The sequence below is a fragment of the Ambystoma mexicanum genome, chromosome 3q, assembly GCF_040938575.1.
Source record: "Ambystoma mexicanum isolate Mex_15411 chromosome 3q, UKY_AmexF1_1, whole genome shotgun sequence".
Lineage (NCBI taxonomy): Eukaryota > Metazoa > Chordata > Amphibia > Caudata > Ambystomatidae > Ambystoma > Ambystoma mexicanum.
The window spans coordinates 425,944,210-426,016,298 of record NC_090926.1 but is presented as its reverse complement, the minus strand read 5'-3'; positions in this window follow the sequence as shown (position 1 = coordinate 426,016,298).

Sequence of the window (72,089 nt, the reverse complement as noted above, 5' to 3'; positions counted from 1 at the left end):
AAGGGAACAAGTCCCCACAGTCGTCACCCCTGTCGGGAGGACGTGTTTGGAGCAGTTTACAGCCCCTTTTGCTCCTTTCACTCGTTTGCTGTTTCACACAGTTTAAGATGGTAAGCTGCACTGAGCAGAGCAGAGCAATGCACCAGATCGACCAGAGCACTTATCTGAGGTCCACTGTGCAGGTTCAACCACCGCAGTTCCACCACTGCAGTTTCACCACTGCAGATCGCCCCTTGCGACCGGTGCTGCACTGGATCAGCTCCAGGAAGCTACTGTTATGATCTCTGCTTCCAAAAGGTCAGGGTTTTCCCAACTCCCTTGGAAGCAGATCCATAACCCAGGTTCCGAGTGCCAACCAGTCCCAATTGGGACCTTTTGGACCCAGTCCTGGCGCCAGTGGCACCAGGCTCATAAATATGCCCAGTCCCAGCGCTGGAAGCGCCGGGCTCATAATGCTTGGGTGGACTTACCTGCAGCAGACCATGCTGCTTACTTGCCTGCCAGTTGAGTCTCTGATCCTCTTCTGTTTGGAACTACTTTTCCTGTTGGGTGGGGCAGGAGCCACTCCCTAGATTCAGAACACTGGAACTCTTCTGGAAAGCAGGAACTCTTTTCTTAGGCGTGGCTGTGGAAGGAGACACCTAAGCACTACAGGAGGCTATTTAAACCACACCCGATGGATGAATCTTGCTTTGCATTATTCTGCATCCTCAGCATCAGAACGCTCATCGTGTCTTCTGCATCTGATCCTGGGCCTAAGGAAAAAGGCTTACCATTCTGAATCCAGTCTTCAGCAACGCCTATAAAGACAAGAAAGAACAGGTTAGCATTACGGTCTTCAGTGACAGCTCTTCACTTACCTGGTCCATCGGCTGTCACCAACGCCTCGCGCTGCATTCCGGCATCTGAAAGACAAAGGCTTACCTACTCTTTGTGCGCTCCGGAAGTCTTCACACTGCATTCCGGCATCTGAAAGACAAAAGCTTACCAACTCTTCGCACGCTCCGGAGGCCTTCGGCGCTGCATCCCGCATCTGAAAGACAAAACAAGGTGCGTTTAAAGACATTGGGGAACTTTAATACTCACGTGCCATTACCCCTTTCCACATCTAACCCAGTGGGTATTCCGGCACCCTGCAGCCGCCCCGAACTTGTACCTGCAAAATAAAAAGACAGTTAGAGCGCATCGTGAAGCAGGCAACAAGCGCTTACTTACGTGCTTCCAGGCGCTTCTATTCATCACACGGGCTCCATCTTCAACTCACTTCAGCCCGCCATCCGCCATCGCCGGAACCCTGCAAAACAAGAGACATCATTACTAAAGACTTTAAAGACATTAGAATTACTCGAAACTTACCGTTCGTGCAGTAAACGACGGACAGCAGTCCCCTGAAGTCAAGAGGCCTGCTCCCCTTATCCAGTGAAGAAACTGGTTACAGCACCCTGCCTCGAGGCAGATGGAGAGCACGGCATTCACTTACCTAAGGTGAGAGCGTTAACCTTTGGGGTTCTACAGGAGAAGAGAAAGGGAAGAAGAGAGAGACATTCAATAACCCAGTTCATTAATCCCACATTTTCTATCTGCAGACATCTTACCCTTCAAGCCAGACATACAGTGCACAGAGGTCCAGCCCAAAGAGCCAGCCGTGTGTTACACATCACCTTTGAAGATACGGTATACGCCCAGTCAAGACCGGCGCCTCTACGGGAATCAGGTGAGCATTACAGAATGCAAAGCCTACCACAAAACTCCCGTCCAGGCGCTATGGAAACCTCGGATACCGGCCAGCTAGCCCAGTTACTTGGGGAGCTAAGGGCAGAAGTGCATGCAGCCCGTCAGGAAACGAACGCTCTAAGAAGGGAACTGATTATTTCCAAGGAGCGAACAGATGATCTCGCTAGACAATTGCTACAGTCACAAGCCGGACAGATCCCGTTACCCGCATCTGGGGGAAATCTACCTTCTACATCCTCTATGAATCCAGTGCAGATCAACCTACCTGGGAATGTACCTCTGGCTCCGCCCGAACGATTTTCTGGTGACCCAAAGAGGTTTGCAGTATTTATCAATCAGTGCCGGTTGCATTTCTTATGCCGGCCAGCAGCCTTTCCAACTGATCAAGCTAAAGTAGCTTTCATGCTTTCGTACCTTAGTGGCAATGCGGCAGACTGGTCGATCCCTCTAGTAAATCAAGATGATCCGGTCCTCCATGATTTTCAAGCTTTTCAGCTCAGTATGGAAAAACTGTTCGCAAGACATTCACAGGGGCAGGCCTTGGACAATGAGCTTCTTTCGTTGCGACAAGGTAATCAAGACCTTTTGGCTTATATTGCGTCTTTCAACAGACTGATAGTGGAAACTCACTGGCCTGAGGACAAAAGGATTACGCTGTTTTATAGAGGTCTACGCGGAGAGCTCAAAGATGTGTTAGCCCAAGTAGTGAATCCCCCACAAGATTGTTCGGACTATATAGACTTAGTCGTTCAAATAGATCACAGACTGCAGAACAGGAAGGCCGATCGTTCCAAGTTTGATGCTCGAGTATTTTCCAAACCGCCAACGCCTTCCAAAGGAGTAGACTCCGGGGAACCCATGCAAATAGGGGGTCTGAAAGGTCCTCTAACACAAAAGGAGCGGGAAAGGAGAAAACAGTTGCAATTATGCCTCTATTGCGGAAACTCAGGGCACTTTCTTCGAGATTGTCGGGTGAAACCTGCCAAGAAGGCAGTAGGAGCTGCAGTTACCAAAGTTACAAACTCTGAGCAGGGAAACGACCTCGCCCGACAAGAATAGAGGTCCTCTTGCCGAGCGTGAAAACCAGTTCCGTGACCTCGCATTTCGTGATACCTATGGTCCTCATTAGCCCTGATAATCCAAATCGATTACATGCAATTGAAGCTTACGTCGACAGCGGTGCCATCGGCAATTATGTGGATCATGAAATGGTTTTGAGGATGAATCTAACTCTTTGTCCCAAGGCTGTAAAGGACTTCATTACTACGGTGGATGGTACGGAGATAGCCTCCGGGCCAGTAACGCATACCACTCAAGAAGTGGCGCTAGTAAGTCAAGATGGACACCATGAGAAGATCGTGTTCGATGTGATCAAGGCCCCTCAGTTTCAGATTATTCTAGGAATACCTTGGTTAGAGAAACACAATCCTCTGATCGATTGGCAAGCAAGAACGGTCCAGTTTCCAGAATGTGTCTCTACTTGTCACCCTCCACCTGGTGTTGCACTGGCAGCAATTTCTTCAGAGACTCCCCAGTTACCTCCCGAATACCTAGAATACCAAGATGTTTTCCGGAAGGATCAGGCTAACTCTCTACCTCCTCATAGGTCTTATGACTGCCAGATCGACCTGATACCTGGATCTACTCCTCCTTGTAGTAGAATTTATGCCCTCACCGAGCCTGAGAACCTTCACCTTCGACAATACCTGGATCAATACCTGGCAAATGGGTTTATTCGTCCTTCCAAGTCCCCTGCTTCTTCAGCTTTGTTCTTCGTTCCAAAAAAGGAAGGAGACCTTAGAACTTGTATAGATTATCGCTCCCTGAACCAGATCACCGTTAAGAATAGATATCCGTTACCTTTGATCCCTGAACTCCTGGACCAAGTCAGAAAAGCATGCATATATACAAAGCTGGATCTTAGAGGAGCTTACCACTTGGTACGAGTAAAAGAGGGCGATGAATGGAAGACGGCCTTCCGCACCAAGTATGGGCTATTTGAATATCAGGTCATGCCCTTCGGACTTTGTAATGCCCCGGCCGCCTTTCAATATTTTATGAACGATGTCCTCAGAGAGCTCATAGATGTGTGTGTTGTTGTTTACATTGACGACATCCTCATTTATTCTTCATCGGAATCTGAACATCGGAAACACGTGAAAATGGTCCTCGAAAGATTGCGTCAACAAAAACTTTTATATAAGTTGGAAAAATGTGTTTTCAACGTGACTGAAGTTGAATTCTTGGGATTCATATTATCACCTGGCGGAGTGCGTATGGATTCAAAGAAGGTCGATGCAGTTCTCAAATGGCCATCACCATCCTCCGTAAAAGGTGTGCAAAGCATGTTAGGCTTCGCTAACTTTTACCGCAGGTTTATCCCCGAATTCTCTCGAATAGTCCAACCCATCACTGCCTTGTTAAAGAAAAACAAACGTTTTGAATGGTCTACCGAGGCGGAACAAGCTTTCCAGGATTTGAAGACTAAATTTATCTCTGCACCAATCTTAAAACACCCTCGCCCCGAACTCCCCTACATCGTGGAAACTGATGCTTCAAGCCTTGCCATGGGGGCAGTTCTATCACAAAAGGACCCGGTAACCAATCAGTTGCATCCCGTGGCATTTTGGTCCCGCAAATTCTCGCCTCCTGAAATCAATTACACGATTACTGACAAGGAACTTCTGGCTATCAAGTCTGCCTTTAAGGCTTGGCGGCATTATCTGCTGGGGGCCCGACACACCGTTACTGTGAGTACGGATCACCGAAACCTGCAATATTTGAAAACCGCAAAAGCCCAATCCTCTAGACAACTCCGTTGGGCATTATTCTTTGCCGAGTTTGACTTCATAATTACCTATCGACCTGGTACAAAAAACGGTAAAGCTGATGCCCTTTCTCGGATGGGAGTGGAAGAACACTTGATCAACCCTAAACCTGTACCAATCATTCCCGAACAAAGAATTCTGGGTGTAATCGCCACAGTATCCATAGAGGAAGTTAAGGATAAAGCCAGGCAACTTGTAACTCCAGCAGACATACAGAATTGGCATCTACAGGGAAAGAACTTTGCAGTAAAGGACAATTTATTGTATTTCCAAGAACGATTATACCTACCCAGTACAGATTTACAGAAAAAAGTAATCTCTTGTTATCATGATTCTTTAATGGAAGGACATCCCGGTATAGCCAAGACCTCAGAAAAGATCAAGCGCTACTTCTGGTGGCCGTCTTGGAAAAAAGATATCAGAGACTTTATAATGTCCTGTGGAGTATGCGCCCAAAACAAGAGTCAAAAGGAAAGACCAGCAGGCCTCTTACGCCCTATTGACATCTCACCTCACCCTTGGCATACGCTTTCTATGGACTTCATCACCGATCTACCTCCATGCTCCGGATACAATACGATTCTAGTAATCGTGGACTTATTCTCCAAGATGGTGCATTTCATTCCGCTCAAAGGCTTGCCAACAGCAGCAACTCTGGCCCGAGAATTTCTCGAAAACATCGTCCGACTGCACGGTTTTCCTTCAGTTCTAATTTCGGATCGAGGTAGTCAATTTATTTCTCATTTTTGGCGAAGTTGCTGTCGGTCGGCTCAAATTGATGTGAGACTATCGACCAGTCACCACCCTCAGACCGACGGACAAACCGAGAGGACCAATCAAACTCTGGAACAGTATTTACGCTGCATGCTGCAACAAACTGAAAAAACTTGGAAAGACATCCTTTGGATAGCCGAATATGCCTACAATAACTCTGTCCATTCCGGAACTGGGAAAACCCCGTTTTTTCTTTTGTACGGCAGTCACCCTCGAACCTCGGAGTTGGATCCCCTCCAAGATCTTGAAACACCAGCAGTAGACTGCCTGCATTCTACAATCACCCAAGCCTTTAAGGAAGCTGTTTCTCACCTTCAAAGGGCTAAAGAACAATACAAGAAAGGAGCAGATCAACATCGGAAGGAAGCCCCTCAATATCAAGTAGGGGATCAAGTCTGGTTATCCACCAAATATCTACCTCTAAAAGGGCCACGCACATTCAACCCAAGATACCTTGGTCCCTATTCCATCACTACCATAGTAAACCCAGTAGCGGTCAAGTTGGACTTGCCCCCGCACATGAAGATACATCCGGTCTTCCACGTCTCTCTATTAAAACCCGTGCAACCTCAAACCCGACTAACCAAATCTCCAAAACCTATCCTAGTTGATGGAGAACTCGAGTTTGAAGTCAAAAGCATTCTGGACTCCAAGATCTCCAAATCTAAACTATTCTACCTAATTGACTGGAAAGGCTACGGCCCCCAAGAGAGATCCTCGGAACCTGCTGAATATGTCCACGCTCCTCGCCTAATCAAAAGATTTCACCGAACATTTCCTGACAAGCCAAAACCCCCGGAGAAGCCCGGTTTGGGAGGGGCCTTGAGGGGGGGTACTGTCATGATCTCTGCTTCCAAAAGGTCAGGGTTTTCCCAACTCCCTTGGAAGCAGATCCATAACCCAGGTTCCGAGTGCCAACCAGTCCCAATTGGGACCTTTTGGACCCAGTCCTGGCGCCAGTGGCACCAGGCTCATAAATATGCCCAGTCCCAGCGCTGGAAGCGCCGGGCTCATAATGCTTGGGTGGACTTACCTGCAGCAGACCATGCTGCTTACTTGCCTGCCAGTTGAGTCTCTGATCCTCTTCTGTTTGGAACTACTTTTCCTGTTGGGTGGGGCAGGAGCCACTCCCTAGATTCAGAACACTGGAACTCTTCTGGAAAGCAGGAACTCTTTTCTTAGGCGTGGCTGTGGAAGGAGACACCTTAGCACTACAGGAGGCTATTTAAACCACACCCGATGGATGAATCTTGCTTTGCATTATTCTGCATCCTCAGCAGCAGAACGCTCATCGTGTCTTCTGCATCTGATCCTGGGCCTAAGGAAAAAGGCTTACCATTCTGAATCCAGTCTTCAGCAACGCCTATAAAGACAAGAAAGAACAGGTTAGCATTACGGTCTTCAGTGACAGCTCTTCACTTACCTGGTCCATCGGCTGTCACCAACGCCTCGCGCTGCATTCCGGCATCTGAAAGACAAAGGCTTACCTACTCTTCGTGCGCTCCGGAAGTCTTCACACTGCATTCCGGCATCTGAAACACAAAAGCTTACCAACTCTTCGCACGCTCCGGAGGCCTTCGGCGCTGCATCCCGCATCTGAAAGACAAAACAAGGTGCGTTTAAAGACATTGGGGAACTTTAATACTCACGTGCCATTACCCCTTTCCACATCTAACCCAGTGGGTATTCCGGCACCCTGCAGCCGCCCCGAACTTGTACCTGCAAAATAAAAAGACAGTTAGAGCGCATCGTGAAGCAGGCAACAAGCGCTTACTTACGTGCTTCCAGGCGCTTCTATTCATCACACGGGCTCCATCTTCAACTCACTTCAGCCCGCCATCCGCCATCGCCGGAACCCTGCAAAACAAGAGAAATCATTACTAAAGACTTTAAAGACATTAGAATTACTCGAAACTTACCGTTCGTGCAGTAAACGACGGACAGCAGTCCTCTGAAGTCAAGAGGCCTGCTCCCCTTATCCAGTGAAGAAACTGGTTACAGCACCCTGCCTCGAGGCAGATGGAGAGCACGGCGTTCACTTACCTAAGGTGAGAGCGTTAACCTTTGGGGTTCTACAGGAGAAGAGAAAGGGAAGAAGAGAGAGACATTCAATAACCCAGTTCATTAATCCCACATTTTCTATCTGCAGACATCTTACCCTTCAAGCCAGACATACAGTGCACAGAGGTCCAGCCCAAAGAGCCAGCCGTGTGTTACACATCACCTTTGAAGATACGGTATACGCCCAGTCAAGACCAGCGCCTCTACGGGAATCAGGTGAGCGTTACAGCTACACGCTAGACGCAACACAAGCCGCTCCGCTACAGCTGCAGAGGAAAGAAAAATTACACTTTTAAAAAAAGGCAATCAATATAATACTTACTAGATAATCCCTGAAACTCATCCAACCTTAGCATAATCATTCATCTTAATTTCTTAATAATTTCCTTCCACAAATAAAATATCATAACATTCATAATCAGATTTCCACCTGAATACAAATATGACCAAAATTGGTCTGAAGAAATAAAATGAATGTCAATTCCCTAGAGCACATATGCCTTTTCATAAAAATTATTAAGTTCCGCACAATCAGCCAAAAGATGTCTTCAGGTTTCAACTGTGTTATTACATATTATGCATACACGATCTTTCCGTGTAATGTTTTGCCAGGCACCAGTAATAGTTCAAATTGGAAGTTGGTTGAGTCTTAGGAGCATGATGAATCATCACACTTGGATATTTTGTAAGTTTATTAGATATACGCAAGAAGCATTCACCAAAAACGCATGTCTAGAGTATTCTCCATAGTTCGTTTTTCCCATTAAATAGGTGCTTCTCATGTTTCAATCCCAAGTTTCCGGTTTTTGTTTCATGTCCTTGAATAGATATGCCAAGCTTTCAGTGGGTTCAATTGAGTAACTTCTCTTCTGAAGAAAGTCATTAATGTCCTTTATCCAAAGTTTTGAAGCAATAGTGTTAATAAAGTGTCCATATCTCTCCAGGAAAAGGGAATCAAAGGATTAATTGTTATCACGATTCATCAACATTTTCACATATAAATTATGCATAGATATCATTTTTCTAGTACTAAGTGAAATAAGCCCTAATTTGCTACAAATGGCTTTCACTGGCACAGCCTGAAATAGACCAAGGGCCTTCCTCCAGAGTTTCCCTTCAAGGGTGCTTTACCATGTTGCTTATTTTGCAGAGAAAACCTCCAAGCCATATAAGACAATAAGCACAATACAAGCTTTATACAGGTGTACCAGTCCTTCTACAGAGTACCCTCCTTTCCCTGAGATAAATGATCTTATGGCCATACATTGTGTTGACAGTTTGCTCTCAATATTTTTAGCAAACTTAACTTTATCCAAATTATTAGTAATAAGGACCTCAAGAGAAAAATAACTGACTACCTCCTCCGGCTTCACCCCCTGGAGTGTCCAATTATATCTCTTTAGGCCTCCTCGATTCGATTTTATGGTCAGCATTTTAGTTTTTTGAATATTTATAATCAGACCATGATCTAGAGCATATTTCTCTAGAGCCATAATGCCATAATGTAAACCGATTGCTGTCTGTACGAAAATAACAATGTCATCAGCATACGACAGCCATGCGATTGGACATTGCAATATTCGGGGGGAGAATGAACACAGTGTTATAGTGCCTTAGCTAAGTTAGCCAAATAGACATTAAACAAGACCGGCACTAATGTGCACCCTTGTTTTAGGCCATAATTAATTTCTTTATTTTTGCTAAATTCACCTTCGAGATTAGTTCTAATGGTAACTTGGTTGCTTGTATGAAGTGGTCTTGTGAAATATAAAATGTGCTTATGTAGCTTCCCTTCTTTCCTCTTTTCCAATAGAGTATGTCTATCCAACGTATCGAAAGCCTTAGTTAAATCAATAAAACAAATATAGAATGTGTTATGTTTGTTTGATAGCATGTCCCTAATAAGATATAATAGTAGCCAAAGATTTGTCACAGTATTAAAACCCTTTCTAAAACCTGCTTGTTGTTGCGATAAAATATGACCTTCCTTAATCCACTAATTAATATACCTCAATAATAGTTTACTAAAAACCTTGGCTCCTTATCTAGCAAAGCTAGTAATCGATAATTAGCAGGGCACTCTCTTGGTCCTTTTTTATGTATAGGTATCATCACAGACTGCCTCCATGACACCAGAAAATGTCCTGTGGTCACAGTTTTCTGAAATATAACATACATAATATCAGCCCACAGCTTAACATTTGTCTTATAAAGAGCATTTGGGAAACCATTTTGCACGGGGGCTCTTGTTGGCTTTAAATCCAAAATGACCCTTTCCAGGTCTCCTACCTGAAAATGAAAAATGTTTCCTATTGCTAATGGACATATAATTCTCCACACTGTCAGCTGCAGTATTTCGATGGCACAATGTTAAAATGTAATTTTCCCAAACCTCACTAGTAATGGGATTAATTTCCCTGATGGACACATCACAAGATTTGTGTTTGTGGAAAATATGCCAACATTTCTTCACATCTTTGACTTTCAGTACATTATACATCATTTTCCATTGTGCTGAGGCCATTGTGCCCTTGTGCATTTTATGCCAGTTCTTAAATTTCATTCTTAGTGGTTTTATTTCTAGTGCTTGTGCGTCTATATGAAGCACATTTCCCTTTTACATTGTGTGATGTCTTTCTTTAATTGTTGCTTTTTCCATGCAATTTCACAGTCATAAAATGTTTTGTGTATCTTATCCACAATGACAATTCTCTTCCTCTGTTCTATAGCAAGATTGATAATAACAGAACTTGTAATCTGACTAAGATGCTCCATTATGAAAGATTCCAGGTGTGTACTCCCAATCAGCCTATTATTTCAGCACAGGCTTTATCCAAATGTCTACCAGACCATCTGATGCAGTTCCCTCCATTGCTAAAATCATAATTTCCCATCATTCGTTCTCTTGTGCCTATGGGATCATTGCCAATTGAGAATTCTACTACCACATGGTCATTCAATCTATTAGGTGTCAAAGAGAACGTATTTACTTCCATAAAACAAATTTCTGCCGTTAATTCCATTTGTCCATGTAAAGAAGCAATCCTGCTCTTTCCCATTTACTAGCTGAAGCAGATGGTATGACTGAGAAAATAGCAGCCAGGGACGACAGTCCACCATTTTCTCTTCCTCCCCACACCTATCGCTCATAAATGTTGCTGGTTTTCAAAATAGCTATATTCTTTGGACATCGAGACTGTCCGCTTCGGAAACCTTGGCTCATGAAAGTTAAAATCACCGATCAGATAGTAAGGTCGACGAGGGTCATTATTTTTCTATTAAACAAAGCATCTAGGTATTCCACAATCACCTCCAATTTACCATTACCTGAAGGAGTATATATGTTTACCAATAACATTTCATATGTCTCTTTATTATTAACAATTACCACTTTAATTGGGAGCACCTGGTCAATATAATGTGTGAGGAATTCAGAGGCAATAATATGTTTCTCTACTGCTGTTATTAATCCTCCATATGGACGACCCTTTCCATTTCTTAGCACTTTTCTTTGACTGATAATGAAACCATCCATCATAAGATCTTGAGTTATCCACATCTCCTGTAATAGGACATTTCTGCTGAAACTACAGGGTATAAACCCTCGATATTATCCAAGAACGATCTATAACCTCTTGTGCTCCAAGATCTTATAGTAATATATGTGTCATTTAAAGATCTACGACATTCAGGCCCACCATCGCCTTGTGGTTTTTTAGATCTACTGTTTTGAGAACCTTTCAGGTATTTTTTTGCCTGTAGTGATGCACAGATCTTCTCAGCAATGTCACTTACAACCAATGTTCCCTCTAATTATTTTTCTCTATGTGCAGAAGTGGTTGGATGTCGTGGGCGCATTATTTTCCTTGGGCGCAACTGACTAATGAGGTAAGTCACTTTGTGAGCATGCATAGTTAGTGAGCTACTGTCTCTGAATATAGCCTGCAAAGGAATATCTGCTCCGCATCCACTGCAATTCTTTACAAATCTGTGTAAAAAATTGGATCTTACAACACTTATTTCCAAACACATAGACTAAACATTTTTTATATGTTATTATAAAGTCAACTCATCAACTAGTCCAAGACTTCAAGATCTGCCACAGCGCATAGCAAATGTAACCTTGTGCAAAGAAAAATGTGTGTTTTATGCCACTAGAAAAACACTCATGTGTATCACAAAAAACAAATATTGCATAATTGATGTAGCTGTCAAACAAACAATTCAAACAGAATACAATATTTGCAGATGGAATAATAGCAACTAAAAGGAATGTGTCTGAAAACATGTCAAAGGATTTCATGTGCCACTTTAATGAAGTAATTCAAGGGCTAGGAGAACATGCAACGTTTGTGTAACGATGTGTATGTGTAATAATGATAAATGCATCAGAATAACTGCACCTCAGAATGTGATGGTCAACATTCCTGCGCCTCTTCTTACTCTATGCATTGTGTTGTCTTGTGAGTTGTGACAAAACGTACTCAAAACAAGCCTTGTAGCTGAGATACATTTTTAGGTAAGATTTTCATAGCAATGATCAATCTTCTTGACCTGTGTCGAGTCTAGGGGTGTCACCAGGCTCTGGATCATGGTCATTCATTTTGGGATCCTCAGGTTGATTGGAAGGAAGGGCTACAGCAGCCACCGGTTACACAGCATGCTCCCCAGTCGCTGGAAATCATATCAGCCGCAAAGTCTTTATCTTCCTCTTCAGTTTTGGTTCCAGTGTTCAACTACCTCTTTGGGTTCCAGGATCATACTTTTATGCAGAAACCCAGCCAATCAAACAGCCTTGCAACATTAAAACTTGGGGTGTTGGCAGTCCTTTTAGGATAGCCAGCCACCCAGTTTCAACTGGATTCTCACAGGCAGGCTGGAAGACAAAGGGCTTCAGAGTTTTGGACTCCTCCTTCATACACCCTACATTTAGACTCTCTAAAAACAGGAAAATGTGCCCAACACAAATGGGAAACAATGAACACATGGGAGCCTACCCCCTGCTTCACCCAATAACCAGAACTGATATGTTTTCAATTATTTACCAGCAGAACAGTGGCATAGGAAAAAACTCTAATACTACTGCTGCCCAATCTAAAGAATAAGTGTAAGAGGAAAGAATGCATTTTAATAAGCATAAAATATCCCTATCAGCAAAGCAAATAACTTTTTTACTTGCTAAAAAATCATTTGAATCCAATTATGGAGAAAAATTGCGTTACAAAAGCCTTACTTGCAACCCTGACATAGAAAGTGAAATGACAGGGCTCATTCATAATACAGCCTATAGTTTTGCCCTCCCTTCCTAGACAGAATTCAACAAGAGCATTACTGGAATTTCTTATAGAGATCTGTTGAAGAAAAGCACATATATATGCCTTTTAAGTTAACAGTAGCAATGCTCAGCAGTAAAACAGATTGAGTGCCTTCCTCAGTATCCAGGGACCCCACTTCTGCATGCTTGAGTCAATGAAAGAAAAATGTTATATGGAAAAGCCCTCAGCAACAGTGCATAGATAGAAACAGAAGATGCAGTTTCCTACCCTTTGGAAAACACAACACGTGCCCTCCCCTGTACTGTACTGCCAAAACATTTGACTTGGTTTTTGAAATGTGCTGATTTGTTCATCACCAAGGGGTGTCCTCCTGTGCCCTTCCACCTGCACTCCTGCATCCCCGGCTCCTGTGCTAGCCTCCAATACTAGTTGACAGATCACTGTAAAAAGTGAGGGATTGTAGCAGTAAACAATCACTGGGATCTTTGCATACGAACAATACTTTGCAAGCAAAACATGTTTAATGTCTCATTTTGATATGTGCATTACAAGAAAATGACATAAATCTGCATGTACACAACACAATTATTTGGTAGTGAAGAGAATATTTCTTGCAACATAACCCACCCTTACAACCCTATAGTATTATGCAAGTAGTCAGGGAAGCTGTTTCTGTATAGCAGCGTGTTACCATATAATTTGTTAAGGTCTATGCCCAATGGAACTCTAAACACATGGAAAGGATGCAGATTGTTTGTAAAGCATTCTAGTATCTGAATATCCATTTCCCTAATATTATAGAGGAGTAATGCCAGGCATAGTCCATACCCAGTGTCCGCCAAGAAGATTATCAATGTTGCTCTGCACTTATAGGGTAATGTTAGCAGTGCTAAAGTAGGCGATGCCGAGTATGACATTTTTCTATTAAAAATCCTTACTCAAAATCCTTAGATGGTAAATCAATATTGGTGTTTCATAATGTGTTAACTTGAAAGGGGAACACCGCAAAGCACGTGTGGGACACATATACAAAGAAGAGGAAACGCTGGATGAGGCCACACATCCAAGTAGCCTGCTTACTTGCAGTCAGTATCCAATATGTGTCTGATTGTTGGGTTACATAGTGTGGGTAATGCTTTTCGTAAGGCACCATGAGCAACAGAAATACTGCGGATGGAACATTACTCATATAACAACAAATATACACAAGTGGATGTAGGTACAAGTCTGGTAACCTTTTGCAGAGCCAACAGAGGAAGAGTCAAGTTTGATATCTAAATGTCTTCTGGGGCAAAAGTTAGAGTCATATGGTAAAAGCGTGGTAGAGTCAAGTATCAGAGCCATGGGTGGGTGAGGCAACATTATTTGGTTAATGTGTCCAGGAATATCTTGGTTAGATTCCGCTCTTCATGGAGCCACTTTTTCATATTAGTTTTTAACCTCTTGTGGGTGTATTCTGTTGTTGGGGTTTTTAGGTTTTTAAGGTCATGCTTTCATAGTAGGCTGATGCAAATAAGCTATACCAGAATATCAAGATTAGTTTGTTATTTTAAGAGAAAGTAAATGTCAGGTAATTGTTGTGGCTTGTACCTTATTATATCTTTTTGAGTAGGTGAGAATAGTCTGTGTGCTGCTAAAATATCTTCTGAATGGCACCCAGAAGCAAGCTGGGCAAGTCACATGTGCACAGCTTAAAGGGAACACTGTGTATGACCTGCACAAGCAGCTTGCTTGTGTCATAATCAGTTCCATAATAATGGGAGACACCAAGTGTATAATTGCCCAATTTGGAATCCATGATGATAGTAGTATCTCTACTAATTTCAAATCTTGGGTCATAATCATTTGTAATGAAGAGTTTTGGAGCAATAGCAAATATATATATATATATATATATATATATATATATTGTGAAATACATAAAAATAAATCCTTTTAACTTTGCAAAACAGCCTGCTTCCTGGTTCAGTGTGACCGGCGGGGATTCAAAGAGAGGAGCGTGATATAAGGGTATATCATTCAGAAATAAACAAACTTATAGACATAAATAAATAATTAAGGGTTCCAGCTGTGCATCACACGCTAGTGCTCCTGGGCTGGCTGAACTGTCAAAGGGAAACACCGAGCCATGCAACGCTAAGGGTGTTTTGCTTCGCCAGCCTTGCATAGCTCATTGGAAATGCTGGCTGGGGCACTGCATGTATGTGCGAGGGGGTGCTCCTGCGCCTCCTCGCACATACGGGCAGAGCAACCTGGAGCAGGGCATTTTAGCAACCACGCGCAAGCCCCTGCAGAAGGTACGTTTATGGCAATTTAATTTTTTATTTAAATGTGTATGGATGTGTGTACAAGGCATAAAATAAGCAGCGTTGCATAGCAATTTGCTATGCACGTCTGTAGGTTTGCTAATTAAATTGACACTTGTGTAGCAAACCTAGATATTTAGGTTACCATGTTCAATGAAGACATGCTCACCCTGCATTCCTTTCTTGCCCTCAGGGCTCCCTCCACCCTCCTTTTCTCTGTTCACTGCAAACTCAAAGGGGCTAACGGAGAGAGTGCAGCAGTAATCATCTCTTCCACTCTTAACTGCCAAAGGCCTCTGTGGGAGTCTAAGGCAAGATGTGTCTTTCTTTTTCTAATAATTGCAAAACAGACATAATTGGGATAATACTTTTATTAAGCTAACTATATCCTTTCTGGCAAAGACCAGTATGCGTTAACTTTATTTTAAAAAAGACAGTCATGCAATTCTTTGTAAAAATGTAAGTTGTTACATAATGCATAATTACAGTATTGTTACTGTAAAACATTGCATCATCTCCATGCTTTACAGTCAAGTTTAGGTTAGTGTATCTAAATCTCATTGTGTCAACTATATTTCATTTTGTTGGGTAAGATTCATATTAATGAGAATACACTTGAAAATGAACATGACTTCTGGTGGCATTTAAAAAAATGTTATTACAATATTGCTAATCAAATGAGTTGGTTTGCTAATCAAGACAATTTTAATTCGCAAACTCTGCTAATCAATTTTTTAAAACTAATTTATGCCCTAGTGTATGCTTGTGTTACGAGACTGTGGTGGGAGCAGAATGGGTGGCAGCACTGAGATAGTGGTGGGAGTAGGCTGGGGAGAGCCCAGGGTCTGTACTGGGAGTAGGGTGCGGTGACAGCATGCAAAAGTTCACAGCGATTTCTACATACTGTCCATCTGGCACTTTTTGGGGGGCCCGGCCTGCCCAAATTTTGCTCAGGGGGGGGACCAGGCCACAAAAGTTTGAAGACCACTGTACAAGGGAGACTATGAAGCTGCAAACTACACGACAGCACAGCCACCAGCCCAGCAACGCCTCTGGATGGTTTTTGCCCGCCGAGACTCTTGCCTTTCTTCAGCAAATATATTAGCGCAAAGATGATTTTAACACTACTATTACCAAAGGACAATAGGGATGAGAGAAAGATTCAGCTAAGACAAAAGATTTTCTACAATGCAGTTATGGATATTATAGAATGGGTTTGGATAGGATTACTTATGGATAAGATATTTGCTAGGGACAATCCTATGCTATGGATACTACCACTGTTTGGAATGGACCCGTCAGAGATCTGGTTAGGGATACTTTCTGGACTGGAATTCTGCTAGCACACCAGACTGGACTCAAGGCGCTCTGGTTCTGCAATCAGCACAGCACTCTGGACACTGCACGGTGGGATTGGACTGGATCTGACGGGTTGGTTCTGGTTCGCAGCTATCCGGTCACCGCTCTGCTCTACTCCGTTGGATCTCTGGATTCAGGCAAGAATTCTTAGCAAGAAAGCATCAACAGCACATTCAAGCTGTTCTTTTTTTTGTTCCCCTTGGAGGTCTGGGGTACAATCTGGTTTCAGGATTTATTAAAGGCCAAACTGAGAAGGGTTCAGCTTTAGAAATGGGCCTTTCTGCTTTCAAAGTTCTGGAGTCTGGAATATGGATTTCTCTTGCAAAGTGCTCCGCCAGCAATCGGATGGTGGGTGAATGTGTGTTTAGGTCCTAAGCTATGTCTATTTATGTATTTTCTAAATGGGTGGGTATGCTGACTTCTACCAGGCACACCCCTAGGGATTCTATTGCTTAGGGTATTTCCTCTCCCCTGATTTGAGAAGAAAACAGAGTGCCATGATGACACTGGGCCTCATTACATGGACGGCGGTAACCATGGCACTATTAGCGCCATGGTTGCCGCCGGTATTTTACTGAGTCCGCCTTAGTGAATGCGGGAATTACCACCCCATTCCAAGGTTGGTGGGGCAGTAATTCCCCATTCACCAAGGCCCTTCCCCATTCCCATTTGAGCTCCCATAGGGCTCAATGGGAATGGGGAAGGAGCAAATAACGGTACCGCTATTAGCGGTACCGTTATTTGCCCTGAAGTCCCTCAGCGGGTCCCTTCCTTAATGAGTGGTCTGGCCACACGTTAAGAACGGGACACGCTGAGGGACCTCGTAGTATGGCGCTAAGGGATTACCGGCACCGTTGCCCTTACCGGTGCCGGTAATCCCTTAGCGCCATCCGTGTAATGAGGCCCACTATATTTTATGATCCAGGTAGAACCTCCCCTTTGTTTCTGCACATGAAATCTATTTTTCATACAAGACATATTTACAATTTTACAAACTTGCTAGCAACAGCATATTGACATCACACAGTTGGTGAAGCAAGTATTCATCCGAGCTCCGTCTCGGTGAGAGCTTGGGTCTAGATTTGGCAATTGTTTGCACTTTTGGTCCGGTACCCAATGTCAGATTTGTTCACATTTTTACACATATGTTCGCATGACATCTGGGCATACTCATGTGAAGTTTCATGTTTCTGGCATCACCACAATTGCTACAAAACCACAAATTCTGTAGTCATGTCCCTGAACATAGCACAGAGTTCTGAGTAGTTTTAAAACGTGACCAGAATTTTCATATTAACAATACTGTAATTTTACAAATTTTTACAATTTTGCACAGTCCTCTGTCAGTCCTTTTCAAAAATATACTTTCTTCTGCTTTAAGAATACACATGACTGTCTGTCCCCACCCCCAAAGTTTTGGTGGGTCAAGAGCAACCCCCGCCTCTGTCCTTTGGCAGGAGTTTCTGTTGACAGTTGCATCTGCATATCTTTTCAATCAAGGGAGTCTTTTGTCTCTCCCCAGAGCAGCAGAGCAAAATCCCCTCCCTTCTTCATTAACACCTGACTGGGAGTTCCTGGGCTTTGATGAGAAGCAGGAGAGATGCCTTTTGTTGGGTCACTGTGGAATTTGCTTTGAAGTTCTGTGACTGGCATCAGAGGTTGACTTTAAAAATCCACTTTGTTTAAATTTTTCTTTGATGAAAATAAACTTACATTTTCAAAACAGGCCCACAAATCTCTAATTCCAGTCTTTTAAACATATAGATTAAATGGTTACAACCTATATTGCTTTTGATGGCAAGTCACTTAATTCCAACCATTTGATTTTCTGCACAAGTTTAGCTTCCAATGTAATTAACTGACAGCTATCACACAGGCGGCCAGCGGTACTGTGCCCATTTCTGACAGATTTTACAGACCAGCACACTTTTTAATGTGGATATTCTTGTGATGGAATCTGCTTTTCCTGACATTGTGTGCCTATGTGAATTCTTTAAATAAAGTGACGGGTAACACCTACCAAGGATGTTGGATATTTTCTGATGCGTGGAATCATTATTTTGTAAATTCAGCAGCCAAGGAAAAATGGATTTCAGAGCCCTTCTGGGTTTCCTTGCAATGAAGCACTGCCTTTCATGTAATTTCCATTTTCCCTCTGTGGGGAGCCCAATGACAGGTTTTAGCAGTGTGGTCTCCCGTTCCACTACTGACACAGGCAATGTAGATTGGCAGCCATCTTTTCCGGTTTCACTGCGCAATTTTCAGAGGTTTTGGGCGCAAAGGGCTTTTTGCGGCCATTTTGCTGGTTCTGGTGCCACCAGCACACAGTGATGTTGCACGGCAGAGCCTAGTGGGTCAATGCATCCCACAGCTTGCTGCCATTACTCAAAACAATCTGATGTAAAACTCTGAAAAGCACTTTTAAACAGAACCCTATTCAATCTCCATATGTGTATGATGAACATAGAGTATATGAAACATCTGATGTTTTTGGTGATTGTATTTCAAACACAACCATTCAACAATGTGATCCAGGGGGCATGGCCAACTGCGCAATGCAGTAGACATGTGCCTCTGGAGCTCCCGCTGCCGCGGCTTAACATCCTGTTATAAACGGCTACTTAAATATATCTGGTGACCCCCAAAATACACTCTCCGTTACGTGATACCCCATGGCACATCTGGGGCGATTTCCAGCCTGAAACGTGCCGGGGCTGCAGAGGTGGGAGCGAGGGAAGGAGACGCTGGTGCGGCCCGAAGATGAACCAAGATGGCCGCCAGAGCACTGGGCGCGCTTTGAGTGGGGATTGGAGCATGCACACACACTGCGGTGGTTGCCAGCTTGCATCGGAGACGGAGCACCGGAGAACTGGTGGGGGCCGGGAGCGGAGGCATGGGACCCTGACTGGAGGAATCGGTGTGCCGGGCTCTGAGCCACCCCGCTCGGACGAGGAGGGACGGACACGGCCAGCTGGTCGCCGCGGCGGAGACCCGTACACAGCGGAGGCAGCCCCGCCGGTGAGTGCCTGCAGCAGGGGTCCCCCATGCGAGGCACATCCTGTTTGCCTCTTCCCAATCGGGAGGAACCATACCCGGAGCTGGGAACCCTGAGGCCCTGCCTCGTCTCGGTCCCGGCCGCAGGGCCGGCGCGAGCGGCAAATACAACTCCCCTGCGGGAGGGGCACAAGCGAATGTACACATGACAAACACTTCAGGAACTGCTTGATGCTTTCAGCGGGCGGAGGCTCCCGCCTTGGCGCCAAGCCGACCACAGTTGCTGCATCCTCCCACTGGGTCGCCTGGGCCTCCCGGCTGCTAAAGAACCGAGGGGCGCAGCGGCGTGCTGGAACTCACAGCGCTGCTCATACCCCGGGTGTGCGCCCCCTTCACTTAAGAGACTCTGCCAGCATCGGGGACAACCGTACACAACCTGAGGAAGCACCGGCGCCCCCCTTCCTTCCACTCCAACCACCATCCGTATCGACAGACAGGGGGGCAGAGGGCTGGTTTGAGTCTGTCGTATCAAGTAAGGCAGCTGGGCAGATCTGCCGATGTCTCCCATTTCTTCCCTGTCCTCTGTGGTACGGACACTGGGCTGCCTAAAAGGGGACGTGGTGACACACCAATGCACCAAACTGACGGAGCCCGATGCACCCCGTGTGCAAAACAGCAACATCTCCAGCACCCTGTGGCCAGGCCAGCACAGCCGCTAACACGAGCTCACCACCCAGCTCCACCACGGCCTAACGGTCTGTGACAAGGGAATCGCCGTTCGGTTCGCACCCTCCTTCCCCCCACCCACCTCGGTTGAGGGGGGCAACCTATACCCAGACAAGGTGCAGGCTGTGTTTATCATCCTGTGCAGTACCCCTGTGGGGCTGGGCCAGTGTGTGGCGGGACCGTAATCTGGACACAGGCAGACGCCCAAGGGGCCCGGCAACGGACATGGGGAAAGACAAAACTAGACAGCCCACATGCAAAACAGAATCGACCAGTGCACAATTCCTCCATCGCAACCCCCTGATTTTCAACCGTTGCCGTCGGTAGATGAGGACTCTGCATCTGGACTCTCCTTAAGAGACGTCATGGCAGCTATAGCAGGCTCCCGCACATCGATGGAGCAGAAGATGGATGGAATTAGCCTGGATGTGTCCCTCCTCCGACACGACTTGCAAAAATTGTCAGCACGAACGGGTGAAGCGGAACAGTGTATTTCCTACACGGAGGACGGGCTGCACGCGGTGCAACAACAACTTCAAGGAGTCTCCGCCAAACTTAAAACTCTGGAAGCCAGAGTCGAAGAAGGTGAGAGCAGGTCCAGGCACAATAACATTTGAATTCTAGGTATTCCCGAGAAGGCTGAAGGCCCCTGTATGGAGCTTTTCTTGGAGCAGTGGCTGATGGACTTGTTCGACCAGCAATCCTTTTCCAAATTCTTTTCTATAGAGAAGGCACACCGAATGCCCAATGGTAGACCAGTGCCTGGTGCTCCTCCGCGAACGGTGATAGCAAGACTATTGAACTATCATGATCGAGACGCGCTGCTGCACTTTGCACGAACAAAAGGCACGATCACCTTTAACGGGTCCAAGATAGCCTTCTTCCCAGACTACACGCGGGAGGTCCAGAAGGCAAGGCAATCCTTTGAAAAACTTAAAAGACAGCTGCAAGCAATGGGAGTCAAATACGGCCTGCTCTTCCCGGCTCAGCTGAAAATCTATCATAAGGGCACAACAGTCCACTTCAACGACCCAAAGGAGGCCTGGCAATGGGCAGAGCAGCATATTGAGGGGGACTGGTTGGCACCTCGAACCAACAGGGACAGAAATCCCAGACCACCAGCGGGCCACCCTCTGCAACTGGACCAGCCACACTCACCGAACCAACCGGCGGAAGCTGGGGACTGACTCTGGCTGGTTGCCCGTGGGGGGGGTCTGATCCCACAAGCGGGTGTAGGACCGAATTGATACTACAGACTATGCTGGGTGGTGCCACAAAGCTGTTGTAAGTCGTTCACGTCATTAAAAATGTGGCTAGAGGTGGTGTACCTCCATCGCACCTGGGAAAAGGCTACAGGCCCCCCCCACCTTCTTTAGTTTTAACTTGAACAAGGGTTCGCAAGGTTGACACCCTACCTTTTTTGATTGTCAGCGATGTTGGGGCTACAGGTACTTTGTGTTGGGGTGGAGTATGGGGAGGGGGAGGGAAGGGAAAGTTATGATGAGTTTTTTGTTACCCTGGGAGCAACGCGCCATTGCAAGCTCCAAGGTTTGTTGAGGTTCATGGTAAGACGAGGCTACAGATGGTCCAGACAGTACAATATTCATCACTCCAGGCACGCACCGCAATACATCACCATTAACGGGGATACCCTCCTCGTGAAACACCCGCCCAACCCTTTATCCCGATTTTTGGATGGCATCCATACAACCCCAGTCGATCCCAACTGAACGCCCAAGTCTTTCAAGGTGCTCACCTGGAATGTAAATGGGATGGACTCTGCGATTAAAAGGCGCTTGATTAAGCAAATACTCAGTAGAAACTCTCCCGACGTGGCCCTGCTATCTGAAACACACCTAGCGGGATCAAAATGTGCTCATTTCCAACGCACAAACTATAGGGCTGCCTTCCATGCGGGATACACAATGGGATCCAGGAGTACTCTCATTCTTATACACAAACGCATCCCTTTTGCCCTCCAATGCTTGGAACAGGACCCTCGGGCCGTTATGTGTTGATCCTGGGAACGCTTTGAATGAGAGGGTCGCTTTTGCTTCAATATACTCCCCACTAGGGCTGGGACAGGAGCTACTGGAGGAATTGACTACTCTCATAGGTAAACACCAACCTGATAGGTTGTTTCTGGGGGGATACTTTAATGATGTCATGTGCAATGCCACTGACCGAACACATCTCAAACAACGCAACGCGGACACCCCTACGAAGCTGTTTAACTGTGCGTCGCCTTGGGTTTTGGTGATGTATGGCGAGAGTTACACCCAGACACCAAGGGGTACTCCTTCCACTCTGGAGCCCACGGTTCCCTCTCCAGGATTGACTATCTCTTTGTCCCACACACAGATCTCTACAGGGCACCGATTTCCTTCCGCGGGGCATCTCAGATCACTCACCCCCAGCTGTAGAGATTCGCACACAAGGCGTGTCCCCCCCTAGAACATGGAGACTAGACAATTACTATCTGGGTTTCCCCGAGCTCGTTGACCACCTTACTGAAATCTCCACCGAGTACTTCAAAATTAATGATAACGGAGAACAGTACTCGGAGGTGGTCTCGGAGGCCTATAAAACCGTCTTGTGGGGCTCTTTAATCTCCTGGGTGGCAAATAGGGGGTGAGAGAGACTCCAAGACATAGCAAAAGCGGAGGGCGAACTGACCCAATGCGAGAACTAACACATCCTTGGCCCATCCCCACAGACCCAGCTCTCCCTTAAACGAGCCACCGAGCGGCTCCGAAACCTCTTATTAGACAACGCTAAACAAGCCCGTTGGGACTCTCGAGCCAGAATCTATGGACATGGGGACAAAGCCAGCAGAATGCTAGCTTGGCTAGAGAAAAGGGATGAGGGACAACGCTGCGTTCGCGAGATTGTCACCCCACGGGGTGAAAGGTGCACATCGGACGCAGAGATAGCCGAGGCCTTTGCCCAATTCTATGAAACACTTTATCGGGCCCAGACCTCGTGGCTGGACCCAACCCTCCTAAATGACATACCATTCCCAACTCTCTCAGTACAGCAAAGGGCGAGTCTGGACTCTGCCCTCTCGGAGACCGAGATGGCCGGAGCGCTAGCCGAACTGCAAACCGGGAAAACGCCGGGCCCGAATGGGTTCCCAGTTGAAACCTGGCAGAAGCTGGGGGGGGCCAACATTACATCTTCCCTCCATAAAATGTTATTGACTGCCCGGGAACAGGGCACCCTCCCGCAGGACCTCTGTAAAGCCACCATCGTGGTCATCCCTAACCCTGATAAGCCCCAGGAGCAGTGTGCCTCCTATAGGCCAATCTTGCTAATCAATGGCGAGGCTAAGGTCCTCGCCAAGCTCCTAGCCAACAGTTTACAACCGGTAGCTGATGCCCTAATACACCCGGAACAATGTGGCTTTATGCCACACAAATCGACCCGAATGAATCTGCGTCGACTTCTCTTGGCGCTAGAGAGGGCTCCCACCATTAACAACCCGCTTGCTCTTCTAGAAATCAACTTTGAGAAGGCTTTCGATTCGGTCCGATGGGATGGCCTTTGGGAGATCATGGAACGCATGGGCTTCGGGGAGGGGTTCCTTGGATGGGTGAAGTTGCTGTACACAAATCTCCGGGCGGAGGTCAAGGTGAATGAGTGGACCTCTCGCTCCTTCTGATTGGGCAGGGGTACATGGCAGGGGTGCGCCCTCTCCCCCCTTCTCTTCACTCTCGCGATAGGGCCATTGGCCATATGGCTTCGCCAGAGCACATCCTGGATGAGATTCAGGTGGCCAGAGGGACACGAAGACCGGATATCCCTATACACGGATGACCTCCTGATATACCTGGGAGAGCCCGTCCGAACCTGCCTCATAGTGACTCGGATGCTTGTCCAATACGGGGAATTTAGGAGCCCGTCCGAACCTGCCCCATAGTGACTCGGATGCTTGTCCAATACGGGGAATTTAGTGGTCTAAGGATCAATTGGAAGAAATCAGTTTTCTTCCCGGTGAAAGGAGGGGGTCAGCCCGACCCATCTGAATGCCCATACCACATAGAACAGCTTGGCTTCCGATACCTTGGGATCTGGATAACAACAGATCTGACCAGTTATAGCATGCACAATCACAAACCAATCATGGACCGATTCTCTAATGATGTACAACATTGGAAGCTTCTTCCCCTGACCCTCATGGATAGAGCCTCCCTTTTTAAAATGTTAGCTCTCCCGCGATTCCTTTATGTCCTTCAAAACGCCCCGTTGCAGATCCTGGGGGCTGAATTTGGCCGGGTGGAAACCCTCCTTAGGGAGCTCCTATGGGGTGGAGGACAAGCGCACATAGCCCTGGCCACACTTCAGAGGTCGGTCTGGGAGGGTGAGATCGGAGTGCCCCACATTCAGACCTACTATTGGGCCTCCCAACTGGTGGTGGTCAATGACCTACTGCACGGAGACCGGGAACTACCCCATATCAAAGCCGAGGTGGGAGATATGCACGACACCGATCCATTGCAGCTATTGTATTAAGCCCCCCCTAGATCCTCCCCACTAACAACGAAGGCACAGATTATTACCACTTGGAGGAATGTACACAAGTTTGTGGGGTGGGGGAACAAAATATCAGTGGCGCAACCCCTATGGCGAAACGCCAACCTGAGGGAAATTGCGAAACTTGAACCTTGGCCGTGCTGGGTGAGAGCTGGGATTCAGAAAGTGGGGGATGTCTTGAAAGATGGGAATCTTGCCCCGTTTGCAGACCTACAGCACAGATTCCAGCTCCCGACACTGAGAGATACCATCACATGCAAATGTCCCACGCCCTAAGAGTCCACATATCGACAGAGGACAATATCCCGGAGTGCTCACCTATCGAACGGAACATTTTGCCTGAACATATCCCCATCCAAATGCACATAAATTGCTCTATATTGCCATCACATCCTTCGCGACTCCTGAGCTGACCAGTCTAAAGGCCATATGGGAAATGGATGTAGGGGATATCGAACCTGAGGACTGGATCCGGGTACTAATGCACCCACGGGAAGCCCCCATCTCCTCGAGACTCAGACTGGTGCAACTTAAAATACTGCATAGAGTGTACTATCCTAGAACTGCACTGTTTGGGTGGAAAAAAGCAACAAACCCGAACTGTCTCAGATGTGGGGATGAGGAGGGGATCTTCTTCCACATTCTGTGGTCCTGTCCCCGCATCCAAATTTTCTGGGAGGCCTTTTGTCGGGAACTGGCCCGGATACTCTCCAAAACAATAGAAATGGACCCGAAGGTCCTAATCCTGGGAGTACCGGGGGAGCACGAACTGAATAAATGGGAAGAACTGCTACTGCATACGGCGGCCGCTCTAATGAAGCGCAATATTGCACAAAAATGGGGAGTCCCGGAGTCTCCGACACTGGAGCAATGGGCACTGGACATGGACACATGTGCGATGATCGAAAGACAGATCTATAACATAAGAGGCTGTCCCAGCAAAGCCTCTAAAATATGGGCGCCATGGGAGGAGGGAGGGCCCTGATGTATATGGACTCGGGGGATGTTACTCTGAACACTTACACTGTGAAATGTAGACGTATTCAATGAGAATGGTGATGCAAGACATACTACTACTGTAAGAAGGGCTGTGTCGGCCCCATTGGATGTAGCTGCCTCTTCTTTCTTTTGTTCCTCCCCTTTGGTTTTGGTTGTTTTGTCTATGATATAACCAATTGATAATAAAAAAATGTTTTATCCAAAAAAAACAATGTGATCCAAAATCATTTTAAACTTATTGGAACTCGAAGTTCCAGAAAGCTGTAAGTACTGTGATAAGGAGGAGGCACTTCTTCTTCACCAGCATCCACACTACAAGCAGATTGAAAGCCTCCCTTTGTCCACGAGGCATCCATCCACCATTTGCAATGCAACAGACTTTCAGGTAAGCCCAAAAGGCCTTCATCAGAATTTTTCAGCGCTTCTTACGCAAGTTCTAATTTTGCTCAATTTATCCCCACCAATAATATCGCCATGCATATGGTTGTGGGGTAAGCCCATAGGCGATATTATTAGTGGTGATAATTTATGGGGTTATTGGGACTGGTGGTTGCGGGGGTGTCCCCCGCTCCATTCATAAAATTATGGAGGTGGCGGGGGTGTCCCACGCAGGTCCCAAGGCTTAACATCACTGCAAAAATATGGTGATATTTTTGTATGGCAATATTTTTGCAGCGATATTAACACATGGAACTGATTTTCCTGAGGTCATGGGTGCTCAAATATGACAGTCGCCATACTTCCAGTGTGAAGTATGCCTTAGCTCTGATTGGCCACCCGGAGCAGCCTTAAGCTCAATCCTGGGAGCCAGCATAGTGAGACGCCCCCTCACTAAGGCCCACCACTGAGGCCCCTGTCCGGAGCTGGAGAGAGACCCCCTCAATTTCCGTGCTCCTGCAACTTTCCTCCAGCCCACATTGCACAATGAACAATCTTACTGTACCCCTGCATTTCGGGACCATGAAAAACGTGCTTCTTCATTGCACCGGTAAGCACCCCAGATCACCTGCTCCTGGACCACACGCCTCTACCTGGTTGCGTGTTGAATCCTGTCTCCCTTGCCCTACAAATTAATTGCAAACTGTATCTTCTTCCCACTAGAAATGTGTATCTTCTGTACATTTACATGTAGTTTGCTTTCTTCCGCCTGCCAGTCCAAACCTCTTTAGAAGTGCTGTTAATATATTTAACCCCCATTGTGTGCTATATTTTGTACGTTTTGGCAACTGTGAATGTAGGTGTGCTTTTTAAATTGCGACATCCTCCATTTTGTGCTGTAGTAGTGATTTTTGGCAATATCGAATTTGGGTTTTCTTTTTAAATTGATGCATCTTCCATGTTGTGCTGTATTTAGTGCTTTTTGGAAATTTTGAAACTATGTGTGCTTTTTAAATTGCAGAATCCTCCATTTTGTGCTGTATTAGTGCTTTCTGGCCATTTCAAATCTAGGTGTGCTTTTTAAATTTATGCAGCCTGCATTTTGTGCTGTATTTAGTACTTTTTGGCAACTTCAAATCTGGGCGTGCTTTTTAAATTGCTGCATCCTCCATTTTGTGCTGCATTAGTGCTTTCTGGCAATTTCGAATGTAGGTGTGCTTTTTTAAATTGCTGCATCCTCCATGTTGTGCTGTATTTAGTGTTTTCTAGGCGTGCTTTTTAATCTGTGCGCTGATTGTCTTGCTTTGCCCACATCCTCCTCCTCTATGCCTGCCTGGCTGCTAGACCACCTGGTGAGTTCCTGTGCACTGTGCAGCTCCCATGCTTATCTCTCTCTTCACCTCTCCTCCCATGGCACTCTCCATCTCTCCTATCTATTCTGACTGCAATGTTATCACTTATCTTACCTCTCTCCTCAAGTCTGGATGAGAAAAGCTCTCCTGGACGTTAATCCAGGCCTACCTATCGCTGACACTTACGTCAATGCCACTTCCAGACAGACTATCACAGACATTCTCTTCACTGTCCCCTCTCTAGACCTATGGACCCCCATCTGGTCTCCTCTCTTTCTACTTTCTCCTCCTCACCCGTTAATGGTGCCACTAGGTGGGAAATACTCCTTGCATACTTCTCATCCTCTAGATGTATCATTAATGTCTATCACAATGGTCCAAGGTCCTTCTCAACCTTAGCTGGCCTTCTCTCATAAACTTCCTCCCTTCTCCTGCCACCCCTTCTTACTCTCTCATCACTTCTCCACTGCCACCGATAGGAGTACCATGCCCCTGTGCACCCCCTAGGAAAACCTTCAGAGGCGGTAACCAGCTTCACTTAGCTACTCTGAAGGCGTGCTCTTCAGTCAAACACTCCTCTGACATCTGTCTCCATCTCGAAGACGTGGACGTCCTCGCTCTTACCAAGACGTGGTACAATGCCAGCTCTGTCAATGTTCCTGACACTCTCTTTCCCGAGGGCTACAAAACCCTCTCCAAACCAAGAACCAATACGCCAGGAAATGGAGTGGCCCTGATTTGCTGTGAATGGGTCCCTGCTTCCATCATTCCTACTCAATCCTACTCCTCTTTTGAATGCCTCGTCTGTAGGCTTTGGGTCTCACCTACTCTCGCTCACCCTCACCACTATCCACAAACCCCCTGGCTCTATCTCCCTCTTCCTCTATGAATGTGCCAACCTTGTCTTATCCCTTTGAACCTCCTCTTCCACACTCCTGCTCCTTGGTGACTTCAACATCCACCTCGACTCCCTTCAATCATCCACCTCTCAGTTCTGGATTCTCTGTGAATCCCTCTCTCTCACTATTCTTCCTTCCGGCCTGACTCACTCTGCTGGCCACCCTCTTGATACCCTCATCTCTGGTGACATCCCTATATCTAATTGGGTCACCACCCCCTCTCCTGGCTGACCACTCTCTCCTTTTCTCCTTCCTGGGGCTCCTTGGCCCTCTATCCGAGCCATCACCTGCACTGCCAGCCTCATTTGCCATCATTCGACTGATGAAGCGCATGTCAGTTGCTGCTTTTGCCTCCACCTTCATCCCCCTTCCACCCACGCTCCTGACTCTCACTCTGACTCTGTCCTTGCCACCCTGCACCTTGCCATCTCTAACACCCTTGGCATACTTGCCCCTGCCATGAGGATCGGCCTGAAACCTGCCACTAAGAACAACAGCAGGTACGACTCTGAACTAGCATCTCTGAAACGTAAGTGCAGATTTGTTGAACGGAAGTGGCAGATCTTGGGCCTATCCTCTGACAAACTGGTCTGCCAACTGCTCCAAAGGCATAATCACTTCTCTATCCGCTCCAAGAAGTGGACCCACATCCAAGCCCGCATCTCTGGAGACACTAACAACACGACTGAACTTTTAAAAATCTGCAAGGAACCCACCAATCCACTTGGGTTCCATGTGTTAAAATTGCATAAAAAATTGCTGTTTACACAAAACTTCATGGCAAAAAGGCAGTGGTTTTGCCTCCACAATCCATGCAATGGATGCAGGGGACATCCCAGCAACCCCCGGACCCCTTATACCATTTAAGGCAAGCAGGGGACACCCCTATGAACCCTGCACCAGTTAAATTATATAATGAGTACACCGTTCTGGGTCAATCCACGGCTGTGATTTATTTTACAGACTAAATTTTGCCACGATTTTATTACTGCACACCTCCACTTGCAGTTTCCACCTCTTTCCATCCTTCCCAGGCTCTCTGCACTACCTTGACCTCCCACTTCACATCCAAAACTCAGGACCTCCTGTCCTCACTCTCCTCCACTCCCATTTCCTTTCCCACGCCTGGCCCCCTGCTTCCCTTGGCCCCCATCATCCTCTCTTACTCTCCTCCCTCCTGCCCATAGCACTGGATGAGGTCTCTAAAGTGGTCTGCTCTATGAAGGCCTCCTCCAAACAGGTGCCCACCTGCTTCTCCAGAACCATAAAGACAACATCTTCTCACTCGCCCCGGCTCCTGTTGCCTTCTTTAACCACTCATTTGCCACAGGCTCTTTTCCTCTATCTCTCAAGCACTCCCTTGTGCATGCCCTCCTAAAAAAGCCATCTGCTGACCCCTCCTGCCCGGCTAACTATCGCCCTATCTCCACCACACCCTTCCTGGGTAAACTCTTGGAGAAGTTGGTCCTCCCCCAACTGACCCGCCACACTGATCTTGTTGGTTGCCTTCATGACCATCAATCTGGATTTTTTCCTGACATCCAATGGCAGAGAAGCTGCTCTCCAGAACACCTCCTAAAATGAAACCCACCTCCTGCGCAGAGAATATTCTGCCTTCCAGAATCATACTGGACAAAAAAGACATTTTTGTTCCAGTACTGATAAAGATAGTTAATGCATCTTTTAAGGAGGGGGTAGTACCAAAGGAAATTGAGAAGGTGACTATTACCCCATTAGTGAAGAAACCAGGGCTCGATCCGAAGGACCCCAGTAATCTGCGGCCCATAACGAATTAAAATTTTATCCTGAAGGTCCTAGATAAAGTTGCCACGAACCAACTACAAAAGCATGTAGAAGACTGGAACCTACTGCATGAACAGCAATCAGGCTTTCAAGCCTCCCACAGCACAGAATCACCTATGCTCGATCTTCAGACCTACATGTTAGACCTGATAGACAAGGGCAGCACTGGTATCCTTATGCTGTTGGGTCTCAGCGCAGCTTTTGACTTGGTAGATCACCAACTCCTGCAGGAAGCACTGGCTAAAACAGTTGGTTGCACGCCTAAGGCGTTGGAGTGGTTAGCATCATTTTTGAAAGACAGGAGTGCTAAGATCCACTGGGGTGACACATTCTCGAGGCTGCCCCTATCTTGTTTGGTGTCCCCCAGGGTGCTAGCCTGTCACCTCCTGCTTGTCTACCGCCCCCCGGGCCATATAGGAACTTTTGGGAAGGGCTTAGCTGACCTTATTGCTGCCCTAAACCTGCAGTATACCAATCTCGTGGTATTAGGTGATTTAAATCTGCATTTTAACCCTCCAAGATCAGATGAACTCAACTTGCTTTTGGATAGCCTCTCTGATCTTGATTTCTGTCCTTTGATCCAAGCACCCACTCACCTGCATGGAAATACTCTGGACATGGTATTTGCCAATAATATTCTACTCGGCCCAGGCCTTATTGAGCCAGTGACCTGGTCTGATCAGTATCTGATTTCATGCCCGTTCATTCTAGCCACTCCTGTTTGTAAAGTTCTCCCCCCCAAGACGCTACTTCGCTCCTGGCGATCAGTTGATCCCAAGGCACTTGGTGCCTGTATCGTCTCTAAGTGCACCTCCTTGGGACCTGTATCTCTATCTACGCTCTCAATATCGCTGCTGTCCGCCGCCAATGTTTTTGCTCCACCTAAACTTACCCAGAGTCGGAGATTACTCTCTCAGCCCTGGTTTACTGATCAGCTTAAAAGCGCCCGCCTGCTACTCAGACAAGCTGAACGCAAATGGCGGACTAGTTATGACCCTTTACTTAAAGACTTGTACAAGCTTAGTCTTTCTACCTACTTAGCCAATGTCAAACTGGCCAAAGCCACTTTTTTTGCTCAAAAAATTGAAAGTGCTCTATGTAAACCTAAAACCCTATTCTCTATTGTCCAATCACTCTCCTCCTCTGAACCCCTTACTTCTACGGTTAAACCATCGCAAAAGCTATGCAATGACCTGGCATCGTTTTTTATCACGAAAATCGATGTGATACGATCTAACATCGCCAAATCTCCCGCTATGCATTCTTCCGGCACTACCAGCTTTGTGCCACTCACCCTCACTGACCCCCCTGCCAGCTGGTCTACCTTTCCTCTATTCACTGAGGCAGAGGTTCTAGCAGCGATCCTTAAAATTAAATCCTCCTCTCCAGAGGATGCTATTCCGGCAAGCATGATGAAGACAATTGCCCCAGACATTCTGTTCGACGTCACAGTGGCTATAAATAACTCCTGCCAGTCTGGTTTGGTTCCGCCGGAACTCAAATCTGCTAGGGTTATTCCCTTGCTTAAGAAGCCGTCTCTTGATCCCACTATCCCTTCTAATTTTCGCCCCATATCCCTGCTCCCGTTCTTGTCTAAACTCTTGGAATCTTTGGTCACGCCCCTTCTGTCCTCCTTTCTGGAATCTTCCAAGATCTTTAACCCTGCCCAGGCAGGCTTTAGGCCAGGAAGAGGGACGGAGAGTGTGCTTGTCTCAGTGCAAGACGATATGTCCAGACTTGCGGACGCAGGCGGAGTTGGAGCTTTGATCTTGCTGGATCTGTCCGCCGCATTTGATACGGTGGACCATCCTATCCTCCTCTCACGTCTAGCACAAATCGGGATTTCTGGATCAGTCCTGGCTTGGTTTACCTCTTTTCTTGCAGACCGCACTCAGACCCTTGCTATGCCCCCTTTCCTCACTGTCCCTTGTGCCCTCACCTGTGGTGTCCCCCAGGGATCCTCTCTTTCCCCTATCTTATTCAATATTTATATATGGGCACTGGTCTGCCTTATCCGCTCGTATGGACTTAATTGTTATTCCTACGCGGATGATACTCAAATCCTGATCCGTTTGGATCAGGATCATACCATGGTCTCAGCTTCTCTTCATGACTGTCTGACATCAGTCGGTGTCTGGATGGACCAAAACTGGCTCAAGCTCAATGGCGATAAAACTGAGGTGATGCTGGTGGGTTGTCCTCCCAGCCCATCATTATGGACCCCTGCTTTTTGGCCTACTTCACTAGGCCCCCTGCCCTGCCCAGTGGACAAAGTAAAGAACTTAGGGGTCATTCTTTCCACCTCCATGTCCATGACAAATCAGGTCTCAACGGTCTGCCAATCCGCCCACCACCAGATTAGGGTACTTAAGAGGGTCCTCCCTATGATCCCAGAGGCTATGCGCCCTCCTGTGGTGGCTGCATTAGTCCTCTCACGGTTGGACTATTGTAACTCCCTATACCTCGCTCAGCCGGCGGGCCTTCTCCAACGTCTCCAACGCATGCAGAACCTGGCAGCCAGACTGGCCACAGGTTCTCCCTATGGAGCACATATCTCGCCAGTGCTTCGCCAACTCCACTGGCTCCCAGTGGCCCAGCGAGTTAAGTTCAAGTCTCTGTGTATTGTCCACCGAGCAATCCAGGGCCTAGGTGCTGAGTTTCTTCAAACCAAATTTGTCCGTTACATCCCGGAACGCAATCTTCGTTCCCTGAACACCAACCTCTTGGTGGTTCCTAGGTATAACCGGGAAAGACTCGGTGGCAGAGCCTTTTCCATTGCTGCGGCCAGGCTGTGGAACACCCTCCCACTACCACTCAAGTCTACCTCTAACCATTTGGCTTTCAGGAAAGCTCTGAAAACTTCTTTATTTTAGCTTTTTGACTATTACTGTCTTCCTGTTTGGTAGCTTCCTCAACCAGCGCCATGATGCCCTTGGCCGACCGTGCGCTCTACAAGTTCAGGTAACATAACATAACATAACCGCTGCTATTTAATTTATATATGAGAAGTCTATGCGAGCTCCTGGAACAAATCGGCGTATTATTTACTCACTACGCCGATGACACGCAACTCATTTTTAAACTCAAGGGAGAATACAGCATCGACAGCGCAAAAATATAAGAGGTTTATTGCATTATTGACATTTGGATGCAACATCATTGGATGTGTCTTAATAATGTGAAAAACGAACTGATGATTTTTGGGGCGCAAGAGGCCAGATCCAAGTTAGGGACAGAATACCAGACCTTTACTATCAAACAGGCTAATATCCCAGTGGTGCCCCACGTAAAAACCCTAGGGATGGTTGTGGAAGCATCAGTAGGATCTGAGGCTCAGGTTAACTACCTGCAGAAAAAACATGCCTACTACATGCATCTCATGAGAGCCAGAAGGCCATTTATTAATGAAGCAAATGCAGTAACTATAGCAAGAGCGGTCATTCTGTAACGCCTTGACTACGGTAACGCCTTACTGATAGGAGCCACGAAGAGGGATATACAAAAGTGTCAGGTCATGGAAAATGACACAGTTCGAGCTACCAAGAGAATCAAAAGAAGGGAGCATGTGACTATAGGGAGAAGATCCCTTCACTGGCTAAGAGTGGAAGAAAGAGCACACTTTAAGCGATGACCATAGTTCACATATGTCTGTATGGAGAAGCCCCGAGATATTTTAAGAAGCAATTTTCTTTGTACCTGCCTCAAAGACACCTTAGATCAGAGAATAAGGCTTATCTGAATATTCCTAGAGCTAAACGTGTGCGAGGGCGGGGGAAATCTTTCCCAGTGAAGGCAGCAAAATGCTGGAACGAATTGCCACTAACTCTACGACTAACTCTACGCCCTGATGTCTGCGGGTTATCGGCACGTTATAAACAAACACATAACATAACATAACATATTTTCCTCGATCACTCCTCTGCCTTTGACATGGTCAACCATTCTGTCCTCATAAAATGACTTTGTGACACCCTCAGATTCACTGACTGGGTACTTGATTGTCGGGCCTCTTTCCTCACTAACCGCCTTTCCCAGTTGCAACTGGGCCCTTTCACCTCCACCACCACCCTCTCTACCTGTGCCATCCCCCATGACTCTATCCTACCGCATCGCCCTTCAATATCTATCTCGCCCCTCTTGCCCACCTGATCTCCTCCTTCTCTCCTCATTTCCAGTGTTATGATGATAACACACAGCTTTCCGTCAAACATCCCTCTACTTCCTCCTCTCTCATCCCTGACTGTCTGTCTGCCATTCAGGCATGGTGTGCAACAAATGATCTCTGTCTCAATGCCAGTAAGACAAAGATCCCCCTCTTCAGGACACCTGTGCCCTCTTTTACTCCTAACCTCTGGCCACTCTCTTTGGGCCCCCTGCCCCCACCATCTTGTGAGGCCAAAAACCTCAGGGTCATCTTCTGCCTCCAACCTTCTGCGAGTGAGCCATTTCTCCAAGCAGAGATTTGGAGGGAGATCCCTTTCCTCAGCAGGTGCCTCCCTCTGGAGCAGCCTCCCTGCCACCCTGAGTCTTGAGCCTGAAATTCTCAAGTTCTGGAAACTCCTCAAGACCATCCTCTTCTCTTTCTTCTCTCTCACCCTACCCTGCTAACCTAGCTCTCAGCTCTTTCTTCTCTCCCTTCTTCCATACAGCTTATTGACTGGCTGCCTGGTATACCTCAGAGTCTCACAGGTCCCAGGCACCCCTCCAAGCCCTTCTGTACTTGCCGTAAGGCCATACACCCCATTGCACTTGTAATTAAAACCTTGAGAGCTTCTCTCTCCGCACTTCACCAGTCTCTACTGACTGGGCACACTTGTTCCCCTTCCCCTCACATGCCCTGCCGCACTTGCACAATCTTTATGCAGCCTTGCCTGAAGATCGTTCTGTCTCTTTTCGCTGTCTTAACTCCTTAATGTGCACTTGAAAAAACCCCTGAATCGACGGCAGGCCTATTTACTGTATCTAAACTGTTAATATTCACTTAATCTGCATGTGCAGACCGGTATCGTCTCAGAAATGTAAGGGCTCTGAGCGACTGTTGTTTTTCCCCGTGTTCCTTCCCTTCTTGAGCGCTTTGAAACACTTGACTGTGTATAGGCGCTATGCAAATAAACCTTACCATACCATACCCTAACCTTGCAGCTACAGCACAGAACCAATTGATGAATCTCAACAAGGACATTCAGATTTAGTGACCTATTTGACTCGCAGTGGCTGGATGTGACACAACGAACGCTGTTTCGAAGAGGCCTCCATGAGGCGCACAAAGATGAGTTGGTCCGTGCCCCAGAACTGGATACCCTACAAGGACTAATAGACCATATCATTCTGATTGATCACTGCTTGACAGAACACTACAGAGTGCAGAAGAAAGCAGGCAAAGGTACTTTGAGTTTGGTACCAAAACCTCTGACAGTGCATCAACGAGCCAGAGATGCTACAGAGAAGCCCATGCAACTAGGCGCAATAAGGGGACCTTTATCTGATGCCGAGAGAAGAAGATGACGGCTTAATCATGTATGCCTATATTGTGGTGGTATCAGGCACTACCTAGGCACCTGTCCACTGAGGCCTGCTAAGCTTGCAGGAAACTTAAGCGCTTGTTGCAAGAACAGAAGGGAGCAACAAGCCCAAGCATAAATCAAGAAAACCTTCTGCAGTTTATTTATTTATTGGGCATTTGTTAGGCGCCTATACAAAAAAATTCTGTTTCCAGGCACCACAAAGCAAGTGAAGAGGGAACAAAGGGAGTAAATAACAATGTCAAAAACAATAACTATGCTGCAATCGTGGTCCTACTAGGCCTTGTGACATTCGTACGTGCTGGTGCAGTGAAGAGAAGGGCAGGAGAAAGGGAAGGGAGGGGCAAGGTATGGGCAAGTCCTGGTGGGAGCCTGGAAGAGAAGTGCCAATGGGTGTCAATGGGTGCCAAGAGGGGAGGCCACTGGCTAAGTGCTGAACAGCCATCAGCTGAGGAGGAATGGTGATGGTGTCGACTGAGTAGAGGGCCTGGTAACCTGTGAGATTCAGGGGAGGCCACTGGCTAAGTGCTGAACAGCCATCAGCTGAGGAGGAATGGTGATGGTGTCGACTGAGATGAGGGCCTGGTAACCTGTGAGATTCAGGGGAGGCCACTGGCTAAGTGCTGAACAGCCATCAGCTGAGGAGGAATGGTGATGGTGTCGACTGAGTAGAGGGCCTGGTAACCTGTGAGATTCATGAAAGACCAGGCCGCCAGGCCGCCAGTCTCAGCGGCAGTGGGTGATTAGCAGGGAAGGCTAAGAGTCAAAAAGTTAAAGAAAAGCAGAGTTTTGATAAGTTTCAGTAATTTAAGGAAGTCCGGCTCAAGTCTGAAAGGGGCAGGGAGGCTGTTCCAAAGAGAGGCACCATCTGATAAGAGAGACCTTCCCCCCACTCTCTCCTTGGAGAAGCATTTGACAAGCATGAATTGGAGTTAGAGGAGTGGAGAACTCTGGAAGGGGTGTATTTAGGCAGAGAAGGTTAGAGGTAGCTTAGTCCCAGTCCCCAGAAAGCTTTGTGGACGATACAGAGGGTCTTGAATTTTATCCTTGTAGCCACCGGGAGCCAGAGAAGGAATTTTAGGGCTGCAGACATACAGTCCCTGGGCTTAAAGCCAAGGATAAATCTTGCAGCCCTATTCTGGATTAGCTGTAGGGGGCGTATGGAGGAAAGGGGGCGATTTAGGAAGAAGCTGTTACAATATTTCAGCTACACAAGACCAGAGCTCTGGAGACATTGAGCTTCTGGGGAAGGTGAGGAAAGGGAGAATGCCTCTAAGGAGGTGAAGATGGAAGTGGGTCTTCTTGGCAAGGTCCAAGATGTACTGGGTGAAGGAGAGAGAGGAGTCGAAGATGGCCCCAAGGTTTTGGCCTCACAGGATGGTGAGGGTAGAGGGCCCAAGGAGGGTAGGAGGGAAATTGTTGTCCAAATAAGAAGAATCTCTGTTTTACTGGCATTAAGACAGAGATTGTGAGCCGCACACCATGGCTGGATAGCAGTCAGTCAATCAGGGATGAGAGAGGAAGAAGGGGAGATAGTAGAGGGACGTTTGAAGGAAAGCTTTGTGTCATCAACATAATACTGGCAATGAGGAGAGAAGGAGGAGAGCAGGTGAGCAAGAGGGGGCGAGATAGATATTGGAGAACCATGGCAATATGATAGTGCCCTGGGGGACGCCGCAGGTAGAGAGAGAGGTGGTGGAGGAGAAAAGGCCCAGTTGCAACTTTAGAAGGGACATTAGTGAAGAAAGAGGTCGGCCAATTAATTGCCCGAAATGTGATGCTGAGGGTATCACAGAGCCGTTTTATTAAGATAGAGTGGTTTATCATGTTGAAGACAGAGGAGAGATCGAGGAGGATGAGAACAGCAGGTGAGTTACAGCCAGGATGTGAGAGCATGTCTTCACGGCTGTTCAGGAGAGTAGTTTCCATGCCTCTGGATGCCCGGAATCCAGATTGATGGTCATGCAGGCAACCAACAAGTTCAGAATGAAGGATTAGTTGGGGGAGGACAACTTCTCCAAGAGTTTACCCAAGAAGAGGGTGGTGGGGATAGGCCGATAGTTAGCCAGGCAGGAGGGATCATCAGATGGCTTTTTTAGTAGAGGATGCCCAAGGGAGTGCTTGAGGGATAGAGGGAAAGAGCCTGTGGTGAAGGAGGTGAAGGAGTGGTTACAGAAATCGGCAAGAGCAGGAACGAGAGAAAAGATGTTACCCTTAATGGTTCTAGAGGAGCAGGGGAGCACCTGTTTGGATGAGACCTTCTTATAGCGGCCACCTTTAGAGAACTCAGCAGGTGCTATGGGCAGGAGGGAAGAGATTGCAGGAGTGGAGGTAGGGGATCCAACGGAGGCAGGAGAGCAGGAATGGGGTGGAGATGGGGAAGGTGGAGAGCGAGGACAGGATGTGAAATGGGAGGCCAATGCGGTGCAGAGAACCTGGGAAGGAAGGAGAGAGGTGGAGACTACAGTTGGATTGGTGAGTTCCTTGCAGATTGTAAAAAGTTTGGCCGTGTTGTTAGTGGCTCCAGCGATGTAGGCCCTCTTCTTGTAGCAGATAGAACAACAATATTGCCTTTGGAGTAGGTGACAGGCCAGTTTGTCAGAGGATGAACCCGAAGTTTACCACTTCCATTCAGCAACTCTGCACTTACCTTTCAGAGGAGCTAGATTTGAGTCATACCAGCCGTTGCACTTGGATGCAGGCTTCAGGTGGCTCCTCATGTAAGGGGCAAGGATGTCAAGGATGTTAGAGATGGAGAGGTGAAGTTGAGCAAGGACAGAGTCAGATGGAGGGACAGAATCAGGGGTGGGAGGGGGATGAAAGAGGAAGCAAAAGCAGCGACCATTCAGAGAGGAAGGGCCTGATAGGGCCAGGGTGAGTGAGAGAGTAGGAGACACCTGAGCCTACAGACGATGCTTCCAAAAGAGGTAAAGGATTGAAGGTATGAAAGAAGCATGGACCCACTCAGGGAAAATCAGGGCCACTCCACCTCTGGGCCAGTTGGGCCTGGGTTTGTAGAGGAGTTTGTAGCCCTCAGGAAGGATAGTGTCCTGTTCCCCATTTTACCCATGCCACCTTTTGTCTATGGATGTCTGCCCGAGCTGAGCCAATGTTGCGTAACAACACAGCTTTGCTCGATTGTGGAGGATCTGGACACTATGTTGATGAAGCTTTTTCCCTCTGTTTCCACATATCAATGTTGCCGAAACCTGTTTCTTGTCTACTTGAAGTAATCGACAGATCTCTGTTGGCCTCTGGACCTATTCTGCAACACACAACTCCCATGTCTTTGTGCATCAGCAATCAGGCTGAAATGATTGCTTTTGATGTTCTATGATCACCTTTTTATCCAATCATACAGGGATTACCCTGGCTCTGTCGTATATTGACGGGTCATATCTTTCCTTATGATTCAAAGGCCATGATTGTGCAGTGCCTCTACAGAGGGCTAAGGCCAAGTCGTCACTGGAAGTTCCTCCTCCGGTTTGGGGTTATGCTCCACAGAAGATACCAAAAGAATATGAAAGATATGCTTTTGTGTTTTCTGACCCAGAACACATTCCACTACCACCTCAGAGGATACATGACTGTGGTATTGATCTCCTTCCTGACAAGCCCATTCTTCATGTACAAGTGTATTCAATGACCGTACAAGAGAAATAGGAATTGCGGTGGTATCTGGACGATTGTCTACAGAAATGGTATATTGTACCTTTGAAGTCACCTGTGTGGGCTCCCTTGTTTTTTGTGCCCAAAAAGGAATGCACTCCTCACCCATGCATCGATTATCGCTTTCTTGAATGAAATTACTGTAAAAGACCGATATCCACTGCCAGTGATTCGTGATATATTGGAATCCCTAGAAGCATCTATGCTCTTCACCAAGTTGGATCTGCGCGGTGCATACCATTTGGTTTGAATCCGAGATGGTGATGAATGGAAGATGGCATTTAAAACACCCTTATGGCATTTCAAATCCTGCGTGATGCCATTGGGGCTTTGAAATGCCCCTGCTGTTTTTCAATGGTTCATGGACTCTGTGTTCTCGGATCTCATTGGGATTGGGATATCTGTAAGGGTTTAGCTGGATGACATCTTGTTTTTTTCACCTTGCTGTTCGGAACACATATGCCACTTTTCAGAGTTCCTACCACGCCTGACTGCCAACCATCTCTATGCCAAAGTAGAGAAGTGGGTCTTCCATCAGGAACAAATTGAGTTTTTGGGTTACATCTTCAGTCCCATTGGAATCCATATGGATCCCCGTAAAATAAATGCTGTTTTGAAGTGGCTGGTTCGTTGTGATGTGAAAGCTACCCAACAATGTTTGGGATTAGCCAATTTTTATCGGCGTCTTATTACCTGTTATTCACAGCTCACTGCTGAAATCACTTGTCTTCTCAGTTCTAAGACAATTTTTCAATGGGACACTACTGCTAACAATGCTTTTTTGGCTCTCAAAGCTGTATTTCCGCAAGCGCCAATTCTTCAACATCCAGTCGAGACGCGTTAATATATCGTTGAAGTTGACACTTTGGACAATGCTATACAAATGCATTCCACAACTAAACAGGAATATCCCATTCCTTTCCATTCAAGGAAGTTAATGCCATGTGAAAAGAACTATTCTGTCATTGAAAAAGAGATCTTGGCTATCATGGAGGCCTTCCAAGAGTGGAGGCATCATCTTTTCAGGGGTGGCGGCTTATAAGGTGGCTGTACGCACTGATCATCACAATCTGCAATACACGTGAACCCTCTGTTGTACCAACAGCCATCAAGCAGGATGTACCTTCTTTTTCTCTCAATTCGATTTTGTCCTAACCTACATTCCAGGAGCACAGACCCGAAAGCTGATGTGTTGCCTCCTCTGTTTGGCCATAAGCACCCTAAGTCTAGCCAGAATGAATCTGTACTGCCAGAAAAGCATTTTCTGAACGTTGTCACATGTTATCTACAGCAAATAATGGATGCCACCACTCAAGCCCCAGAAGCTATTGATCTTCAGCAAGACCTGTTGACTCATGTTTCAGAAGGTTTGTTGTTCGAAATTATCTACTATATCTGCCCACGATAGCACTCTGGTAAAGCTATTTTTCTTTCTTCCGTGAGTCTCGGACAGCTGGTCACCCTAAGATCCTGCCCTTTTCTCTTCCTGTCCCAAGTAACATCCATTCTCCTGATGTCCTGGTTCAACAGTTGCACTAGTACAGAAGAAAGTGTCATTGATACTCCAGAACACTGGGGCCCCGCAAAAGACAATGGCTGATCGCAAGGGGTCTACAGCACTGGTTACCAGACCGAGGATATAGTCTGGCTTTCCAGCAAAGATTTACTGGTGCAGCATCTTCCTGTTAAATTGCTCCCATGGATTTCTTGGACCTTTTTGCATTATGGCTCATATTTCCTCTGTGGCTTTTCGTTTGTATTTGTGTCCCAGGGTTTCGTGCTGAAAGGACTCTCAAGATTTGTTAGCAGAGAGTTAACCTCTCCTTGTTGTCGCGCTGCCCATGAAGTAGTATGACATCCAGTCACTTGTCGTAAAAGTGATCCATTTCACCCTTTATCAATATAGAGGTGGTTCTAGGTGGAGCCATCAGATACTTGTAACCCAATAAATTGGTTAACTCCTATGAAATCTGTATGTAGCCAAACCCACTACCCTAACCCTGTTCCCCTGTAGCCTAACTCCACAACAACCAGTCATTTAAAAAACAACCAGCTAGGGAAAATGCTAGGTGCACCCTTTTTCGAGAAGAACAATAGTTTTATTTTGTATACAAAAAGGAAAGGACGACAGGGTACAGGTCCACTGCCGCAGAACTCTCTCTCGACATCAAAGTAAAGTCCATTTTATAAACGTAAAAATCATCATTCATGACGCATTCGGTATACAGTGTTCATCCCCCACCCTCATTGGCTACTGCCTAGAATGAAGCGCAAATGGCAGGTAAACAGACACATATCCCAATGACAGCTACCGGGGAAGCACAACAAGGTGGCACACTCGCAACAAATCCAAACGTGTAAGATACAGCATGAATGGGGAGGGTCAGACCCACCCCATGAGGGAGAAATCAGCGGACGCTTGAACAAGAATGCCCACCAGCAGACACAAGCTGACAGGCAAGCCTATGGGAACAGATAGGCCACGGGACAATGCAACCAAATGGGCCAAGATAAAGCGGTCATAGCCACCTGGAACATCAGAGGACTAAAAGCCTACGTCAAGAGACTAGAAGGGCTGAATAGAGCAAAATTACAAATTGCTATGCTGCAAGAAACACATTTAACGTCAGAAAAGCAAATCAAGATAGCTAAGAAATGGGGAGGACAAATGTACAGCTCAACATACTCGAACTATGCCAAGGGAGTTCTGACATGGAAAGCTCCGGGAGTTCCCTTCAAACTAATAAGACAAGAGAGGTACATGAAAGGCAGAATGGTGATCGTACACAGAATGTTGGAGAGCAAAGAGGTGTGCCTGATAAACACGTATGCCCCCAACCACGACTCAACAGAGTACTTTAAGATGATTACACCCCGGCTGGCCCCCTACAGAGGAGCGTCATTCATATGGGCAGGAGACTTCCAGCTGCACGCTGAACCCGCAGTTGAATAGATCTGACAGCAAGCAGAAGAAACCAGCTCTGCTTGCCAGGGCCCTATAGAAGACTCTAGACCAGCTGGAATTGGAAGACATCCCGAGGAAGGTACATGCCAACACCAGGGTATACACACACTATAGCGCCCCACATGGCATGCACACCCACATAGATTACTTATTTACAGGCAGGGAGTCCCTCAGTGGAATTCACAGGGATACACATTAAGGCAAGAACGCTATCCGACCACACCGCGATAGTAGCAATGTGGACATACACATACAGAGGAGCCCCCATACCCACCTGGAGACTGAGGGCGGAGGCACTGACAGATGAGGTCTTCCAAGAACATATTAGAGAGACGTTAGAGGACGATTTTGACCATAATGTGGGGAGTGTGGACAGCACTGGCATGGTCTGTGAAGCTTTCAAGGTGGTGGTAAGAGGAGCAGCGATAGGGAAGGTGGGTGGACTCAGGGGATCAATTATGGCTGACCTGGGGGAAATAGAAAAGGAGATAGAACGGGCAAAAGCACGGGCAGGGGAGAAGGGGGAAGAACCGGAGGAGCTTACAGCGCTGCGATTGCAGTGTTGCACAATCTGGGAAACACTGGGCAGATTAGACTATAGGAAGTAAGTGCAGAGACTACACGCTGAAGGGGACAAGCCTGGCAGGCTCCTAGTCTGGCTCAGTATACAAGAGAACAGGCGCAAACCAAAAACTGCAATCAGGGATGAGCGAGGCAAGGAAGTGAGGTCCCAAGAAGGGATTAATGGGGTATTCTTGCGGTTCTATGAAAACAGGAAGCTGAGGTGGAAGATATAACTGATGCCCTAGGGGAGATTCCCCTCCCCAGGCTATAGAAGGAGCAGGTGCAGACATTGGATGCGCCCCTTAATCTTGATGAGCTGACCACAGTGATAGTCGACCACTGAATAAGCAAATCCCCGGGACCGGATGGGTTACCCGGGGAATTTTATTAGAAATACAAAGAAACCTTGGCCCCACAGATGCTAGAGATGTTTCAGGAAGCTTGCCACAGAGCCTGTCGGAATTGGTCATCATACCCATATTGAAACCGGGGAAGCCGCCTCTCGAGTGTGGCTCCTATAGATCGATTTACCTAATCGATCAGGACTCCAAAATCCTGACCGCAGCCCTAGCGAACCGACTTAAACGGTCATATCCATGCTGGTGCACCCAGACCAAACGGGATATGTACCAGGGAGAAACACGACATGGAATCTGCACAGACTCCACCACGTTATTGAGAGCACGAACCAAGAACAGAGGGAATGCACGATGGCATCGCTAGATGCCATTAAGGCATTCGATTTAGTGAACTGGGACTGGCTACTGGGGGCTCTCACCCATTTTGGGATAGGGGAAGGGTTCCACCGCTGGATTCGGCTTTGTTACAGTGATCCCAGAGCGAGGGTGAGAACGGGTAGGCACATCTCGGAGAGGTGGAAGATTGGCAGGGGTACGAAGCAGGGATGTCCACTATCCCCGATGCTATATATACTAGCTCTGGAGCCATTTGCCGTTTTCCTCCGGGCAGAGTACAGGAACGCTGGAATAGAAATAAATGGCATGGTACACTTAATTTCTATATTTGCAGACGATATACTCCTCTATGTTGGGAACCCAAGGGAAAACATACCAGACCTGCTAGAGGCACTGGGGGCTTTTGCCAGATTGTCGGGTATCACGATCAACAAGGAGAAATCCTTGCTCTTCCCCCTGGCAAGCTTGAGGGAGGCCGCCCCCGGCCAGTTACCAAACCTGGGACTCACATGGACACCAACCACTTTCCGCTACTTGGGAGTGGACATACACCACAGCACCACAGCAATGCACATGGCTAATACACAGGCGGCCCTAGCCAAAATAGAAAAATCTCTGATGTTCTAGAAGACACTCCCACTGGGGATGATAGGAAGAGCCGCCCTATTGTAGATGACGGTCCTGCCCTGCCTACTGTATTACTTTACTAATATCCCATATAGCATTCCCAGACCCTTCTTTAGATGGCTACACACACTGGCAAGAGAGTACCTGTGGGGCAGGGGGAGGAATAGGATAGTGCTGAACAAACTAAAGAGAGATTATGAATGGGGGGGGAATCAAGCTACCAGACTTCAAACGCTACTACCTGGCTGGACAACTCCAATTCATTGTGAAATGGTTGGGGGATGACGCATCTATAGATACATTGCTCTTTCAGCCCACAATATGACACTATTACCTGGGAAAACTCCTGTGGATGGACAAGGCACTGGCCAAACCACTGCCTACTATAGTTCAACTGGGTCTGACTCTGTGGAAGAGAGCATGGACGATATACAAGGGGCGCATGACCCCTACTCAAGATAAATCCCTCTCCCAGCACTAGTCCACATTCACACGGTGTCCCTGACCATCTACCAAACACAATGGGAAGACAAGGGAGTGGCACAGACCGGAGACCTATGAAAAGAAGGATAGTGGGTGGATATTCAGACCTTGATGGATGAACAGGGCATACACAGCAGACAATAACTATTGTACAATAATATGATACAGAGGATCAAGAAGAGGTGGAGGACATTGCTGGGAGAAGGAGACAGTGAGGGAGTACTGGATGTGTGGTACGATGTGTCGGAGGGAGGACACACAATATCCAGACTCTACTAGCAGCTCCTGCGTAGTAATAATGAAAGGGTGCTGCAAGCAAGAGCTAGTTGGGAAGAGGAACTCCACAAGACATTCTCTAATGGGGAGTGGAGCAGGACACATCAGTATGCCAAAAAGGTCTCCAGAATTGCGAGATTCAAGCAAATGCAGCTGTACCTCATGCACAGGGCGTACCTCACACCCAAGAGAATGTTGCACATGGGACACAAACAAACCCGAAGCTGCTCATGTTGTGCGGAAGAACAGGCGAATATGATACATATGTTTTGGTCCTGTCCGGTGAGACTTAACTTTTGGGACACAGTGAAAACGAGGGCAGAGGCAGGATGGATCCAAATGCAAGTGTGGTCGCTGGAATCTTACCTCCTGGGGCTGTTCCCGGGGGGTGGCAAACAACGGACACATATAGCGAAAATGAAAGACCGAATGTGTATTCTGGCGAAACGCTGCATAGCGATGGCATGGAATTCAAGCACAGGGCCATCAGCAGAAATGTGGTGGGCAGACCTGATAAAATGGACAATAGCGGAAACATCAGGTTGGACCAGAGCGGCGCACAGGGGAGAGGGGGAGACCGGGGACAAACTACTTGCATGGAACTCTCTCATACAGGACCTGTTTAATAGCACAAAAGGGCAAGACACAACAGGCCCTAGTGGGCCGGAGGAGGATTGAACCCCCGGCTACAATGTGAGCGAGGGAACTCAGAGGAGGATGCGGACATGCCGCAAGGGGTCTAACGCGGGAGCCAGGGATGGTCAATACTGAACATGATGGACAGACAAGGAGAGCGCCAAGCCGATGCGCCAAGGAGATGGAGGATAGAGTGCGGATCCCAACACGAAGTGCCAGTTGTAGTGTAATGTTTGTTGTTGTTGTTGATGTTTGTTCAGTGTTGGAAATTAATAAAGAGTTTTAAAACAAATGTTTTTTAAAGTATTCATTTAATTCATTTCCAACCAGTTTTGCTGTATTCTGTGTACAAGGACCTGCTTCAATCCTGGAGAAGGGACACACCACCACTATCATAAACCTATATCCATTACATACTTGCAGCATGTCAACATAATCAATATGTAAATGCGGAAACTGACTATTCGGTAGCATAACTACTCCTCTAATTGTTCACAGTGTATGTCCCAGTGGTAAACTTTTGACATACGATCCAATTTACTACATAAAATGCAACGTGTTCTAACAGATTTGGTACGAACCAGTCTTTTGCAATAGCTGCAGAAAGACTCTCCCTAGTTACACGCGCAAGGTACTGCAGCTGTTCAAGCGCTACTTTTAATAATGCTACTGGAATCACTGGCTTTCAGGTACTATCCTGCCGTGACAACGCTTCTGTGGGGGATAGAGAACACCCTCTCTGTTTCCATAATTCTTGCTCTTCCTGTGGTGCACTGGCTTGGATTTCCATTAACTGAGTTCTTGATAAATGGTTAAACCCTTCATTTACCACCATAATCTTAACCACTTTTGCTTTTAAATTTGAAACATCAAAACTTGTTATATCTGGTGTGTATGAAACCCTTTTGGATTCTGCGTCTGCGGCTTTGTTCCTGCAATAAATAAAGTCAGTTTGCTTAGTATGTGCTGTGCATTTAACTATCGCTATGGCTACTGGGAGTTGTAGTGGCTTAATAAGCCTCTCCAATAGTGATGCGTGCTGCACTGGCGTGCCGTCCGCTCGGAGTTGATCCCTCCTTTTCCAACGTGCTAGCCCTACGTGTACAGTTGATGTCACATAGGCGGAGTCACTATATAACGGCACTTCCTGTCCTTTGCATTTTTCAAGAGCAGCAAGGAATGCTACCAATTCTGCCTCTTGCGCTGAAAAGTGAGACGGTAGTCTTGCACTTACTACAACCTCAAATTCACTGTTTGTTTTATGCCTCACTACAGCTGCGCCAGAAGGCCTTTCCCCACTTGTTTGATCAATTTACGAAGAACCATCAATAAAGAGAATCTCCCATTCTGACAGCACATTTTCTTTAACCCGTGGTATGTCATCGTAAAATTCCTCAAAGTTTGCACAATCATGTACATGCTCACCCTCTGCCACTGGCTCAGCTACAAATGTGGCAGGGTTCACTATTTTACATCTGACAGTTTTAATTGCTAGATTGGATATAATAACTTTGTACACAGAAGTCCTCTGAGATGTCAATGTACCCTTAGGTTTCTCCAAAATGACAAATAAAGCATGCTCTACAAAATGTGTTATAGGACAACCCATTACAACGCTTATAGACTTCTCAATTGCAAACACAGCAGCTGCCAATAACTTTTCACACATAAAATGCCATTTCATGACTGGGTAAAACATCCCACTGAAATATGTCAGAGGTTTTTAACCTAATGTGGTTCTCTGTGTTAGTGGTGCTGTCATAACCGTCCCATTAGTGTGTGAGAATAAGAATAATTCTTCAGCATAACTGGGACTTCCTACAGCTGGAGCCATACAAATTGCTTTCTTCAACTCATCAAATCTTTCCTCCCTTTCCTCAATCCATTCTATTTTCTTCTTATTTAACTGTGCTTTCTTTAAAGCCTGCAACAGGGGCTTGTGTATGAGCTTTAGTCAAATACCCATGCTCTTATATAATTACAGAATCCCATGAACAGTTGCATCTGCTTGACCATTTGCAGTTTTGCAGTTTTCATAATTGCTTCAGCTCTTTCAGGTGTCACCTTCTTTCCCTCATGTGAGATCAACTGGCCTATATACATCATTTTTTCTTGACAATACTGTAACTTCTCCTTATCTACCTTGTATCCCTTGTCTCCAAGGATAGTCATTAATTGAATCAAGTCTTGTCTACACTCATCTTCTGTTATGCTCCAAATCAGAATGTCATCTACGTACTGTATCACAGTACTTTTCAAATCAATATTGCCAAGGTCCATCTGCAGGACTCTATTAAAGATCAACGGAGACTCACAGTAGCCTTGAGGCAAATTAGTTGGTTTCAGTTTAATTTGGCAAAACATAAAGGAGGTTAAATCTTGTGAGTCTTTGTGCAACGGAATTGAGAAAAACACATTTTTCAAGTCAATCACTATGAAATATCGCGCTTCTATTGGGACACTATGTAATGTCCTTGCCGGATTTGGAACTAAAGGAAACTCTGCCTCTGCAATCTGGTTAATTAGTCTCAGGTCTTGTATGAATCTCCACAATCCTCCCTTTTATTTCTTCACAGGGTACACCGTTGTATCAATGCTGACAGTCTCAAAATTTCCCTCATCTGACTCTCGAGACATTGGATATTGTCACACTCAAGGTAAAATTGCTCCTGGTTTCAGCTTTATTTTAACCTCTCCCACTCCTTTTAATAGGACTATATCATAAGGGCCTGTAGTCCATAAAATACTTGGCACTTTCTCCAAGTCTTTGTCAAAAAATGTTGGACACTGTCACATTATTGCCATACAATGTGGGATTTCCCTTTTCTCTATTCTGATCTAATATGTAATGCTCATAAAGAACACCACTTCATCATCTAATGGATCCTCTCTGAACATATAATCGTCAGTGATGTCAGTCAATCTGCACCCTTCCCCAATGGCAATCACTGTTCTCCATGGCCTACCCTCATCATCTGTTCCTTCAATAATTTTTTCACGTACTATGACTGCATCTAATTCTAAGGGGATAGTATGTCCCTCCTCTTCGTCCATAGGTACCTGTGGTCTAAACAGAAATTCATCAGGTGTCCTTCCCACTAAGCCAGGTAGCCATGTTAACAGAATGCTCACCCCATAAAGAAAGACGTCTGGCTCCATCGGCACACCTTGCAGAGCCTGTAAATGGCAATATAAATTCACCCACATTCATACATTGTATCCCAGTCATGCAGCACACTATACCTCATCAGTAAAGAAAATTGCCATATTAAGTTTTGTCATTAAGTCTCTTCTCAAAATATTAACTTGTGCCTGTCGTGAGAACAACAATGGAACAGACATGTCACATTCTCCTTTAGAAACTGGTAATTCGACAGTAAAAGGACCTCGATTTGTAGCTCCAGAGAATCCTTGAGCATTCATGGCATTTCCCGACATTGGGTACTTTCCTCTCATACCCATGAACGAGTTGCCCCAGTGTCAACTAAAAATGAAAAAGATTTGCCTCCTATCGTCACATCAACCCTTGGTTCCTCTTGGGGGTCGGGTGTCATGGATAGTACTGAACACATCAAGTCGCCCTGTGAGCTGTCCTATTGTGGATACATGCAGACCCCTGTATCTGTGAAGGGATTCCCTCCCACTACAGTGACACCCACTATTCTAGGTGTCAGTAACTGTCCTGTGTTTGCATTCTGCTGTATCAGCATGGGGGCATGCTGTGACGGCCCTTGCGGTAGATTAAATGGTGCTTGCTGTGATGGCTGTGGCTGCTGCACCTGTTGCGCTTGTGTCTGATACACTTTCTGATCCTGGCCGAATCCTTCCCTAGCTTGTGAACTATATGCTGGAGGATAAGCTGTCCCCCCTCTTAAGCATTGACCATTTTGTATATACCCTTGGCTCCCGCATGCGTGCGCAATGTGCCCTGTCGTTCCACATGTCCAACATATAGGAGGGTTTCCTCTGATTTTCCCTCCTTGGTTAAATCCTCCTTGCACATTATGATTTTCATTCTGCCCATTCTGAAACCCATGTTGAGTGTTTTGAAATCCACCCCTTCCTCTGTAGCTCTACCCCGTGTATAAACCCATCTCCTCCTTGATTCATCGGGTGCTGATAATTCGCCTGTGATGTATTCACGGTTTGCTGTACTCCTAGCCCTTCTCCACTTGTCAATACCGCCCTTTCAATGGTGTATTATGACTGTTTTTTCTGTACTAACTTGGCTTCCTCAATTTTACTAGCATCGTCTTTCTTTTTTATTCTTTTCCTGTAACAGTCGACAGTGATGCACTATAGTCAATTGTATCCCAGGCCATGGTTTTGCTTCCATTCCCACTAACCTCTTAAGTTGTCTTTGTACAGGCTGAGGCACTCCCTGACACAAAATTTGGTAAAGTATTGCTACTGTTTTTCCCAAAGTGTTTCAAGAGACCAGCGCTTTTGGATGTCTGGAAATTAAGCAAGCGGATCCTCATCTTCTTTCATCTTTCGTGTCATGATTGTACCCATATCTGACACATCAGGATATTGTACTCTAAGGGCACTCCAGACATCTGCCCTACATTTATTAAATGGTGCTCCATCATGCACTGTGTTTTGTGCCATGACACTCGAATAACTTGCTCTCGTCCAAATGTCATCTGCTCTTTGCCCAAGGATAGCTGCTAGGAGACCCTTAATATCCCCTATTGATAAGGGATTTTCTACGGTCATTTTCTCTAACTCATATATCCATTTTCCTGCATCTGCCGTTAAGCTGGGGCTCTTGCACCTTAAATTATCATTGTCCATCTGTGGCCATGGAATATACTGTGGTCTTGCCTCTCTCTTTTCCAATAGGGCAAACTGCATAAATCATATTCCGTAATTCACGCCCATCGTCTGCCTATCCATAGGAGGGACAATAGTTCCTGATCGCCTTCTTGCTGGCAGGGACCTTAACCAATTTACATATGACTGCGATTCCCCCATCTTGCTATATGATTGTTCTTTAGGGTGCTCTGAGCATGCTATAGGATCTGGCATCCGATCCTTAGGTTGTTCTAGATCAGACCATCTTATTGCCTTGTCTGCATGTAAGCCTCTCTCGGAGGCACACACGCTCCTTCCCTCCTCACTAAAGTATTCTCTCTCTTTGGCTGATATATCTAGTCCCCAACTAGTATGGCTCTCCTCTCTTTCACCTTTGTCTAAGGTTAGCCTGCTTAAAGTCAGGGCTCTATGCTCAGAACCAAATGGGCTTCCCTCTTCACCTTGTGATTGGGAGATTATAAATTGAGCTCCTTTTCTTCAGCTTCTAGATTTACCTCCTTCCCTTAAGTCCTGATAGGCTTTAACGATCCTATCTCGGATGCTCCCTATATCAAAATCCTCATTTAGTGTAAATTTTGATGGCCCTGACATTGCTCCCTGTAATGGGAGGAACTCTTCTGTGTCACTCCATCGTATCACTGGACCTGGCTCCATTAATGCATTCTGAATGCGGCCCATAGAGACGGAGTTTGCTCAGAAGCACTTTAAGACAAGATAGCAGCACCCGTGAGATGGATGGGGATGCAGATGTATTACTCCAACACCAATCAATAAGGACAACTCAAACGGTTTGGCAAAGGGAGTCCGTTTAATGACAAGTACAAAAAACGGGGAGTTATGGATGTCAGCAGTGATGCGATCTTCCTTCTCGCTTCAACTCCAACGAACTTCATGTAAGTTGTAACATTTATACTCAAAACTCGTCATCATTGACGTGTAACACTCAAAAGTTGACATGCAATTCTATTGGTTAGGAAAAGTTAACTTTACTATATTTACAATATCTGTATATGGTAACAGAGTGAGGGGATTGGGTAAATACTGTCAGGTGGGCATCTAAGCCTCTCCTTCATAAATGACTACTGCAGATGTCACTAAAAGTATGACGTATCATTGGTTCTACTAACTATAGGACCCTAGATAATTTGGTCCATTGTGATTGGGTTGGCACCAACCCCATGCATACTTTTCTACTTTGCTTAGCAGCACGCAGAGTGGTTGGCCAGGTGCGAGGTGCCCCTTAGTTACCCGGCCTTCCTCCAGTCCTTCTTACAATCAATCATAACTTTAATAGCCTTGTGTCACTTAGTTTTCTGCGGTTGGCCTCGAAACTGCATTTTCTGTCTGGAAAAGGTTCCGATATCTTCATCTGGCCTGGTGCCATGCATAGGTGTGGACCCTCGCTCTTTCTTGCTCGGCTGGTTACGTGATTCAGACACCGTGAATTTGCCTTTTTTCCATCAATTTGTGTATTTGATTTTCGTTTTACCCGCCACCTGCCTTTCGCCTTCTTATCTCGACCTTTCAGAGGCAGGATATTATGTTCTTAGTTTCAATTAGATGTAGCTACTGTTTGTTTCTTCTATTGGTATGACCTTGGCTCTCCTGGCACGAGTTGCCTCTGCTGAGTTATGTTTCTCTTCTCATTTCTGCTAAATATGGAGCTTTCTCATGTGGCCTTTAGTAACCTGGGTTGATTCTGCTTCTTGTGCAAAGTAGAAATAAACTTATAATAAGGTGCTTCGTTTGAGGTAGGTTATGTATTGTGGCACTTGCCACACTATTCTTCTACTAAGCATAGCAAGCCACACTTTTTCTTAGCTTTCTTGCGGTTCCAAGCATATTTACAGGTGTAAACTGGTCAAATATCTTCGTCTTGCTTACAACTGAAACTTCTTACATTTTGACATTGTTCTTTTACTTTAAGTTCACGATATCCTTATTCATGCCGTTTCGTCTCTTTGCATCATTCTCTGGTTGTCATTTCTTCTATCTGCAAGTCAGTCCGGGCCCTCGTGACGTCACCATTCGTCTTCTATTAAGGCCTTTTTGGTTTCTTCACGGGCTGTACTTAGGCGATCTTCATTTAGTTTCATTTGTTGATATGGTTTTCTTAATGGATACCTTACTGTCCATGGTTTTTTGGGTATCAGTACTTCAATAGGTGCTGTTCTTCTAATAGGCACTGGGTAGAGTCCTACTGCGGCTCTCTGCTGGTTTATTTGCTCGTCGTATGTCACATATCTCGGTGTGAACATTCCTGGTATTTCAAAATGGACGATTGGAGTGCAGGTTTTATTTGGGACCTCCTCTACACAGGTTAAAATCTTCACCCACTATATTGGCCCTCCCTTCTGACTGCTGAATCACCCCACTTAAGGACCTCCAGAACTCTGCATTCTGCTCATTGGGCCATAGACATTGAATCTGGCTAAAGGAGTATTGCCCAGAGAGCCCTCCGCAATCAACAATCTGCCTCTTACTTCCAACAGTTACTGAATTAGCACAATGGGACACCTCATGTGCATCAAAATCGCCAACCCCCACTTTGCGATCCTCAGCCTCAGAGGCAAACACCTGATTAACCCATTGCTTCTTGAATAAATTGCACTCTGTCCGTGACAGATGGGTTTCCTGTTTAAGGGCCACATAAATGCCTAGCTTCCTCAGGTGAGACAAGACCTTTTGTCTTTTAATCAGGGAGTGTAACCCCTTCACATTCCACGGGATCAAATGATAAAGTCACCTGGGAAATGGGCAACATTTCCCCACATATGCACTCCAAAGAAAATGAAGTACTTTCCCCAAATATTCTACGACTGGAGTTTATAATAGAAAATCATACCGTCCTATGTGAGTGGAGGCTTTTAGGTGTGCAAGGAAAAAAAAGTCACCTACCTGGTGACTTTTTCCAGGCAACATTATCACATGGAACCCATTCCATGTTATAACATTAACCATGGATCAGGAAAACTAAATATTTGAGTGAGAAATATTTAAACACTGTTACTGCCCCATAACCTATGACATCCACCTAAGGAAGCAGAGCAGCCCATCCTCCAACCACCCCACCCCAAATGCCAGTTTTCTGTTCTGCCCTTGCATAGCCACAAGTCTGCATGGGACACACAAGAGAAGGAAAGAGAACCAAAGGAAAGAAAAAGGTGTAGCAGTAACAAGGGTTGACTCAACCAACTTTAGAACAGCACCTATCCCACATAAACACATCCTTCCTGTGAACCCCCACCAAAGGGATCCCTGAGTGTATGGTAAGACAACCCTCCAATACATCCCTGCCCACTGCAACATAGCCCCATCGGCCAGCAGGGTAAGATGAGGGTAAGGTGTAAAGAGCTACAATGGAGAAACCCCACACCATCAGTCAAAAAGGTAATAAGCAACGCAAGCACACATAACCCCCATTGAGAAAAAGAAAATAACTATTCAGCCATCTGCCAAAACCTCAGGCGGTCTACCCATCAAAAAACCTCTGCTTGGATTTCAAAGGAGATCTGGGTGCATCTCTTTCCAGGCCCCCCCTCTCTCCAGTGGAGGGCTATCCAACAAGCCTGATCTTGGCTGTGATTGAACTTGAATCGAGAGAGCCGAGACTCTGGCCCAGAGGATTTCACCTGCGTTGACCATGGGCCTGGTCTAGCTCGAGGTGGCCCAACAAGTTGAGGGCAGTAACTCACTTCCATCTCAGAAGCCCCTTCCTCCCCTAAGCAGGTCTTGAGATATGCATCCAGGTCACTCCAGTCCCTGAAGAATGTGTTATGCCCGGCCTTGTTCGAGATGCTCATTCTCGCTGGGACATATAACCTGTATCTGAAACCCCTACGCCTCAACTCAAGACTAAACTCCAGAAACCTTCCCTTCTTAGTCATCGTCTGCCTGGAGAAATCCTGTGCTATAGAGATATGATGGTTTTGCAGGTACAGTTAACCCCCTACTTTTTTTAACCGCATCCAGGATTTGGATCACTTCATTATGACACAGGAGGCAAGCAATGATAGGTGTCAGTAATGGGTCTCACTTTCTTTGGTTTGTTGTCCTTCGGTGCGTAAGAGATCAGGCTTTTTGCTCCAAGCCGCCACCGTGCCAACCCAGTATATTAATCTGGGAGGCATGAAGGCCAACCAGGGAGCTGGGTCTCAAAGAAAAAAACCTCCGGGGTGAAGAAAAACCTGGTGGTATCATGATGCCCAGTTCACTGTTGTCGACGCAGATGACTGATGCTGAGGCAGACAAGTCCAAACAATCCGGCAGTACTGAAACCAAATGAGAGAGATGATAGCAGGTAGCCACTTTATCAGGCAGTCAGGAGAACAGACTGAGTAAGGAGCTGTAGCGAAGACAAGGCGAGGAACACCAACAGGGAGAACCACAGAGAAAGCCAGAGACAGCAGATAGCGGGTAAGGAACAGTGAAGACTGGCAAGGAGCAGAGAGACCAGGAGCGAGGGGGAAGACAGGAGCGGCGAGGACCTGAAGGCGCAGCAGCGGGAAGCCAAGGCAGAGAGGAAAACATTTGGTAAGCCATGCAAGAAATGTAAACAAACTAGCGTACAGCAACAACAGAAAGCAGTCACAACGCACCGCCTACCTGTTCCTCCAATACTTTAATGCCAAAGCTACGTTCTTCCGGCATTGATGCAAATCTAATGACGTCCACGCTCTGGGTACATGAATACCCATCATGTTTGTATGGGACACCTTCCTCCAGTGTTTCAATAGCGATACACGATGCAACAATCTCCAGGTCTGCCACGAGCAGCACAGAGATGTTACATCAAGCCCCCTCCTATGTTGGACACCACCTGGCTTCCAGGGGTGGCTCTTGCGAGGTGGAACTTGCGAATCAGGCAAGGGGATCATATGTTGGAGTAAGGCTCCCATGACCTTTCAGCTGCAGAGTACCCTTCCCAATCTACCAGATACTGAAGGATACCACGATGATGCCATTAATAGCAGATCTGGCGAACCTTGTATTCCCCTTCTAGAACCTCGACCGGTGGAATGACATCCTTCTTGTTCTTGCCAAGAAACTGTTTCAACAACGAGGTATGGAACACCGGATGTACGCGTTGCCAGTTGGTTGGTAAACAGAGCTTGTAAGCCACTGTATTGATGGCTTTCACCACTGGAAAAGGTCTGAAAAACCTGGGAGAGAACTTGCCTGGTTTTAGTTGGTGTGGGAGGTATTTTGCGGAGAGCCATACTAAGTTACCTTTTTTGTAATCCTTGGATTGTCTCCTGCTATGGTCGGCATAGGTCTTATTCTTGACTTGAGCATCTTGTAAGGCTTGACAGGTCTTTTGTTGGATGTCCTGTAGGTGTCTTATGTTTTCTTACACAGATGGTAACGGTGTGACTACAGTGGGAAAATCCGGGATCCAAATGGGGTGAAATCCATAGGAACAAAAAAAAGGGCTCTTTCTGATCGCTGAATGTACTGCGTTGTTATAGGAGAACTCGGCTAAAGGTAACAAGGTTGACCAGTTGTCGTGAGCGTAGTTCTTGAAACACCTGAGATATTGCTCCAAGGTCTGGTTTAAGCGCTCGGTCTGCCCATTAGTCTTGGGGTGGTAACCGGATGACATGGCTCTAGCGATACTGAGGCACCTACACAAAGCCCCCCAGAACCTGGAGGTATACTGTACGCTGCTGTCTGAAGTAATGGGCTTCGGTAACCAATGCAGGCGGAAAATGTCCTTAAGGAACAGAGCACTCATTTCTTCTGCGGTAGGCATCTTCCTGAGGCAAGAAAAATGTGCCCGTTTTATAAACTAGTCCACTGTGACCACAACGACTGTACAACCCTGGAATTCGGTAGCTGAACTATAAAATCTGTTGAATTCTTCTGCCAGAGTCGAGAATGCAGCGTGGGTGAACAGAGGTGACCGGCTGGTAGACAATGTGCTGTCTTATTTTGTACACAAACCGAACATTCCATGATATATGTGGTGACGTTGCTGACAAGAGAGGGCCACCAGAAGCACCTTTATAAGAGCTCGATAGTGGCTTTCTGTCCATGATATCCATCCACAAATGAGTCGCGTCCCAGCTTCATAACCTTTATGCGAAATTCCGGTGTAGGTACATAAATCCTGTTCTTAAAATAATATACACCGCTTTTCAGGGTGAGTTGAGGACATAGATTGGGATCTGAGGGACAGCGTAATCCTTCCTCCTGTAACTGTTGTATCCAGGTGTTGATGGCGTGTATGAAGACGGTGTTGGGAAACATCTTACCCCAAAGTGATCCTTCAATTTTGAAGGCCCCGTTTCTTGATAAAAAGGTCCGCAACCACGTTCCTTGTGCTAGGAAGGTAGGTAAGCACAAATAAATAATGGGAAAAGAAATGCACCCATCGTGCCTTTCGGCTGTTCTGTCATTCAAGGTTTTGCAAGGACATCAGGTTTCGTTGGTCTCTCCTAATCCCAGTAGTAAGCGTCTCCACAATTTGATGGCAAGCGGTTCTTTCTGCAATACCGAATAATTGCATTCGGCAGGTGACAAGGTCTTCGAAAAATAGGCCAAAAGGTGTTCTTTGCCGTTGTCTTGTAACTGTTTTAACACAGCTCCCACTGCTGCATCGGAGGCATCCGTTTCCAAAATTAAGGCCTTCTGATAGTTTGGTTGTCTTAGTATGGGCCCCTTGCTCTGTTTCCGCTGGTCTATTTGGAGAAGAACACAAGCTCCAGCAATGGCTCTTCTGCCATCCCCTGCAACCAGCAGCCCAGGAACACACTGAGGTGCCTGGAGCTGCTAAAATGGTTGCCACTGTGCTTGATGAGAAGAGCATCAGCTGGGAGGCCTTGCTGAGCCTCTCCTGCTATTGGCGTGTCAATGCAGCAAATCCTGGAGCGACATCAAGCCCACATTTGCAGCCGGCCCGGATCGAAGGCAAGAGTCAAGGCCTTACTCTGTCTCTGCCGGTCTATTTGGAAAAGAAGACAAGCTCCAGCAGAGGCTCATCTGCCGTCCCCTGTAACCAGCAGCAAAGAAGCACACTGAGGTGCCTGGAGCTGCTAAGATGGCTGCCACAGTGTTCGATGAGAAGAGAATCAGTTGGGCGGCCTTGCTGAGCCTCCTCTGATATTGGCTGGCCGATGCAGCAAATGCTAGAACGACATCAAGACGATTTAGCACAGCTGGCCCGGAGTGAAGGCCAGGAGTTATGGTCTTGCTCTGTCTCTGCCGGTCTGCACCATGCAACGCCACAGGATCTGGACCCCTGCACCTCTCCGCCTGCTTGGGTCCCTGTAACAAACACGCTACCCAAAGGTAAGCTGTGTGGCGTAATCTGTACGAGCACACGACCCCCCAATCCTGCTGTACCCCTGCCTCACACTACCTTCATCCGCCTCTATGAGATGACCATGACTCGCCTCCCCACAACAACACCCTTCCTAATGCCGCTCTGTATCACGCGGCATGAGTCGGTAACCCTGCCTGCGCTGAAAGTCGCCTTGCACAACCCAGTACTTCTTAAATTAATCAACATCCAGCTAGCGCAACCCCCACCTACTGCACAAATGCCCACGCATTGGCATGGCAACTTCTGCCGGCCACAAAAGCCTCTCACTTTGCCTACAGATCGTCCGCACTGCAACCTGCCCCCACTCCACTCAATACAGAAACTGTCATCTCTGTATGAGAACCCTCAAAATGCCTGCCAAGGGCACTCACCCTTCCATCTCCTGACGGAAGCTCCATCGCGCACGCACTACCTGTGCACGGAACATAGCTGTCACAGCCTGCGACTCCATCTTACCCCATCATACAGCAGAGCCTCGCCCCTGCCACAAATCAGTTGGAGGCCCGCAAGCACGATGCTCATGCACTTTACCCTACTAACCTGGATCAAAGCAACCAGGACCGCCACCCTCCTGCATTTGCCCAACCTCCGGCATGCCGACCTGCCACCAGCCATGGCGCAGTTGACAGCCTCACCAAGAAGCCTTCTGCAGTTACACCCCAGCGAGCTGCTGGCGCCGCCCCAGCGCTAAGCAAGGATACTCACACTGTTTTTTCTGCTGTTTTGACAAAGGATGACAAGTCGGCCACAACCTGCAGTGGCGACGAAGATAGATTCAATGCTCTCATTGACATGGAGAACCATAACGCATCTAGTACACTCTCAAACCATGTTTCTGCTGCCAACACATTAGATGGTAACACTGCCAATGCTGCCTGCACTGTAACTGCTTCCAATCATGTAACTGCATTGTCTGATTTTATTGATGTGTCTGCTGTAAACACCCTTACACTCGACCACTCTGAGATCACCAGCCATGCACCACATTGCTTTTCTTAACACTTTATTTATTGAAGCGCTTGACATCATAATACAGGTAATATTGGCACTAACATTTTGCATAATATTCCAAACAGTTGGGCGCACAGTACAGACTCAAGAGCATGGGGTCATCACCGGCAAGAGTTCATCAGGTGTCTGTTTCATCCTCCCGTATCCTCATTAAGTAAACCCTAAAGGGTTACCAGAAATCAACCGGCCTGTTTCCAATTGGTTGTAGGGTGGCACACTGTTCCTCCTTGTCCAATGAATAGGTCACAGCGCACAGCTATAGCGGAATCGTTGGGCTGGTGGGTTTTAGTATAGCAATAATATGCATTGTACCGCCAATATCATGCAGAGGCCAGCCAGCTTATAAAAAACATTTCTTTAGTGACTCAAATCTATGGAATAGGCAGTTTATCAGGGTCAATCTTACAAGCAAACATATCTGAAAGAGCATCACAAACCCCTACCCAGAATTTGTTGTAACCTCGGGCAACCCCACATTATATGGAGGTCTCCATCCTCATCTGAACTGCACCTGGGGTAAGAACCAGATCCCGTCTGGCTGAATAACTATAATCCAGCAGGAGCATAGTGATATCGGTGAAGTACCTTGACTGAATCAAACGGAACCTGGAATTGAAAGACACCTTACAAGTTTGCCTACACATATCCTCACAGATTTCATCTGTAATGTCCAAATTCTTGTGCTCACTTGGAGCGTGCCTTGACCAGAATGGCCTGCATGCGATTTTGTGTCAGTTCAAATAGTTTTGATACCCTGCCCCATTTGTGTCATGGGTACACATCATAAACTCCAGCAGAGGAACGTTGGGAGGCATAGCCGGGAATCCCTCCCAGGTCTCCCTGACTGCCCTGCCTAGTCCTCCGTAATGGAGTCAGTGCGTAGACTGCCTACGCATAAGACCAGGCCCCTCATGAGCAGTGATAAAATTCCCTGTTACATATAGATCCCTTAGGGACCCAAATTCATCTAGGGACCACTGTTGCACCATAGTTGCACTTAAGCTGAGGAGGGATCTGAAAATTCCATATTGGTAAATCGCCATGGAATTGCTGAAAGACCCCTATTAGTTTCCATACTCTACTCAACGTAAATGCAGTCACACTCACAGGGTTAAACAGGCAAGGATCCCTAAATAGTGGAGGCAATACCAGCGACCGAACATTACGGTCTCCTGATGAATGTCACTCGATTTTGATATGCGGGCAGAGGGCACCATCCGCAAACCAATAAGCAGCATATTGTGCTTAAGCCACCATCCAATACTTTCTAAAGTCACGGGAATAGGGTCTAGATAAGGTATCCCATTTTAGACGCACCGCTCCAGCATGCCACATTAAACTGTTAATGACCATGCCTAGTTCCTTAAAGAATCGCTCTCCAGGCCAAAGTGGAATATTTAAAAAAACAAAAGGTATAAATGTTTCGGGAGGATCACCATCTTTATCAAAGCAACTCTACCCGACAGGGTGAGTGGTAGCCGTGACCAACACTGAAGTTTGGCTGCTAGCTGGTGTACATATTAATCATAATTACGATCCATTAATGTAGTATGATGTCTGGTCACCACCACGTCCAGGTATCGAGTCTCCTGGGGCGACCGAGAAAACCTCAGCAGGTCCTGTGGTTCTTGTGTGTCATCCATTAGCGGGAAGAGTACGGACTTGCTGCAGTTAACACGAAGTCCCGACATCACACCAAAAGTTATAACATCCCTCATTATTGGGGCTAGATGTAGTTGTTAGTTCTTTACATAGAATATTGCGTCATCCTCATACTAGGATATTATTTCTGCCTTCCCTGAAATTCAGACCCCTCTGTGCCTGTGTTTGTGTTGGATCGAGCCGGCTCGATGACTATGGAGAATAACAAGGGTGATAGCGGGCAACCTTGGCGCGTGCCCCTAGTGATCGAAACAGGGGCAGAGAGTATCTCATTTTTTGCGGTATCAGCTGCGGGGAACACCCTGCAACCCCCACTCACAGTATAGTATACAAAGGTGCGGGGGACACCCCCACCCCACCTTGCCACCAAATGGGATCTTTGGCCAACCTTTTCAGCCATTCAGAATTTTTGAACAGCCAAAAGTCGGCCAAATCTCCCATTCAGTCTTTTATTTCCGGTCTTTTTGGACGTTTCCATTTCCAATAGCACAATGCCAAGTACCTATGCATCACAAATATCAAAACATTAATATCAAGCACATTTTTTGAACCCCAACTCAAACCCCCTCCTCATAACCCCAAGCCCCCCGCCAATCGGGGGGGGGGGTGAATCCCCAGAATTGCCCAACCCATTAAATGTGCAGGCTTATATGCAGGCAACAGCCCTTATTCCAGCACAACCATATATAAGGATAATGTGAAATCTTACTATCCAATCAGAGGTACAACAATAGAACAAAACATTGAAACACATGTACGGCCAGTGGCCAGCCAATCAAGGGACGCAGCATTGAAGTCGCCACTCATTTATTCCATTAGCATCTGAGCACACTAGTGTTGTGGCTGCTAAAGGGTCAGATACAGATATCCTGCTCAGAGAGTAAAGCGTGACCTTTTGGTATCTCATCCGTTGAAGTGTTCATCAAGAAATTTCATAGCTTCCTCAGGGAGCGTCAAGAAGCAGGTTTTGTCATTATGCTCAATGCGTAACTTGGCTGGGTACAGCATGGCATATTTCACATTTCTTCTTCACAGCCATACATTTTTTTCCTTCCTATTGCACTGTATAAGGGAGGCATGGTATCACAAGTATGGCACTGACACAAGAGCTACAAGTTTCAAAAACTTTATTAAAACCTTCGGGTTTGGAAAACTCCTACTTTGCCCTATAGCTATGATGGAGTAGTCTCTACCATCAAATAATAAAGAAAACACAGTCCTTGTCAGTCTATGTCAAATCAAAGTGGCCTATACTAAAAATAAATGAATGCCTGCCCTATCTCCTATACAAAAATTGTGTTAGGGTGAATGTGTATGCAAAGGAAAGCCAGTGTTATAACAAAGGATCAAGGTGGCTGAGTCAGCTCTACTCCCCACGTTGGACAGCAAGGAGTAAGGCGGCCCCCGTAGACAGGGTGACACACTCTGGCTCAGATTATTTAAAAAGAAAAAGGCAGTTCAAAAGTACCTGATTCAATGTAGATCTCCCGCAGCCAGGCTTGGACCTCGCAAATCACAGCACTTGCAGGTGTACCCTTCCCTAAACTTCATTCACATTCATCATGGGTTCCCTTTCCACAACTCGTTTAACCTTCCAGGTTTCCCTCAGTCTTGCTCGGACCTTTCACTGATGTCGAAGACTTTCGAGTGTGGACGTTTTTTTTTATAGATTTCCGCAGGACCACTTCGACCTTCACTTCAGCTCTCCCTTATGTTATTTGCCCCAGTGTCTCTTGGTCTTGGTAGTTCCATAACACAATCAGATGAGTTAAGACATTTTTCTCTTAAAGCATTCACCTTTTAACTTCTCTTTTCGTCAAGATTTGTCTTGCCAATTGTTCATTTCAGAGTTCGTTCACTTTGTCGATTCATAACAAAAAATCAAACATTTCACAGAGACTTTGGAGTGGGCTATTTCCTTTTGCCAGACCACTCTGCTACTCTGTTTCACTGGCTTCACAGTCATCGGTTAAGTTTAAAAGTTCACTACTGGTTTGCTTTCTTTCACGTCTCATCAGCACATTCGCAACTTTCAATTGTAAGATACATTGTTGCGGCTTCAATCTTTCCTTGACACTGTGAGAAACCAGAGGGTGTCTCACTTTCTAGTCTCCGGGGATCTCTCTCCCAGGTGGCGAGGGCACGGCCATCGCATTTGGATCCAGACCCTGGGGGTGGATCAGTGTAGGAGGATCAGCTGGGTGAGGGGTTTTCGGGGAGTGGGGTTAAGGGAACCAATGGTGAGACTCAGTATTCCCCTCTTTCCCATACCCATGCTCCATCCTATTTTATAGGATCCTTCAACATTCCGAACCCCCCCATTTTACACAAACACTGGGCCGAGGAAGAGGGTGACTGGGAGTAAAGAGGCCAACACTTACATATCTTAGGTCAGGGTTGTCTTGCAATAACGTACCCTCCCAAATCTCCTCCTCACCTTGACCTTCAGCAGAGCTGTCCCTAGGTTCTGTGGTTCTCTTTTTTCTGGTCTTTCTCGCATCAGGGTCTTTCTTTTCCTTGGATTTCTTGTCCTTTCTATCGTGTAATTAAGGGCTGGCTCCCTCAGAGGCCACCATGACCGGTATAATACTAAGCCCTGGGGAACTCCAAGGAGCCAGACCCCTAACCAGGGAAAAAGCCAGAATGACACCAAAAACCCTTGTGGAAGTAGTACTGGTATGCAGAGTTCTGGAGTGTGGAAGGAAAACTGGATTATAGGTGCAGAGTCCAGGTTTGTGGAAGGAAGACTGGATTATAGGTGCAGAGTCCAGAAGTGTAGAAGGATATCAGTAGATGCAGCTCCTCGGGCAAGACAGAGTCCAATCTGAGACGGTCTGACCTCAGACAATCTTTTGGAAACAGCAAAGCCGTATGGAAGGGGTGAGAAAGACGACCAAGTGGCAGTAAGAAACTAGCACTGAAAAACTATCAGAAGGCGATCGGAAATAGAAAGGAGTCACACCGTAACGAGAAAGGTCACGAAGCAACAGAGGAAGAACAGTCGGAAAACACATTAATCACAGGGTGAGTTGCTAGAGCGCAGAAGAATAGCTGACAGGTAAGCAAAGCAGGAAGGCAAAGAGCCAAAAGATAGATAGACAGAGAACAGTTCCAAATCGTAAGCGAGATTACGTTCGGAAGAAAAGATAGAAAAAGTGGTGTACCAAAGTACGCGATAGACAGGGAAAGAAAAGAAAGGGGTGAAACGTAGCGCACAGATATACTCACAAATACAACTGAGGTAGAGACAAGGGATGTAAACAAAGGATTGAAACTCCAGCAGGGAGAGAGGAACTAAGGAGAACTGTGAACAACACAGCAGCAGAGAGTCACCGAAATGACTATACAATGCGTTGTTCCAGGGTAAACAGAGCGTTGATATGCACAGTGCGGCCATGATGGATGAGGACTAGAACGGTAACATGGAAACTAGCGGCTTGTGTTCAATGCTTCCACTTCTGCCACAGTTTCCAGGGGCGAAGCCTGACATCTTATAGGAGATGTCCCGCTAATCGGGTCAGGCAAAGTCAGGCACTTAACTTTAATCACATACATCTGATACCCATTAGCTCTCCCCACACGGATAAAAGGCGGAACATAGAGACACACTGTGAGCGAGGTGGAACACGAGAAGGAGCAGATCTTCCAGGATGAAGGCGAAACCGCTGGAGTAGGACGACCGGTCGAGGAACTAGAGCAAAGGGTAGAGAAATCCTGAAGTTCCCTGCAGGAGGTAGTTGCCTCCGGGAAACTGTGAAGGAGACGTGGAGAAAGCCAAATCGCAGACACGAAGAAACCTGCATTGTGTTTCAAGGACGCCAGCGACCCTCCCGGGTGAACAACAGAGTTGGCGAGGCCAAGTAAGCTGTGACATCGTATCTGCAAAGTTGACCTCCCCCCCCCCACCACCACCACTACTATCCATGTAATTTACTGCCCACCAGGCCCCACACTTACTTTTGAGGGGCACCTCCTCCAAACCACTAGTGAGAACTTGAAACTCTGCTCTAAAATCCTCTTCCTTGGGGAAATGAACCTGGGCCTCAACGATATCTACAAGCCACCTCCCTTGCCAATGCCCTGAATACCCTAGACTTTAGCCACCGCTTTAATGCCCCTACACATGGCAAAGGCCGCTGCCTCGACTGGATCACAGATGCCAATTGTCCAGTCACTATCAAATCTATTGCCCCCTGCCCGTAGTCCGACTACTATACCATTACCTTCAACCTTCCACTCTGCCACTGCTCCCAACCTGCAACTAAACCACTCCCCCTTCCTTAGTGCGCAGTTCTAGGAAACTCACCAAGGAGCAGATTTTACCTTGTTCCCCTCACACCAGAGCACCTCCATTCCTTGGACCCTGACTCTCTAGTAGGCCTCTACACCACTGCTCTTACATCTGAAGTGGACATGTTAACCCCTGGTTCACCCAAAACCTCATGGACCTCGTCTTGCAGAACCCAACTGGAAATAAACTAACTCAGATGCCCCAAGACTAGTATTTTCCAATTCTACCAAACGATACAAACAAGCTATCATCCACGCCAAAGCAACAGCTTTCAACACAAGAATACCTAATGCCAAATCTGACATCAGTGAATTATTCACTATCCTTAAGGAATTGGAGGCCTCCATCACCCCACCGTCTGCCCTGATTAAAGACAAGGTGTGGTGTAAAAATATTTAGAACACCATGATTTTAAAAATGGACTCTTCACAAAGAAATTCTTAGCAAAAGACAGACCCTGAAGCCATCCCAACTGACCTCTAACTACACAGCCTCAGCATCCCCCTGTTCAGCTTCAAAAAAGTCACAGAACTAGAAACCCTTCCCTTCTTGAAAAGCCTCAAACCCCCAAGATGCAAAGGAGATAGCTGCCCAGCCCCGCTCATCAAAGACTGTGCAGAAAATCTAGCCCCGTTCATCACAACATTCAATAATGCCTCCTTTAAGGCAGACGCAGTTCCTTCCAGGCACAAGGCAGATTGGGTTCTACCCCTTCTAAAAAAAACTCTCTCGACCCCACCCTCCCCAACAACTACCGGCTGATCACCAAAGTCCCCTTTCTGCTGCAAATCTTGGATAAAGCAACATATCTCCAAATTCAACATCAATTTGAATTGAACCAAATCTTAGGCAGTCAGGATTCCGCCCAGGCATGGCACAGAGTCAGCCCTCCTAGACCTAAAAAACCAGATCAATGAGATCAGGGATGAAGGGAAGCCAGCCCTACTCCTCCTTCTGAACCTATCTGATGTCTTCGACCTGGTCGACCACAAAATCCTCTGCCACCATCTGATCACCACATCTTGGATCGCTTCATTCTTAGGCGTTAGAGTAATGAGGGTCTTTGCCGATAAGGCAAGTGGCCCCCCAGTGTCAATCAAATGTGGAGTACCATAAGGATCCTGTGTTTCACCCACACTCTATAACATATTTACAAAGCCCCTTTTTGACCTCCTGGACTCCTTCGGCCTAGCCTACACCAACTGTGACGATGACACGCAAATCCTTCTGCCCCCCTGCGGTAACTATCCCAAGGATGTTGACACCCTCAACATAGCCTATGTAACCATCCAAGCCTGGATGGCAACGGACGCACTATGCCTAAATGACAAGAAGACTGGACTCCTAATAGTCGATCCTTCAACAGTTCTAAAAAAACTTGAACCTAGGTAGATAGCCTTCAACTTCAACGGCACCCTGATCACAGTCTCCCTAGCAGTCAAAGCCTTGGCGTCTACCTTGATGCTACCCTATCCTTGACTTGTCAAGTAAATGCTATCTACTCCTCAGCAGCTTACACTACCAAATTGATAAATGCCACCAGACCATTCCTATCAACTGAGAGCTGCCTTACTATCGCCCAGGCGGTAGTCAGAGCCAGGCTTGACTACTGCAATGTTCTTTTCACAGGCACCTCACAACATAACACAACATGTTCAGAAACTACAGATGATCCAAAATAATTCACTGCGAGCTGCATTAAACATCCCTAAATCTGAAAACCTCTCTGCCAACTGTAGAGCTGTTCACTGGCTATGCATCCAACATAGAAAGAATCATGTTCAAGACCCTCTCTATCACACACAAATGCATCTCCAAATCCGCCCCTCTGTAGCTGGTCCAGAAAATCTCCAAAACCACTGCTTGTAAGACCATAGGAACTCCGTACTCCCATCGATTAGTGCAGCCCAGAGTCAAACGATCCAAAGCTGGATGAGCCAACTTTCCCTCCATTGCAGCCAAATATTGGAACTCCCACCACATGCACTAAGAGCGGAGGAATTGTACTGGGCCTTCCGCAAAGTACTCAAAACCTGGCTGTTCACATAACAGTGTATGCCCCCCCCCGCCCTGATCTGCGCTCTACACTCTTTCCTTAACAACACTCCTATGATTTTCCTTGTATCTATAATCTGTGGGTGTTTCTACTCCAATGCCCGTGGGCCAAATGTATGTAACTGGTACTTGTAACAGCACCTCAATATTTTTATGCGCTCTATAGATGAATAAAGAAAGAATTTTTTCAACGACATGTTCCTCCTCTCCCATCTCAGATTCACTGAAGAAGGAATTCAACCCAGACGGAGTAATGGATATTTGCAACCTTATGCTTTCAGAAAATAATTAAAGTGGAAAAAACTCATCCATCCTCCTATTTGCCCACCAATTTCTGTCCACTACCGGTTATAGGGCATAGAAACTGCTCCATTCCAAGATGTCCACCAGGGACCGCTTAGCCCAACAGGGCACCAATACTGAAGAAGGCCGTCCTGCCTTATGGTGCTTTGCCTCTAGGGTATGTGGAACACGTACTTCACCACTATCGTCCCAGGTCCGCTCTCCTCTGCCTGATCCGCTTCACAGCCCCCAGCAAGCACATCCAGCAGGCATGGCAGCTCATGCCCTAGCCGCTCTGCTCTCAAGCCCTGGGCCTCCGGCAGCCTGCAATGGCTCTCCACTCTTGGGGACCGACCCGCTGCCTCTTGCAGCCATCCTTCTCCGCACCTTTCCAGCTCCACCGGCCAGACAAGGGATGTGCTAAACTGATCACAGTGCAGCTGGATCCCCAGCTTCCTCAGTGCTTCTCGTGCTCGTTCCCAGGGTCGGCTTCACTCACATGGGGTAAGTGCCTCACAGATATAAACAATTTGTGGTGTGGTGTCTGGAGCTCTAGAAGCCTGCAGTCATTTTTGGGACTGCTGTCAACCGTCTGGCTTATATCTTGACGACCTGTCAATAAGATACTTGTAACCCAATAAACTGGTTAACTCCTATGAAAACTATATGTACCCAAACCCAGTAACCTATTCCCATTCCCCATAGGTTTTGTAAACTGATATGTTAGGGCGTCATTGATGACGGGTTTGTAGTACTTAAGCTAGTGTTTCTGATGAATATGTTGAGAGCAGCGCGACTTCAATGCTTGTATGCTGTCCCGGCTTTGTTTCGATGTGAATAAAGTTTTGCTGTGCACTTTGTTTACTCCGTCATTGTCTGGTCTGGATTGACTCTGATTACTCTGGACACATCTGGGATTTTTAGCCCACACTAACAGAAAGGCTTGATAAAGCTAGCTCAAAGAAATCGCAGGAGGATGTGTTTTGGGCAGAGAGGGGCAGGAAGTGGGAGGGAATGGCCATATGGATTAGCATGGTCATGGGCAGGCAATGGCTGGGTAAATAACCAAAAGGCACCTACAAGCTTTGTGTCCTTCCTCACATGCCATTTCTCCCTAGCGGTACTCTAATGGAATAGTTGCTGCCTAATAGACAAAACAAATAAGCGGTTAAAGGCATGTCCTTCTCATTGCAAAAGCCATTGATAAGAGCATGCATAAATGCCCAGAACTTGGAACATTACGAAATGCCTCAGAGAGCATGCTAGAGGACAACACTAATAATTGGCATGCCATTTCACTAATTAAGCAATAAAATCTGGGCAGGGGGGCATTACCTGTCGGCTAATGACCGGGTAATCAGTTACAAGCCCAAGCTAACCAAGTGTTTCAACGTGAGCCCTGCGGCATTACCTAAGTGGTAATGCCCCTCTGCAAGGGTTATACTGCTATACGTACCCCAGGCACGTTGTACCAGGGTACTATTTTTTCTTGAGTTGAGAAATGGCATTGTTAACTGATTCTCAACTCGAGAAAGAAATACAAAAAAAAGATGGCTGCCATGGGTCAGGGAGATGGGAACTACACCTAGTCCCTTCTCCCTTTCCATGGCGGCCGTTCTCAAGTCGCAGACGTGCCAGGAACACTATCGTTCCCGGCGCCAGCAAGAGAAAAGGAAGCTCAAGGTAAGTGGGACATTGTTGAGAGGGAACGCAGAGAGAGCGCACTTAACCCGATTCCTGCAGAGAGAAGATGGTGGCCTACCGCTCTGAGGAGGCTCTGAGCGTGGTCTGTACTGTGCGGTAAAGACCCGGTTCTGAGCCTTCTCATTAGCTGGGAAGCTGCAACACCCCCTTCACTGGGTACCATTTAAAAATCAAAAGACTGTGATTCAAGGTAAATGCAAAGGTGCCCGGTGTGACCGACGCCCCTGCATTCTCTATTGGGCACGTGAGCCTCCACTATCCAGTGTTCTCAAATGACTGCCTGTGTATGTATACGGATACTGAAAATATCAGGGGGCCTTAACAACACAACACAGGCATCTGCCACCCATGCTGTGTAGTGCCAGTGGCATGTGCCAGCAGGTCAACGCAAAACCAGCATGGTTTAAAAAGTGATTCAAATATGATTAAAGCACCTTAAACATGCTGTGTGATGTGTCTCAAGAGTCATCCACATGCATTTCCATTTCTTTCTCCAAAATATCCTTGCACAGTCCGTATTTGGGGAGTTTGGGCGAACCGGGTTAGACATAGCTGGGCCATCCTCCATTACCCACCACCCCCTTCTGGGTCCAAGACATCATGCAACGTTTACACATACCATAAGAATCTCAAGTACAACTATTGTATATTTGTTAACACAGGATCACATTTATTAGTCATACAGCATTTTTGGGGGCGTTCGCAGACTTAAATAAAGTCACATCTCCTTAGATTTCGAAGGTAGCCCACTAGTTTGCCGGCCTTGTCATTATTTTATAGATCCCAGGAACACTTGTCACTTCCAGTTTGCAGAGTAGCTTCCGATTATAAACTGCCAAGCAGTAATTATTCAGGTCCCACTGAATCTCGTTGACGAGGAGTCTCAACTGTCCATAAAGGACTCAGTGCCCGCCGTCCAAATTCGGCTCTAGTGCGGCCATAAGGAAACCGCCCACAGCCGAAACCGCAGCGTGAAACTCCTCCCCGGCTAGGAACGCCCCGTAACTACACCTGTGACAGAAAAGAAAAGTTAGCAACCGTACACAATTTATGAACAAAACATCCTTGCAAACTTACACCCTTCGAAGTCTGCTGAAATGAAAAAGCAAATCAACCGCATCCTGAATTACATAATTGAACGAATCCCTAGGATGAGCCAAGGAGCCCTCTTGTTTTATAACTACTCCATGAAGTACTAACTTCCACTCAGAGGGAGAAGGCGAGGTATAGGTACCCCGAGGGGGTGGCCAGAAGGGCGTCCCGCTATGCATGCTGTCCCTCTAGCGCCCCCTCTGGGGGCTGGAAAGCCTCTTAGTGGGGCCATCCCCCATTACCCACCCACCTTTGGGGTATAAGACATCATGCAATGGTTACACATACCATAAGAAACACAAGGACAACTGGTGTATATTTGGAATCACAAGATCACCTTTATTAGAGTCATACAACTTTTTTTATTACATATTTTTATTCACATTTTTCAACAGTTGGAGCACATCAAGACAGCCTCTTGACTGGAGAGGACAAACACTACACATAAATTAGATACCAAAACAACCCCCCCATCCCTCAGTTCGGTCCCTGAGCATGAAACAAACTGGTGGCCACCTCTTTTACCCCCCACTCAACCCCGCAGATAGTTCTTGTCCGCAACAGTGCCACTGTCACCTACCCATTCCCACCCAGACGTAAGTATAGTCTTGCCGGCGGGGTTTATGGGTCAACGCCGGAATGTAAGGTCATATTCCAATAGTGGCAACCAAATTGCTTGAAATTGATGCAGTTTTCCAACCCTTGCCGCAGTCACCTTCCTGGCCACCAGCACATCCCAGACCTTAACCCACCACAGGATCAAGTTCGGACCTTCCGGCGACTACCAGCGTCTGGCAATGGTAATGCACGCCACTAATAGCAACTGTGTCAACAATTTAGCTTGTGTCCCCGATTTTGGATATATTTCCGCTAAAGGGGGCCCCAATAACAGGGTCTTGGGACAGATCGGGAGCTTGCTACACATTACAGCATCTATGGTATCCACAATAGCCTCCCAAAACAGGCGGATACGGGGATACTCGCACCACACGTGGAAGTACGAGCCCCGAGCCCCGCAGTTTCACCAACAGGTCAAGGGGCTTGGGGCTTGGAGGTGATGTATTTGAGTGGGTGGATAGTACCACCTGAACAGGAGTTTCAGAGCGCATTCATTGTTCGTCACACACCTGGACGATGTGTGGGCTCTGGCCCGTATGTCCAACCATTCCATATCCTCGACTTGGTGGCCCAGGGCTGTTTCCCAGCGAGACCGATAGTCCGGTTTCTGCACAGTTAACAGGTCATCCCTCAATAGTTTATACAGTCTTGAAATTCTGCCCTTACCGCTACCCTCCCAGGTTGTTAGTTCGAGGGGACTCAAGGTACGGGTAGCCTTTTGTCTGATGTCTGGGTGCGAGATCCAGTGGTGTCGCTGGGAGTAAGTGAACCTCTCTGACTCTGACAGGTTGAATTCCTTCTTGCAATTTTCAAACGAGTGCGGTTTGCCCTCCTCAAATAGCAGTGCTAGGGTAAGTAAACCCCCTCCCTCTTCCAGGTTCTAAAGGCCCCCCTGGGTAATGCCCAGAGTGAAAGCAGGATTGCCAAAAATGTGAGTGAGTGGGCCTATTCATTTAGGGGTCCTCTTCCCCCCCACAGCGCCTCTTTGCAGGACTTTAAGGTGGCCTTTGTTGACAAGAGCAGATGTGGGCATTGTTTTCGTGATGTGTGGGGAACTAAGGTCAGAAAACGCAGGTGGAAAGAAAGGTGCGCCTGCTCAATCTCCATCCATTTTGGTCCTGGTGCTTTGGCTGACCATGACAATAAGTGTGTAAGCTGGGCTGCCACTGCATATTTTCGTAGGTTCGGACAAACAAATCCCCCCCCCCATCTGGGAACCACCCTTCATTGCCTTCGGGATTTGGGATTCTAGGTCTTTTACCCTGCCATAGAAATCTCAAGACTTTACGTTGGAGATGATCCAGTGTTTTCCCCGGAATTGCTACCAGAAAGGATGAGCAACAGTAAGGAAGGCGGGGCAGCAGGTTAATTTTCACTGCAGTGAATCGACGCCTCAATGAAATCTTTTGGCCTGACCATCTCCCCAAGTCTTTTTGAAGCGCTTTAATGAGGGGGGGGGAGAATTGGCCATGTACAGCTCTAATGGAGAGGATGTGACCTGTACCCCCAGGGAACCAATGGATTTGGTATCCCAGTGAATCGGGCATAATGGTTGGAGTGAACTGATTTCTTTCTATGATAGCCCCACCCCCAGCACCACCGATTTCCCGTAGTTTATTTCAAACTCTGCCACATTACCAAATGCCTCGAGTTCTCGTAAAGCCGCTTGAAAGGAGGGCCGAATGTCCGTGATGGTGAGAAGCACATCATCAGCGTATAGAGCCATCTTATGGGAGGCATTCTGGGTCCTCACTCCCTGAATTAATGTTTTCC